This window comes from Mytilus californianus, unplaced genomic scaffold (genome assembly GCF_021869535.1).
Source record: "Mytilus californianus isolate M0D057914Y unplaced genomic scaffold, xbMytCali1.0.p SCAF_5, whole genome shotgun sequence".
In the NCBI taxonomy this organism is placed as follows: domain Eukaryota; kingdom Metazoa; phylum Mollusca; class Bivalvia; order Mytilida; family Mytilidae; genus Mytilus; species Mytilus californianus.
In genome coordinates, this window is record NW_026262701.1 from 42,448,266 (window position 1) to 42,520,354 (window position 72,089).

Consider the following 72,089-nt stretch of genomic DNA (forward strand, 5'->3'; position numbering starts at 1 on the left):
AGTCCTAAATGATAAATTTTCATAGATTTCTTTTTAGGCTTTGAAACCAAATTCCTCTGTCTTCTGAATTTGTCCCATGTTTTTGAATTTCGTTGCTTGGTATATTGTGTATATAGCATGTGTTTACACGATACATGACCCTTCAATATTCAAAGGATTTGTATGCCCCACTTAGGGGCATTATGTTTTTTGGTCTGTGCGTCCGTCCGTTCGTCAGTCTGTCCCGCTTCAGGTTAAAGTTTTTGGTCAAGGTAGTTTTTGATGAAGTTGAAGTCTAATCAACTTAAAACTTAGTACACATGTTCCCTATGATATGATCTTTCTAATTTTAATGCCAAATAAGAGTTTTAACCCCAATTTAACGGCCCACTGAACATAGAAAATGATAGTGCGAGTGGGGCATCCGTGTACTATGGACACATTCTTGTTTCAGGCTGTTTTGTTTTTACTGAAGCAGGTTTATTTGATATGTTTGTAAAATCATTTTCATACTGGTAATATACAGCATTACCTTACTCTGTGGAATAAATTTGATCTGCTGATAGTACCTGAATATTAGGTAAATCTAGGTTGAATTGATCTGTATCAAAACTTCTTGTAGCTTCTATAAGTTATATGAGTTTGTCTCTCATTTTTGACACTTCCCTTTAGGGGCAATAATATGATATTGTTATAGTCACTTATACCTGTTGGTATATCATGGGTGTTAAAGCTTTAGTTTTTTTTCTCTTTGTGATTATAATGTCTATTATTGATGATGTACAACCTTTCATTAAATAGGTAGGTTAGATATCAATTAGGGAAACTTAAAAACATAACATATACCATTCATTGTTTAGTTTTTTGTGGTATGTAACAGATGACAGATCAAAATTCATATTGTCAAGTGCTAAAATATTATCAAATTTCAATTTTATTAAAAAATTCAAAAGTAAAGGTATAGACAGTTACTAATGGGCATTTATAAATTCCAGGTCATTTACATGCAATTCTGGGCACCATCCAACTTGTCCAATTTTGTAAGGAATTGCAGAACCAACTGTTATAACACATTGATAGTTTCTCAAATTCGTGCTTAGGCATATCTATGCATTTTTAAAAGGTGAATCCAATATGTGTAGTCTTCACAAAAATGAAGTTTCTATTGCTACTACATGTAGTAAATATGCGAATACTTTTAAAATAAACAAACATTGATCAGTCAACAATTCAAATTGAAATTATACATAATACGCAATGTATTTGAATTGGAATCCTGATCTTTCCAATAATGAGATCTGTGCTGTCATATCCGATCATAAGAGAATGTTCGTGAAATTTTCTTTACTGGTTTGTAATATCTGGTGTAGTAGATATGAAAGCTTAAAATTTAAAGCTAAAGCCAAATCTATTAGTTCTATTGAAAAGTGACTTTCATGGTTATCCATTTTCAAAAGGATGTTGTACTGAGACATAGCATGCCTTACCTCACAGACTTGTCTTTATACCTTCGTGTTAAATTCTTTTCAATTAATGAAATCTTTATCCTCAGTTTTACCTATATTTTGTGTATAAAAAACAACAACAAAATCTTGATTTACCTTCGTCATGTATGTAATTTATAAAAATTTATTATTACATGTTACTTTTTACGGGTGCACCACCAGTGGAATACTTCTCATAGATGACCATTGTTGGTAAGACCTGCCCATCAGCTGAGATACACACTACAGCTGTTGTGTGCTCTGATGTAGCTATTATTTTGTATAAATCGTGACGAATCTGGGCTCTAACTCGTTTTCTATTCCAAAACCAGTTTCATCCATATATATGAATTGCCCTTTGTCAAGAACTTCTGAAAACATACAACTTTTAAGAATTAATATAATACGTCTTTTAAATGCTTACTATAGATTAAAGTGACAGAAATCTTAAATGAAGATCAAATTTATTAGTTTATATATTTATGCAACCAGGAGTTATTGGTTGCTGTGTGACTTTGCTTAGTTTCTTTTAAAATTTTTTTTAGTACGGTAGGTCAAATGTTGTTTCATTACTTTTAATTTCGTATTTGTTTTACCCTCCATCTATAATCTGTTGCTTCGTCAAAGATAAGTCTGGATATCTCTTTAGAAAGGTTCTATACTAGTTGTTTGATGGTCCTTTTTTATTTAGCATTTCTCTTTCCATCTGTTTCTTAGTTTGTCTTACAAATAGTTTTATCATGTTCATTGTGAAAGGAAAATTTCTCTGGTAGCAGTGTTCAATATACCTCACTATACACAGCTCTTCTACTTTATTCAAGACTAGTTAGATAGTTTGTACAGTAATTCTTTATATTTCTACTTTACATACATTTGTATGCTATTAACAATCTAATAGCAAGAGATGTCATTTTCAGAGCATTTATTGCATTTTTAACAGGTTTCTTGACCATATTGTTTATAGTTTTCTAAAATAAATCGGTTATTTTTTTTTCATTATTCCAAAAAAAAAAAAAGAATTCTTAGACATTTTTCCCCAAACCTATTTAATTCTTCCTGATGAATTCCTTTTAAAACGCGTACTTCTGCTTTCAATTCGATGTATGATTCAATTATTTTCTTCTGTTTGACAAGAATAATCTATAATGTTGAACTATCCTCAATGATTTCTAGAATTGAGTCTTGTATTTCATGAATAAAACTGCACGAGGGATTCTTCAATAAAGCATTAAAAGATCAATCTGTTCCCAATTTTACGTGTTGCATGATTGCAAAATACAAATATTACATGAATCCAAACTAAAATTTTCCATCATCTTAAAATGATGTTTATAACTTTTCAAATTACTTTCTATATGTCTATTGTTAATTTCCATGATAGTAGCAAATGTTACAAGAAAACGGCACCTGGTCTTTCTCTACATGAGTCATTATTACATGCTATATAATTTTTCTTTTCTTGCCTTCATAGGAACATCATAGAGTTCAGACATTTTACTGAAATTAAATTAAGATTTATCAAATTGTGAAAAAAATCACTGACAACAGGTACTTTTGACTTGATTATCTTACAATTCTTTCTTTAGAGTAAAAGCCCAGGCTTGAACATCATCAGATCGGTATTTCTTTTAATTTATTATGAAGTACAATCTCTGTTTTGTATCTACAAATGGAGCAGACCTTTTTTTACTTAGTTTAAAAAAAAACTTTTTAACTTACACATATATAAGCTAGTGAGCCTTTACAAAATTTGCTTTGAGATATACGGATGTCGTTTACTATTTTCTGTCGTACAGCAGAAGATTATCGCGCTAGTTGGTAAATTTCCTTCAATTTGGCTTTTAAACTTGGACACGCAAGTCTCGACTTCCATAGACTCGTTACCGTTAGAAATAGAATTAACATTGAGGTATAACCAGTAGCTGGATGTACAATAATTCTATAGGCTGCCATTAATATACATTTGTACCAATATGTTAATATGTATAAATGCATGAAAAAGACAATTATAAAATAACTGTACTTCAAGGAGTTAAACACATTACAAAATTTCATTTCAGCTGTTTACTAATGTATGTCTATGTTATACTGATAACTCTTGTCTACTACTCAATACCAGCTGTTGATGAGGTATTTGTTTTTAAAGTAGTTACTGATACAGTCGAGGCAAATAGGAAATACCATAATATTATGAAATTTCATAATTTTATTGATATATTGAATCAAAGTGGAGTTGTCTTTCTTAGACGCCTAGTGTCAAAATGGACATGGGAGATAACAACTTTTGTCTTAAACGAAGTCGAAAGGAAGACAACTCATTATTATAAAAAGTTAACATTTAGAATATAAATTTGTATAACAATTTAGGAATTTATTAAATTGGGTTCGAACTATGGGTTTTATTATACACAAGGAGTAACTCTAGATAAATCAAACTTGACTAAAGATTATTTAAAATCTTGTGTAATGCACTAGAAAGAATCATTATATTTATTACTATTTTATCAGTCTCCGACATAGCAAATCATGCATGTGGAGGTCAATTGCGAATTTATTTACAGTTTATTTATTATGTAAACAAATTAAAGACCGTAAATCATGCAAAATCACAGAAAAATATTTCTAAAAAAAACACTGTAAAATATGTTTGAAAATCTAACAACGGGAGATAAACAAACGATCGAATTCCTCACAAAAACTGATAACTATGACAATAATTATTACGTTCTGTCAATAGCCTGTGTACAAATAAGCATAGACATTTATGCGATTGATGCGGATCTGACATTACAACATTAACAATCTACAAAGCTGAAAAGTAATTCTTTGCATCATAGCAAATTATTAATGTCCAAATGATGGACATTGGCTATCTGATAAAGAAAATAAATTCACTAAGAGCTTAAAAACAAACAGCAAAATGTCCATAATATTTTATATATACGTAGAATTCTGAGTTGAGGTGAATTAATTGTAACAAAGAATATTTATACCTTTAATCTTTTTTAATTGCACATGCTCATGGAGATAAAACACATTTGGCAAATAACCTATTGTTATTTGGAAAGAAACTACTCAGCATAAATTGATCGATGACAATTTGTTCACCATGGTTCCAGTTGAATGTCAAACTATTTGTGCATTTAAATGCGTATTATGTGCATATTTCTACGTACATTTGTCAGATATTTCTATATGAAAGAAGTGATTGTATACAAATGCTTAAGTTCAAGCAAGATAAAACTCAAAAGTATTGATTCAAAACAGTTACATCAGTTAAAAACAGAGCATAAGTAAGGTCATGAAGTCTCCTCACGGCAATCCCACCTCAGGATATCACGTATTGATGACTTCTGACCAGGCAAAATAAATTATCTTAGTCAAAGTGATATTTCAAGCTAATTTAAATTAAAAAAAAAAATCAGAACAAGATCTGAGATAATCAGTACTGTTATTGTAGTGGGGTGGGTGGCTAGGGGGGTCGTTTTCTGTCGATTACGAGTAGAGCATGGCATCATTTGGATCAGATACTTTGGTAACGGGTATATTAAATTAAAATGATTTTCATATTTTGATTTCAACAAGAAGGAAAAAAAAGAACGAATGCGTATGAACAAGGGACCCATATCTTATTCGTCCTTCATATGCATATTTGTGGTTCTGCAACACAATGGAGTAAACATTTGAAGGCGTTAAATACATTAACCTTTGCAGAAATAGTCACATGATATGAATCATATTACAATTTATAATGTGAAATGTAAATAATTTGGAATACAATTTTCTTCTGTTCACATCTGTGTTTGTTGGTAATCTTATCTAAGGGCACCTGCTGGGAGAGATGTACTTCCGGATAATTTAACAAAATATATAAATAACCAGTGACACAGTTCCAGGCTTACTGCTAGTGCAGTTTTATAGAATAGTATAATAATCTACATTGGAAAAGATTGAAAGAAATTAGATTTGAAGGTATACATGAATTGCATAACATGACTCGTAGGGTTTTATTTGAAATGTAAATACCGTGCATTTTTCAAAGTAATAATTTGTCCACACACAATGTTTATAAGTTTTCATACAGTTTGCAGATTCAAATAAAAAAAAAGTATCGCCACTAGAATAACATAAAATATTCAAATACACGTATAAAGCATAGCTATAGTGAATAAATTAATAATTGATCAATGAAATCATAGAATGATTTGAAGATAAAATATTATTTCGACTGCAGACCAACAAATCAACCAACACAATACAAAATAACGTAAAATAGAGTTTTAACACCATCCAATAAGAAGTTTCAATAGATTTAGAAAGATTAGATAAATGCTCATCTAAATATTTCCAGCTGAAGATTAAAGACATAATATAGTTACTACTCAGCATCCCGATCTGAAGTTGAATGCAAAAAAAAAAAAAAAAATACGTGTCAAGTAAGACGTATCAAAACACTGTTCCTTAATACTAACTACATGTCTGCACTTAATCTCATTTATAATCTTATTTATTAGTTACTAATGAATTTGTTAATGAAGGAAAACGTGTTCCTAATCATTTAACTATTTAACAAACTTTACCATCTCTCTCATGCCTATGTTCTTCTGGAATTTTTGTTAAACCTATTGACAATAAACATACAAAGGCGCCATTTCCTTTAAACGTTTCTTAAGCTGCCTAAATTTAACTATTTTCCATCCATGTACTACATATGTGTTCATACACTTTGACCGTATATGTATAAAACCTATACAGTCATTCATGATTTGGTTAATACAGTTTATTTTGACTGATTTCGATTTACGATATGAAAATAAGAAGATATGGTTTGAAACAGATACCAAATGACGTAGAAGTTACAACTATAGGTTACCGTAAGGCCTTCAACAATGAGCAAAACCAATAGTGCATAGTAAGTTACACATTGCCCCGAAACGACAAATATAAAACAGTTCAAACGAGAAAACTAACGGCCTTAAGTTGGGGTCACACATTCACGATTTTTACTGCCGTCCTTGACAGAACCATTCACGATTAAGATTTTTCAAACGTCTGATCAAGTATCTGTGAATCGGGGCTGGAAATTGAAACTTTAATTAAAATTTGTAAAAACATATATTGAATCATAACAATCAGATATTGTTCAGAAAGCGTCCAAGTTCGGCCGTTTCCAGCCGAATTTGTCCCGATTATACGGTTTTAAATCAGTATTAATCCGATTTGTATCTCTCGCATGGTAAAGAACGACATAATATGTCCCGACAGCATCGCGATTATACCGAATGTGATCCGACAGAGTTCAGAGAGTGACCAGACAGTGAACCGACGCTGACGGAAGATATATATCCGTGGGTATTATTGCCAAATTTCGTATTAATAACGGGACTGATCCGGAACGGTTTTGGCAAAGACTGTTCGCATTAGGCAAGATCTTATTGCAATCTGGACTCAATCGGCAAAAAACAGCAATGACACATTTCTCCAGATCATGTCCGTTCAACAGGACACCGTCCAGAAAACACAGAACATTATAAAGATTGTTACGATTTCGATCCGATACAGCAGAAACTGTCACGACATAGTTACGATTGTAATCCGATTATAGATAATATCAGTTGAGTCTTCCCGAATGTTACGGAACTCACCTAACTGTCGGGTGTTTAGCTAACCTCTGCGGACCTACATACTAATTCGTGACCTTCGCATGCTATTCATGTAATGTTTGCAATAATTCACTAATCCATCATATCAATAAGCGGATCTGTGTTTAGTATATATAATTTAAAAGTATGTGATATGTCTTGTCTAGTCTTGTCTTGTCTTTCAGTTTAAGCTGGGGTCACACATTTACGATTTTTAATGCCGTCCTTAACAGGACCATTCCCGATTAAAATTAGTCAAAAGTCTGATCAAAATCCTTTGAATCGTGGATGGAAATTCTAAACTTAAATTAAAATTTGTAAAAAAAAAATATATTTAAACACGACAACAATCAGATATTATTCAGGAAGCGTCGATATTCAACCGTTTCCAAGCGAATTTGTCCCGACAATCCCGTTCTCAATCCGATTCTAATCCGATTTTTATCATTCGCATGGTAGAAAAGGACCGAATCTGTCCCGACAGCGTCCCGATTCTACCAAATGTAATCCGACAGAGATCAGACAGAATTTCGTATTAAGGGCATACGATACAATTACAGGGGAGGTAATGACATTGCTAACGTAAACTTTTATTTTCGCGACGTCAAATTGTGACATATCGGGAAAAGATGCGGTTTTCTGATTTAACTTGAAAACGAGTTAATTGACCCCTCTTTTAAAAATGGCATTTGGTTTAATTACGTATGAAGATTATTTGTATCAATTTTCATAAAAAAAGTCAACAATGCAATTTTTTTTAAATTGGATAAAAATACAGCAAAAAAAGACGTTTTTTTCTAATTTCATGAACAACTATATCTGTCATAATTCAGCATCGGCCATAGTTCAATAGAAACCCTTCAAAACAATACACGAATAAAAATGTTTGTACAATAGATACCCTATGAAAATAGAAAGATGCGAGAAAATATATATGTGATAAAAACAATGTTGATGTGCCAATGAAATCGTTACGTTCCAATCTTCATTTATTTTTCTACTTGATGTGTACGCTACAGCAGTACTAGATTGATAGTTGGTGGTTTTACCTCCAGTGGCAAATATGTCATGCATGTACAAGATACGAAATGCTGAATATGTTGTTTTTACAAAGTAGGAGCTGATCTGTATGAAAGTTATGAATTGGAGACTGCCACTGAAGCACTAGGGTATGGATAGGGCAAAAGCACTAGGGTATGGATAGGGCAAAAAGTCACCAGCATGTAAACCAACCCATCAAGGGCCCTTACTCGTGCACCATCCGATTTAACGTACACGTTCCGATCGTACGTGGCTGCGTATCTATCCATCCCACACGGTTTTAATACCAGAACGTAAGACGTCCAGAAGACTTAGTTCAGAAAATAATGTAAACAAAATCGATTGCTATTCAGGAATAATTAACATTTAATTGGAAATTTAAGACACTTTGCTGTTTCAAACACGAACTTAATTCCGATTAATTGAAAAATAAAATGCATCTCGAAAATTTAATCAAAGAAAAGGTAATTCACGACCACTGCTAATTTGGGACAGGCATAATACGAAATATAGCATTGTTAATCATATTCGAACGCTTCATCCTCCCTCAACCAGTGACAGTCGTGTTGTTACAGTAATGTTACAGTAATGTAACAACACAATACTCTTTTCATGTTTTTAGTTTTAAAATAAATTATATTCTATAAGCTACTATACAGTATGGGTTTTCCTCAATTTTGAAGGCCGTGTTGTTGACTATAATTGCATACACTCACTTCAGATGTCTCATTGGCAACCATACCACAAATCCTTATTTTTAAATAACGAATGGCCTTGTTTCAAGCTAGTCGGAGGTTTCTTGAATACATGTAATGTTTAATAAAATGAGGGTAACTAATCAAGTCACTGACATTTTCATTTCGATAACATTTTCGTTTGGTCAAAAGGCTATACATTGCAAAATCGTCCTACTTTTTGTTCACTTACGGACAAAAAACACAGTTTTTAAGAACCTTGACAGTTTTTTTGCGTCCAACTTATATCGGACATAGATAAATTAAATTTATTAAAAGTACAAAACTTTATTTCGACGTTACAATTTGAAAATTGTGTGTATTTGTCAAGAGATGCATGAGCATTCAATATTTTTAAATGTCACCTTGCCTTTTTCAGATGATATCATCTTCTGATAGTTACAGTTGTGTAGCTAGATGTCATCACAGGCAAATGTCTCTGCAATTGTTTACTTATATACCTTACTAAAATACATACGTATATAGGTTAAAATGGTTTAAACAAGTGCTTTAGATGTCCCGTGTTTCCTTTAGATTTCTTATATTCATTAAGTCAACTGGATTTTAGAAATATTTGTGTCTATTATTGTTTTAATTTGACGAAATATTTAGGTTGCAGGAGAAATATAATGGCCAGCTTTGCATGAATACCCCCCCAACCTCAACCCCCAAAAAGGAACGTTTAGTTCGTTTAGTTAACAAAAGAGACACACATTTATGTTCCTTAATGTATGATTGATTGTTGGTTGCTTAACGTCCAGTGGCAAATATTGCATGCATATTTAGAACGACTTAATTAGTTACATTTGTAAACAATTATATACAAATAATTATAAGGCTACAGCACCTGATGAGGATGAACGGCCTTGGTCGACAGTTTTGACCTAAATTGAGATCCGAAACACTTGAGTGGGAAAGACACTGACACATAGTCAATCAAAATATTATAGCAAAATAGAAAATTATATTGAATATCTATGACATATAATTAAAAACATGGCGCGCTCTATGTAAAATGTTGCTTGGATTGGTAATGGACACGTCTTTTATTATAAAAATTAATATGAGATCAAAATCTATAAACGTGTTAAACAAAACTAAATCGATAATACTATTGATATTGTAATCAAGTGGAAATGCAAACAAATCATTGTAGTTTCTTATCTATTAACTGTGTAGTTCATCTGATTTGTTTGCTCCTTTGTCATTCTTTTTTTCATTGGGTTATTGTCTTGTTAATGCATGCGCCATTGTCTTTGTATTTATAGGCTTAGTCTGTCGTTTATGACATTTTTTTAAAGATTTGCTGGAAACTAATGTAAAAAAAAATTAATAAAAAAAAGCATTCGTAGTACATTTTTTAACACATGAAAAGTAAATGATCAGTCTTTCTGCCCATCCCCCACCCACCCAAAAGAATATCAAATGGTCGTCCCCTCACTGTGAGTGTTCCAATTTGAAAAGTATGATTTAACAATTACAAGGAAACACAAAATTAATTTTAAAGATAATATGTGAACAGCAGCTATGATAGATATTGTTAAATTAGACGAATGAATTTGTACCAAAACATTACAAAATATCTACTTTAAATTGATTAGTAAATAAAAAAATAAATCATTAGTTGTACTTCAAGTTGTTCTACTGAATAGATCCCGCCAGAATTTCTACATCAAGGATAGGCTTGGCATTTGATATCTTTGTGGTTATAAAAACCCCATGCATACGTTTACAATAGGTTTGACTTGATTAATTTGATGCAATCACGATAAACTGCTGACTTTGATATTCTCACACTATATGTACTTGTGTTACTTTGAAGAACAAAAATTATATGTATTTTGCAGTCGCATTTGATTTATTAATTTTAAGAAATCACAATGAAAAATACAACAAATCCTCTGCAAAAGTGATGGATTGATTATTGATACAATAAAAAAAAAGAAATTATACAAGAAGAATGATGCACACATATTTTGAATGATATAACACCCCCCCCCCTTTTTTCTTTCTTTCTCTCTCTCTCTTGCGCTTAAAAAGATAAATTACATTTAAAAAGTTGAGTTTATGGCAGAAAACAGTTTTGAAAAGTATACTTATGTATATATATATATATATATATATATATATATATATATATATAAAATCAACTTTAAAATAAAATGTTTGAAACTATGATCGTTTGCAAACTGTTCATTTATTTCGTTACTTTTAAAATCACTCTAAGACATAAGCCCGGATTTACTAATATATTTCTATAATTTTATCTCAGCATGTTATCAGTAATCTGTTATAGATAAATTATGTGGTCACACTTTCTCAATGGTTCACTAATTATAACCAGATGTTGACTTAGTAATCTAAATGTTAAACTGTTTTTATCATAAAAAGTTTTGTATAAATTAATATGTCTCTGTCATTCCTACTTGCTTCATTGTATTTTCAGATCTTTCTGAAAACAAATATGAAAACTTTTATAAATTTTATTTTTATCATAAGAAAAAAATATAAAATTAATAATAAAAATATGAATATTTTAATTATTTTATTACGATATTATGGGCATCTTCCCCTGCATTTATATGAAAGAATTTTGTTCCTCAACTTTAGTTTTTTATACGACCGCAAAAAAATTTTGTGGTCGCATATTGGTATGACGTTGGCGTCGTCGTCGCACGAAGACACATTGGTTTTCGTACTCTAACTTTAGTTTAAGTAAATGGATCTCTATGAAATTTTACCATAAGGTTTAATACCACAAAAGGAAGGTTGGGATTGATTTTGGGGGTTATGGTACTAACAGTTAAGGAATTAGGGGCCAAAAAGGGGCCAAAAATAAGCATTTTTGTAACTTCCAGACATTACTTGTGTGTAAGTGTATGGATCTCTCTGACATTGTACCACAAGGTTCCATATCACAAAGGGAATGCTTGCATTGATTTTGGGGGTAATTGCCTCAAAATTTTAGGAATTAGGGGCTAAAAAAGGGGCAAAAAACAAGCATTTTTCTAGTTTCATGACAATAATTTGTGTGTAAGTCTATGGATCTTTCTGAAATTGTAATACAAGGTTCCATATCACAAAGGAAAAGCTGGAAATAAGTTTGGGGGTAATTGCCCAAAACGTTTAAGAATAAGGGGCCAAAAAGGGGCCAAAAATAAGCATTTTTCTAGTTTCCAGACAGTAACTTGTGTTCAAGTGTATGGATCTCTCTGAAATTATACTGCAAGGTACCATACCACAAAGGGAAGGCTGGGATTGATTTAGGGGTAATTTCCACAAAATTTTAGGAATTAGGGGCCAAAAAACAAGCATTTTTCTAGTTTCAGGACAATAACTTGTGTGTAAGTGAATGGATCTTTATGAAATTGTACTACAAGGTTCCATACTACAAAAGGAAAGCTGGGTTTGAGTTTGGGGGTAATTGTCCTAAATGTTTAGGAATATGGGGCCAAAAAGGGGCCAAAAACAAGCATTTTTCTAGTTTCCAGACAACAACTTGTGTTCAAGTGTATGGATCTCTATGAAATTGTACTGCAAGGTACCATACCACAAAGGGAAGGCTGTGATTGAGTTTGGGGGTGATGAATCATAAGGGGGTTCAAAAAATTGGGGGGGGGGGGGGGGGTTCCTTTTTTTGTCTTTAAAATTTTCCATTTTAAATTGGTTATTTCTGATTTATATATAAAAGCAAATAATAATGATATGGTTTGAATAGGTAAATTAAAATTTTTTTAGACCACATTTATTCTGTGTCAGAAACCTATGCTGTGTCAAATATTTAATCACAATCCAAATTCAGTGCTGTATCAAGCTTGAATGTTGTGTCCATACTTGCCCCAACTGTTCAGGGTTCGACCTCTGCGGTCGTATCAAGCTGCGCCCAGCGGAGCATTTTATTATTCCTTGTATTTCTTAAACTAAAAAAAACATACGATATAAAATGTATGAAACTAGTTGGCGTGTAGGGAAACAATTTTTTCTTTTTTTTTCTTTTTTTATCTTATGTTTTTTGTTTGTTTTTATTTTGAGGGAGGGGGTTTATGAAAGGACATAAAATCACCAATAGGCTTATGCCATTTATATAGATAAGATATTATAACGTAATTACTTGAGTTAGGAAAATGAGGAAATCTCGAATAATTTCAGATGACTTAACTATCTTTTACATCCGATCATTAGTTTTTAGTCAATTTGTGTGTACCTTGGGGAAAAGGGGGGGGGGGGGGGGGGGGGTGGGTAACGTTGCACTTTTATACTTTATTGATAGTTGGTGCCGCTGGGGTTCTGTTGCTCTACCTTTTTCTTAATACTTGAGATTTTAGAAACGTAACCTTTTCCCATATTGATCAATATTGGTTGGGTTTCGTGTGTGGTGCGTTGGAAAAGTGGAATACAAAAGTGTCAAAAGAAAGGAAATTTGTGAATAAAAAAACAGCCTTAACACCAAGAAAATTACAGGGCATTTCATATCACTTAAGGAAACTTTACCATATATTTTATAGTTTTCCCCACCCATTCATACCTCCGAAGTGTGTATCCAACTAATTTTATTTGGGGCGGGGGTGAAAAGAATATCCTGCCGGCCTGGTAAGAACTGTAAATAAATAATCTTACACAAGGCGGGATGAGAATATTATACAAAACACAATGCAAGAAACTATAGTCAACAGGACTGATATTTAAGTGCAAGCCTTCCAACATGTTTAACCCCGCAACACCTTATATGTGCCTGTCCCAAATCAGAAGCCTGTAAATCGTCGAATGTCATTTTTTGCTGTTTCTAATATGTGTTTTTCGTTTATTATTTTGCATAATTAGTTTGTTTCTGCTTTGTTCCGTCACACCACTTTACCAGGTAAAGAGAGTGTTGGCGCCTTCAAACATGTTTAACCCCGCCATATTCTTTATGTGCCTGTATTTCAGTGGTTGTTGTTGGTTCTTTTCTGTCATATTTGTTTTCCGGAAATTGTTTTGAACTTTGATGTCCCATTGGCAATCATACTACATCTCCTTATATCTTTATATAGTGTATATAAAATTGAAAATAAATTTTCGGAAAAAAATAAGCATGAGTACTGACAGATGAAAATAAATAGTAAATCTCGCTCCCTTTTTCCGATGGTCACGCTGAAGTGCGATGGTCTCCGCCGAGTGGTCTATATAAGCCATTACTTGGAATATCCGTTTCACAGATGATAACGGATATGTTCCTAATGTCGTAACTACAATCCTGTCCCCTTTTCCCGAATTTGACCTACCGAATTAGACTTATTACCGGGTTTGTACTAACATGAGCAACACGACGGGTGCCACATGTGGAGTAGGATCTGCTTACCCTTCTGGAACACCTGAGGTCACCCCTAGTTTTTTGGTGGGGTTCGTGTTGCTCAGTCTTTAGTTTTCTATGTTGTGTTTTGTGTATCATTGTTTGTCTGTTTGTCTTTTTCTTTTTTAGCCATGGCGTTGTCAGTTTATTTTCGACTCATGAGTTTGAATGTCCCTCTGGTACCTTTCGCCTCTCTTTTACAGTTCCATACTAAATGATAGATTGTTTTCTATAAATTTGCTGCATTAGAACATTATTCTGTGTTAACAGCTTATCTTTACTTTGTTCCTCTCATCTGAGATTACTGAAAGTAACATCAACTCTCAGCTTTCATGATTTTCACGTTAACCGTAATATCATAATACGGGGAGTACCTCTGCGGACCCATATGTAGTTGGAGAATTCCAAGCTCCATCGTACATAAAAAAACAAAACTTCTATAGATTTCGAAAAAGAATCATATTTACATTTTCCCTGTCTACTAATTATATCCCTTTTTCGGTAGTATTAAAAAAATACAAGTTGTATTCATGTTGAATATGCAAAAACATTCCATATTTTCTTCAGTTGCAGAAAAAAACACCAACGGTAATAAACTAATATAAGGCCCTTATTAAATTGCATCTTAAACAGCTATCACAATATCGGTCATTGAAATTAACACTGGTTTTAATGGAAAATAATCTTGTATGTAGCGTCTTGAATGACTGTATGAACGTTGGCTTATTTTTGCCAAAAGCGAACTACAACTTTACAGTTATGACTGGAAATATTTATAATGGCACCCTTAACGGAGTCGGGGTGACATATTTTTATTCTACTTTTCTTTTTTTCTTATTTTTCTTATTATTTTTCTTCCACTTTTTTTGTCCAGCTTATATCTCGGAATTGTATGAACCAATTGTCATGGAACTATACCATAATGTTAACCAGCATGTGCAGATTTGCAATCGGGGTATGTCATAATCAAGATGACTGCCGTTACCATGGAAACAGCAAACATGTCTAAACTTTCAAAATGCTCCATCCTTAATGAAACTTTACAACAATGTTATTGGCATGTGTAGATGCGCTCTTTGACTTTCGAATTTTCAAAATGGCTGCCGTTACCGTGGCAATGGGGAGAAGGGTGCCATCCGTTATTGCTCGCAATTACAAATCTAGTTATGACTGTTTTTAATTAAACAGGTTACTGTTCTCGATAATTTACTTAATAAACATGAAACGCTGCTTCTAGCAAACAAATTTACCTTTTCGTCGACATGGGACACATTAACAATAAAGGTTAGGTAATCCATCGCACCTTAGCGTAACCACCATCGCACTTCGGCGTAGCTATCAACAAGATAGCGTCACAATGCCACCATCGCACTTCAGCGTGATCAAAAACGTACTTCAGCGTCAAACCTTCGCACTTCAGCGTGACCATCGCAGTTCGGAGTATCATTGCGGTTCAGAGTCCTACATATATATAGGGTCATTTCCGTATACCAGGAATATAATGTAAATATTAACCTTTTCCCAAATTTCATCTGAATTCTGATGTGCACTCTTATCATGTACATGAATTATCAAAATCTTTTTCAAACAGACCTTAAACAATTTGGCAACGAAACTAATCTTTCCTCTGAGAATCTTTCCGGGGTTTCGTTCCTTTTTGATTATTTTTAGAGCATATGATTTCCCCGAATATTTACATATCTGAATACCGAAGTATAACATGCATAATAATAAATAAAGCAAACATGTACGTATTACATTCGGAAGCTCGTGTAACACTTGTTTCACATAGACAAATAATTACCATTGGAAGATCGTGTAGCTCTTGAATCACATAAATAGTGCATTGTTAGCTTTGTTGTCCCCTCATTTTAATGTTTATTTACTTATATGCCCTTAAAATGAACAGCTTCTACAACACATTGGTCTAGTGATTAAGTTTCGGTCTGTTCCTGATAAAATTGAGAATGGAAATGGGGAATATGATAATTATCTGCATGTAAACTATTACATTTGTTAACAAATGTTTTTTTAGCCGGTTTGTCTCCGAGCCGACGATCGTCTGAAGTATTATATAACAATAAATAGTTAGTGTATGTAATGTACTTTATAACTTCATATAGTAATTTCTTTTGATTTGTTTATATGACAATATAGATTATTATCTTATTAGCGTAGCTTAATTAATTCAACCCCAAATAAAGTTCCGTAGCTGGTTCCTTACCGTCTACGTATTGTAAGCAGGCGGAAATGTTTCTGTATTCAATTTGTTTTAAATTTATGACAACTCGGCCAACGGCCAACTCGCTATACTCAAACACTCTTACTAATTATTACAAGTTGCATCACAAACTCGCACCACTCAAACTCGGAAGAAATGTGTTTTTATTCATTAAATTGTTTTCTTCTTCTGTGCGTAAATTCCTCCTTACTCGGAGGACCCATGTCAGAGAGACAAAACTCGCACCACTCAAAAAAAAAATTACAACACACTCGCATCACTGAAGACATGTTTTAAATCATTGTCTTCTCTCAGTTATTTCCTCCGTTCTTTGAGCACCCGTATCACACAGAGACGGACCTTGACTCGCACCTTTCGAAGATAAAAAATACTACGAACTAGCACCACTGAGAAATGTTTTAATCATCAGTGTTTTGGTTGTCGTCTTCTTCTCTGAGTTATTTCCTCCGTTCTAGGAGCACCTGTGTAGCACACAGATAGAAGCTACTAACTGGACATTTCAATTAGTTCTCAAGACGCGGTTTTTTTCTAGTATTTAGTATAATAAAGCTTTTTACCCCTTAAACGGCGTGTTCCAACGAAGTATACAGCTATTTGAGAAATATACATTGAATTTAGTACGGTGGGAACGTATTTCATAAGCAACATTTCAAACAAAATTGAATTCTACACGAAATTATCAAATCTGCTGACATTTTCTGTTTTTATATAAAAGAGAAATGATAAAATCATATCTACGTCATTTTTTTTATTTAGTCTGTTTTATTCTATGCTTTGTCTATTTTTCCGGCTGACCGGAAGAATAGTAACTTTTTATTTTGTATAGCGGAGTTGACCGAGTTTCGGTATTACAGAGGTAATAACATGTGTTTACTCCCTTAATACAGTTTGTCTAGAGAAAATCAGGCGTTTCGGGGAACAAAAAAACTGCTATTTAAAAAGAGTATACATAAGAGTTTTACAGGAATGGACCTGCTGCTCTGCAATAGCCACCTACATGAGTTGTTGAAAATGGTCTATACGCTTAGAACCGTGGCAACCTTTAGTACTTAGTAAAACAGAATTAGCGATCAGTCATCGGTCAGTCATCAATCAGTCAACGTTAGGATAGTATAAGTAACATATTAGATACAATCGTTGTAGATTTGTGCTTTTTTCATATTCGGTTATATAATTTGCCATACTATTAGAATTATGCATATAGGTTTAAACAATTGACGATTAATACAATGTAAACTTAAAGTTGTTTTAGAACATTCAAAATGCATGCATTTCCACGATTCACAGTTCACAGTTGGTAATTAGGCTTGGTTCTAGTAAACACTTGAAAGTTGTAAGCATCCGTTCGGATTTGAGTATATATCGTTCATTTATTGATTTATCGGTAACTGTTGTCCGGTGAACTTTTAGGACTCAACAGGTTCATGAGGTAAAATCTGTTGCTTCCGTGGTTCGTCCCAAACCAGTGAGGGGTTCGCCACCGGCCGGCCCATCTCCGATCAGTCAAAGAGTAATAACTACGATCGAGTACATGCAAGTGCATTCTGTACAAGACATCTGATTTAACTTATTCTGACTGTTTTCCTTGCTGCGCATTGTCAGTTTGTTTTCGATCTATGAGTTTGACTGTCCCTCTGGTATCTTTTGTCCCTCTTTTATATATCCCGAACAATCAACGGAAGCCCCTCAATAGAAAGGGTTTTTTTTCGCATGAGATTATGTCGGCGTTACAGAGTAAATAACATGTGTTTATTCCATTAATACAATATTGGAGATAACAACCCGGCCACCAAGATATATTCAATAGTGCTGAATGTGGCCTTATCCAATACAAATCTATCAATCAATCACAAAGTGGCAAACATTGATCTTTGAGGTCTTAAATCTGAAGAATTCAGGGTATGAATACAAGAAGATTTGCAAAACATGAATTATATGAAAAAAGAAGTCAATCCAACGGCAAAAAGCAAACAAAAAACCTATCAAGTATCTTTAGGAAATGGTCTTCAATAAGAGTCCTATAAAAGAATAAGGAGATATGGTATGATTGTCAATGAGACAACTATCCATCAAAGTTAAAATGAAGTGAATGTAGTCTAGTCTATATCATATGTCAAGCTATATAAAATCTGGAAAAAACTATAACAAGTCATTTCCTTCGTCAAAACGAGGCGTTTATATGAAACTGTAATTGCAATTGTAGCCTACTTGCATTTCTAATTTTGATATTCAAGGAAACTCTTTCAAAATTAACATAATATTAATTTTGTTTTTAATACTAGATTTATTTTCGTTACCAAATGTCGCTACTGTACTATTTGACGTTGTTTAATAATTATTACGACGAAAAAAAAACAACATTTTCTTCTGCAATCATTACATTGTTTTCAAGTCTCAAGTCCAACTAAAAATGAAATAATGCTTACGTGAATACGTATCAAAGAGTCTGGATAGGGTTTACAGAATATCAGGGCAAACAATAGAGAATAAAGTAAAAGGCGAAAATTTTAAACAGTATAGAGGAAAATAGTTCAAAAGAAAAGAGAATGCTGGTGTGGTAATGTATTCAGAATAGAGAATTTCGGCAAAGAAGTTAAAAATAGAGAAACGAGACCCAAACACCACCACCAACACACTATAAATTAGACTTATTTAGTGACTAACGATTAAGTTTAATATGAATGTATTTCCCGTTTCCTCTAGAATCATTTTTCTTTTCTTTTCTTTTCATAATCATGTTAATATTGACGATTTCTCTGTTTGTTATACAACTTTATCTTTTTGTATACTAGTATTCATTCTAGTCATGTTTCAACAAAACCTATATATCTCGTTACTGTCTGACAATATTTTTAACTCGAACTCTACTTCGTCTTGTTACTCGATTTCTCACTCGAACTATTACTCGGACCTTTTCTCGAACTCAAAGTATAACTTAAACTTTAAACTCGAACCCAAACTCGAATACGAACTTGAACTCAACTTAAATTCGAACTGGAACTGGAACTCATTTTCCAACTCAAAGGTTGATCACACTCTGTTCAAAATTTGAAACAACAATATAAGCATTTATCCCAGTCTTAAATTAAAAAGAAGATGTGGTATGATTGCCAATGAGACAACTCTCCACAAGAGACCAAATGGCACAGAAATTAACACCTATAGGTCACCGTACGGCCTTCAACAATGAGCAAAGCCAATACCGCATAGTCAGCTATAAAAGACCCCGAAATGACAAATGTAAACCAATTCAAACGAGAAAACTAACGGCCTAATATATGTACAAAATATGAACGAAAAACAAATATGTAACACATCAACAAACGACAACCACTGAATTACAGGCTCCTGACTTGGGACAGGCACATACATACAGAATGTGGCGGGGTTAAACATGTTAGCGGGATCCCAACCCCCCCCTAACCTTGGACAGTGGTGTAACAGTACAACATAAGAACGAACTATAAAAATTCAGTTGAAAAAGGCTTAACTCATCAGAAGGATACACATAGAAATACATCTAACAAATTCAAAGAGGGGACATGGCCGGGTACTAGTATATTTCTAGAATTTTTATTGGTTAACGCACGTCGTCACAAAACCCATAGCCCCGGGTTGTTCCAAACCCATATACCCGGATGTTGCTACCTATTACACCGGGGAACTTCACGCGCGTTTTCCTTAGTTCCATGGTTGTTCCTTGTTGTCTTTGATGTTTGACTTTCACAACATTGGGCGCCAAATTTGACCCATTCCTGTTCCTCTGTCTCTAGATTAAAAACGTCTTATATTTGACCATCTGAAGGGTTGTATCAAAAGTAGTACCCTACGTTGCTTTCACGTTACACTTTGTGGTCGAATGTATCTAAAAAACGCCAGATTTGGACTAAGACCGGGGATGAATTCGTTGTATATGTTCATAGGTGGTTCATACCTGTAGATATTTTAACACCCTTCTGTACGGCTTCGCCTCAGGGTGAACTTGGACACTTCAGGGTGTTAAAATATCCATATCCACGGATATGAACGCAGCTATCCTATATTGTATCTCTTATACAACATGTATATTGTAGATTGTATCGGTTTTTATTGTCTTTCTATGGCTGCATGTTTTGTTAATCTACTAAAATATGAATATTCATTACCCAGCTATGACGTTTCGACCGATGTTTGCTATTGATTCTGCTAGAAATTCTGCTTCCAAGATTGACTTGGCATATAGTTTCTTTGTAGTTAGAAAGTTTTTACAAGTCACGGGTGTTTTATTACAAACTTTAATATTTCGGTTTATTTTCATTAAGAATTTACAACCGCCTTAGTTATGTGAATCGTAAAAAAGTATATAACATACACACTTATTTTGTTCATAAACAACTTGTCATGATTAAGAGACACCAACTATATATATATACGTTACTTTTATTTTATTATCTCTTCTACTTCTTGAAAAATGAATTTTTAGCTGATTGATTTTCGAGAGAAAAAAATTAAATATGTGTAAAATTAACTGAATAATATATTAAAAAAAACGTGTCTTCTAGTAATTTTATGTTGTTTATTTAATTCGTTTGTACTTTGGGTATTGTAAGATTTTACTAGGAATGACACTGTGTTTTTAAAGTTTTAAAGAGGATTAGGGTGGGGAGGGGGGATTACTTACTATGTAATGATCGAGTGTTAGGGATGAGCCGCTGGAATAGGTCACTATTTCATGCTCCATGATATATGAAAACGGTGAGAAAATCAGATTAAATATATCAATAGGTTGCTTGATTATATCATTAGTATTTGAAACTAATCAGTTGTCAGTATTTAATTTCGGTGCGGTAAAACCAGAGTAAATGCATCAGTTATTTGTCAATCCACTAATCTCTATTTATTCCAATGTGGTATTTCCACTGATGGTAGTTATAATATAGCTAGATGCTATAAATCCGACCATTTTGACATGTGCACCTAATTAACATTCAAAGGTTTGTATGAATGAAACATGATAACAATTATTAAAAGAAATTCCATAGTGTCAAGAGCAATGTAACTTTTTATCAGTTTTTCATTATATAATATAAAACCCTGTGAAAGTGTAACTCTCTGGGAGTGTTACCACATTTATCTTACCAAACAAATTTTATTGTCTATTGAAATTGAAATTTCTTCAAAATGAAAGATATAAAAGGGTCAAATAGAGGAAACTGAAAAGCAAGGTGTGTACAATTGCGTTGCTTCTCAACATAAACTTGATGATGAGCGGGACCAAAAAAAAATCTCTATACTAATGTACCAGAAGATGAAAAATATCCGAATATATCTATAGGTGTTTTTTTTTTCTTTAATTGATATATGACAAGGTATATATTTTTGACAAACAAAATATATGAAAAGGGTGGGGTACTTGATGTCTCAGCTGCTCACCCCTACCAAAAAAATATTGAAGTGCCCCCCCTCCCCTCGAGGCTATCGCAGCCGTATCATATTTTTTCTAATATTTAGAATGTATTCGCATGTGGTTTATTTTACAAAAGGCAGATAAGACTGGTGGATCCAGGATCTTAGGTGAGGGGGAGGGGGGCACAAACTTAAACTTTCGCCGAGCGGAGCGATGCGAACATTTTCTTAAGTTATAATTATCGAAATGTATTTTATTAAGCTGAAGACAACCCATGCTTTGCAAATTTTAGGTGGGGAGATGCACGCCCGCTACGTCCCCGCATGAATCCGCTTCTGATATAATGCCATATCAATATATAATACTAAAATATAATTTGAGTTGGTAATGCAATTTTACAAATATCTGATCAATTAACGATTTCTGACATGTATCTTTATACATGTGAAAACTTGATTTCTAGTTTTTAATACTTTTATGTTAATATTAACCTTCAAAGGCGGATTATGGGAGAGGGGAGGCGCAGGGTGCCCCAGCTCATCCTTTTTAGCTACATTTATAATTATACAGACTGTTTACTGTTTTTCTGAGTTTATCTCCGAACGTCGTCTCGTCGGGGTTCCTCCCCCTTTTTACAGATCCGCATCTGACCTTGTGGTATATTGCCCCTGAACTGTGCACCCATATCATGTATTATATATATAGCATCGGAAAGAGTCTGATTCCAGCGGATCACCCCTAGCACTCAATTCATTTCACTCGTCCTTCCCCAGGGGTTACTACAAACTAAATTTTTTTAACAATTTAGGAAAGAAATCTGTTGTGTTTCACTCCTACTTTACAAACCCGAATTCTTTTATTTTAACGAATGTGTTGGTTCGTATCAGCTGTGTATTTGTTTTTTCTGATTTCCTTTTTATTTTACTTTTCTTTCGATTTGATACATTTGTTTGCATGGCTTTTGCAAGAAATAATTTCTCTAAAACAAGTTTTTAAATAAAAATATTAGTTGGTAACAAGAACAAAAAATGGACCAATTTAAGTACACATTCTCGGATGCGCTCGACTAAAGTAACTCAGCACGACGTTTGTTTGTATTTTTTCAGGCTGTTTAAGACCTTTTGTAAACAATAAAATCTAGGACATTCGAGTTATCTATATGTTTCCAATGCTATCACTAAAATTTTCTGTCGATACCTATTTTTTTGCATGGCACACGGTTTTTCTATGACTTTAATGACGGCTTTTACTAAATCCATTGCATGTTGGATTTGTACTGATATTATGATCTTAGGATGTTTACATGCTTTATTATAAGTTGTCATTGGCTTTCAACTAGCTGTCAGTAACTGCGAGTACTCTCAGATCTATACTTAGTGTCTTTTTTGTTAGGCAGTGGCTTTTCTTCCGGTTAGCCGGAAAATAGCAAAGATGTCTATTCTTCTGGCCATACGGATGGATAGCTTAACTCTGTTTATATGCTGTTATTCCGGCCTTACTCTACTGGTTAATCCATGATACACACCGATTCCGTCAAAATAAACTGTTTTTCAAATGAGATCAAAAGAAGCATACAAACATCTAGATATTGATATGCAGCAAATACATTTTTGAATTAAAGTCACTATTAGTATTGGAGGAAAACAACTGTGCAAATTGTTTCCATTCTATCATTAAAGCAAATCAAAATGCAAATTAATTTACTGCAAAGTATACAGCTTATACAGATTTGTTTTATTCTAAAAGAATTAAGGGGGGGGGGGGGGCAAAAACCACTCTCCTTTTTGTTGGTCTACGAGTCCGTTTCCGGCAAGGTTACGAATCAGACCACTAACTTATGGCTTCAATGGAAATATCTGATTCCCAAAGAGGTTCCTGAATTTATCTTTTCCTTGAAGTTTGGTTCAAATCAGGTCGTGAAATGATTTTGAACGATTTTTCATTTAAAATTTCTGTGATTTTTAACACATACATGTAGGAAATAAGAGAAAATGGTAGGCACAAGTAACCCTGTCTCAAAAGTAAGACTGTGTTTACGATAATATCTAACAGAGAAAAAACATTCATTATTCTTAATTCAAAGAAAAACAGAATAAAAAAGGAAGAGGGGTTACACCAACCCTGTTATCCTATTCCCAGTCCAGGCATATCAGTGCATTTTCATAGATTTTTAGCCGGAACAATAGAAACTCTGTTTTTGATATTAGAGATAAAGGAGGGATATAAACCCTGCCTACGGTTACCTATAATTGCTTTCATCCACTTGATTTAAACTTTGGTGGATAGTTGTCACATTGTCAATCATGTTTTTGTCCATTTGGATTTTTGAGTTATTAATAATAAACATTAGTATGATGTAGACACTCATGCATTAATCTCGTCATACATTTTTTCGTTATTCGGTGTCGTGTGATTGCATTTTCACTGTCGTATACTTGTCTGGCACTTTTTTTGTACAAATCTTTTTAATGTTAAAACTACTGAAGAAATCATATAAAAAACATGAAACTTTAAAAATTCAATGAAATTAGATTTTGATATTTAAACATCCATTTCTATTGACAAACTCTTTCTTGAAACTTGTATTACCATATTAATAAATATTGCGATACACCGACATTTATTATTCTTGTAACAAGGTCAGTTTGTGACAATCTAACCATTTGAATGATAGTGCCAATAGAAATTTAGAGGTCTTTGGGTCTGGCATAGGCGTATTAAAAGACAGCTGTGTTGTTTGGATATTGGTGATTTTGTTACCGCTAAAATAAAACCAATCTAAATATAATTGTTATATCATTATGCACATTCACTGTATCTCAGCATTTCACGAATTCATGATTTTTTTCTGACTGTTAATGACACCTTTACACTAAATACTTTAGATGTTGGATGTGTACTGATTGATATTTTAGTCTTAGAAACATGTTTTTTTATTAGTTGTTATTGGTTTTGAATAAACTGCCAGTAACTGCGAGTCCTCTCATATCTGTTCTTAGTGACTTTCCTGTTGTTGTAGGTATATATAAATACCCTGCCACGTCCGGTCTGTGTTTTGTTAAGATGTTTTTTTTTTCTGTTTTGTAATGATCTAACGATCAAAGCCCTTATCAACTAAATTTCATATCTAATGATTTAAGCCCTTTTTCAGGTACATTTATAGTTTGTTATTATGCTGTATTGTTTCATCACTGTTTCAGGTTAGGAGGAAGGTTTGGCTCGTGAAAACTAGTTTAACCCCGTCTCATGCAGTATACTCAGAGCATGTATTTCAGTGGTAGTCGTTTGTAGTTGTAATAATATGTATTTTTTTGGTCCTTGTTTTGTACATGAATCGGGCCGTTTTCTTTCTCGTTAGAATTGTTTTACATTTGTCATCTGGGGGCCTTTTGTAGCTTACTAAACGGTGTGGGCTCATTATTGAAGGCCAACGGTGATGTATAGTTGTTAACTTCTTGGTCATTGGGTCTCTTGTAGGGAGTTCATAATTACCCTAAACATTATTCTGACTATACAAGTGAATGAAATTAAACAAACGTCCAGTGGCAAATATTTGTTATCACTTATATATATATATAGTAAAATATAATAAACCCCCGTCACACTAGACCAGATCGTACTTCGATCTCTGAAAAATAAATTCAAATGTCGACGGTCGTGGTAAGGTTTTCATAATCGTTAATACAAAGCTAGCTGTAAAACCAGGTTTAACGAAGATGTTTTGAATAACTTCTTTATTTAAATGTGATGAAAGAACGATGCATCACAACGACAACTTGTTCTATAATAAAAATATCCGACAGGTACATTAATTTTGTCCTTCAAAGGTTTTATCACTTATCATGCTTATTGAACGCACAATACAGGATCAATGATGTTTCATCATGCCTATTTGTTGGATATAAGTAATAAATAATTGATATGAATAAATCTTACAAATCAAGAAAACCTCTAGTGTTTTGATTATTGTTAAAATCAGTTTTAAATGATTAATCATGATAATGCTTTCGTAAAAAAATAATCTTGGAGACCAGATCAGAATTAGTTTCAATTTATAACATTCATAAGGACATTAAAACTTTTTAAAAGTTTGATGCAAGTGAATAGACCGGTGTGCGTAAACACACTGTGGTTAACAATCTTAAGACTTTGTGAAAATAAGATTATCAGTAACAATTTTAAAATAAATTTCATTAAGAGATTAACTTTTTTCTGAATACATTTTACATTATATATGAAATAATTTAATATATCGATTTTATACGGTGTTAATTTGTTTAATCGTTGCACAGTATCCCTTCTTGTCATTTGTTAAGTTAAATATTTATATTTTGTATAATGAACACTTTCATAACGATAAAAATATTAACTAATTCCCTTTTAAATCAAGATCACAGGCATAGTGAGACATCTCTTTGTAATAATTCAAACAACTGTGATGTTATAACTGTAGGCTGGTCGGATAAACTTATCACTTGGAATGATATTATACAGAAGTGTGTCTACTTAATCTGATTAGATTTTTATTTAGATAGTGTACGTTCAGAAGATAATTATTCGTTTACGAATACCCTGCATTTTGTTTGTGTCTTAATTCTTAACGTTCCATTATGACCATTAATTTGACAACTGCATACTATTTAGGAAATCATTTGATCACGGATAGGGCTCAGTTTAAAAAAAAGACATAATGCTAAATCTGGAGTTTATCGAAAAATCAAAGCTATATTTTAGGATTCTTCCATGTACAAGAAAAATGTCTACAACTTTATTTGTTGATTGAAAACTGGTTTGAATCTCCTCAAAATGTGTGAATCCTAGTTTAACCAATGATTCATTTAACAAAAGGTTATGTATTACCCCAACAAAATAGGGAAAAGGCAATGTCATTTATAATTTAACTTGAAACCATTTTTATCGTTATTTTGTTGTTATCAGAGTGTCTTATACACGCAATAAATAAAGTAAATATCTGCATATACAAAATTGATAACAAAATATACTTTTAACTGTTAAATTCATTTGTTAATTGTCGTTATTTTATTTGGAAAAATTACACCATTATCACCAAATGTATTTATTATTTTATCAATGTTTTATTGTTCAAAATGACAACAGTCTGAACAACTACGTTTAATTTTTAACGTCTTTAAGGCCACAGCAATTTAATTTCTTGTTCTACGGATTTTTCCTCTCCAGAAATTAGTGCGAGCGAGCGATTTGAAAATTAAAGAAAAAAAAAATTACAAATTTTTGAAGAGAAGCTTCAAAAGTAAAGGCGACCAATTATATTTTTTTTTTTGAAAAATAAAATCATAGGTTCATACAATATTGATCAAGATGGTATGAAATTTGATTTACAACTTGAACTTTGGTATTTCTTTAATATATCAACTGCTGATGTGTTTTATTATGTTCACCAACATGTAATGCCCACTTTTAATTGCATCATATTTATGGCTTCTTGTATTACTGTTACTTTCTAAGAACATCAGATATCGAACTGAATAATTCAATAATTATTTTAACTGTCTTAAATGATTTTCATTGAACTTTCATAGATTTCTTTCCTCATTCACAAGACCTGACTTATAATTAGAAACAAGGCGGGTGTCTTGCAAGAAGCAGGAGTTGTTTATCCTTCCCGAACACCTGAGTTCACCCAAGGTTTTAGGGATTTATTGTGTTCGTTAATGTGTATACTTTTTAGTTTTTTGTGTTATACATGTATGTTGGTTGTGTGTTTCTTCGTCGTGACTTTGATAAGAAATATGTGTTTATGCTCGAGACAGTTTAAAGGATCGCGATTTGACGTCGATTAAAACGCTCTGACGATCGCTAATTAATTTAGTAATAATTTAATTTTGGATGTAACACGTCTTCTGATTGGCTGAAAGTGTTTTGTCTATCAGCTCATAGACATAATTTTGTCATGCGACCGAGACGTTATCAACGTTTTTATCATGATTTACTTCTTTTTAGAATTAAATTTTAAGAAATGACTTTAATATGTTTTCTGTCTATTCGAAATAAAATAAAAAATGTGGTGCACACTTTTAAATAACCCGCTACGCGGGTTATTCAGTGTGCACCACATTTTTAATGTTATTTCGAATAGACAGAAAACATATTAAAGTCATTTCTTAAATGTTTACAAAAAAACAGGCGCGGGAAATACACCCAGTTACATTTCCAGATGCTGGAAGCGGGAATATTAAAAAAAAAAAAAAAAAATGTTTTAGACAAAAATATTATGGGGACTGGTCTGTCGAACAAGGAATTTAATTGGTGTGGCCTAAACTATATGATTTAAGATGAATAAAAGTAATTAAAGTAAACAGATGTAAACAGATGTAAATCACTGCAAAGTAATAAAGACATTTTAAAAATTCACATCATCAACATAAGATAAAAATATAATTATCAAAGAGCAATAACCGCAATTTGCCCATTTAGTCGATATGGATTACCTCCCATTGTCAAATATTCGAAATAATTCATATAGCGGGGATTCGGGAGAATTTTAGGCGTTTCGTAGAAAATCTGACTGTTGTTCCTAACGCCCTGATATACACGCCACTCAGAAATAACTTTTTTCTCCGAAGAATTTCCCAAAAATAGTCAAGGGGTCCAAAAAACGAACGAAAAAATTAATTGAAAATCAAAATTTCTTCTTATATTATGGATTTCCATAATTTTATGAATTACGAAATCTCATAATATAGCAACAAAATTATTCGAATAACTAATATTATTGAATTTCATAATAATGTGTTTAATTAGGATATTTCATAATATTATGCAATTTCCTATTTGTCTCGACTGTGATAGGCGTAATAGCTTCAGAGTTTTTATGTACCTCTCCAATCCCAAATACCAAAGAACAGTTGCTACATGTGCACAACAGCCCACCATCCTAGCACCTACATGTACTTTACACGTACAATACCATTCATTTACAGTTTTTTCACTACTTTTCTTAACATTATAGTCAATCCATAACGTATGGGTGAGAGGTGTCTTGACTGGATGCACATGTAGAATACCTGAAGATATACAGTTGCATTACCACTTCTGCATGGGTAAAAGCCAATAATTTTCGCTTTTTAAAAGGAGAGCTTACATATATACCCGGCATATATATATGACTTTTTCTCTAAAAAGGATCAGTGATATCGTGAATGCTAACTTCTTAGAACTATGAATTGATGCATTATCCCACATGTTGTCTTTTTCCATATCAAGCTTCCCTGGCAACTGAAAACTGGAAGTTGTCAGACAAAAATAAACCGCACGTTAATATCAACGAATCATTTGTTATTTTTTTTAAAAGATTTTGATTTGAGCGCAGCTGAGAACATCTATGAAATTGGATGCAACGTTAATACTTTATCATGCATACCGTATGTAAAATATCTTACATTTTCGCAAATAAGCTCATATTTTAATCATTCGACGTAGAGTAGTAAAGTTCGATGTTCCGTATAGACACCATGTTATAGTATATTCATAGCATCATGTATAATCGATTTCCTGGATACACCTGAATAATGATTTTATTTTCATAAAATACAACACTTCAACAAATAAGGCTGATTTCCCCCGATTTATTGTTTTTCAAATTATTTACAAATAAAGGGGTAAAATTCTGCACTTCTTTGTTGTTAATTTCGAGGATCTGGTGGGTTGTGGGACACATCAAGGTTTTTTGCTTTTGTAACATGGAGATCTTATCTTGACAATTAATGTTAGTAATGGAACAAATATTAACAGTTAGTAGGTTTACAACAATATTTTGATATTTTAACGAGTAATTGGTGTATGGCCGCACGAATGTTTTCAGAAAACGGCAACATTTTCATTAGAACTAACTCAAAAAATTATTTTTTTGCCTCTTTTTTGGTGCACATTCTTTAAAAAAAAATCACACGATTTCCAGCGCTTTTTTCTCAAATAGGTAGTGGATACTCTATTTGGAAAACAAGCAAATCTTGAACTATTCAAAGTGTATGAGCTGTATTTCAACCTTGTTTGACATATGTGCTCAGTATAAAGAACCAAATTGTGTGGGATGACCACTGCCAATATTTTTACTAGCCTTCACATGAATTCACTCAACCACTCGATATACACCTTACCTTTCGAAGGAAGGTAACTTTCCTTCTACAAGCTGTTATTCCAATGACTTCCACTGACCAAAATCAGATGACAGGCATGGACAACTTTATTATAAACCTATAAAACAGATTACATATAGCTCATGAGGTGTCACGTTAGCATTTGGCACATCATGTCAGTTTTAAAGAAATAAGATGATGTAAAATTCATCAGGTGTTCAAATTAGCGGTAGGCCAAGGTCCGTGGCCTTCCATTTTCGGGTTCGGACCTTCCCACCGGTAGTTAGCTAGACCCGACGGACTTTCGTATTTTGCAGATTAAAAAAAAATCGAAAGCATTTTGATAAAATAAATAAAATGTGTATAAAAATAATCTTCAAATGTATGATTTTACTGAAAGGAAACTTATGAGTTTTGCTTAAATTCTTCACAATATGAATTTGTGTGTAGTCACGTGACCGTTGTACGAGATACCGCGAATATTGAGAATATATTATTCAATTGGCAAACAGGACTACTTTTAAACGGTATGAGTCTTTTTCGTTTTGGGGTGACCTCTACTAAAATAAAACCCGATGAAACAGGTGAAACATCGGTGTTGACTGATGACACCCAGCCGAAAAAACAGGATCTTACCAAAGACCAGTAATATGATCGGGAAAACAGAGAACGCAAATTTTAGCCCCAATGGAAGGTTAATCGTCCTTGGCTTAATTTCGATGAAACAACTGGTCAAAAAGAGTGCACGTATTGTGTCAAGTATCCCACACACAGTGAAAGGGAAAGTGCCCTGGTTCGGGGGACAAAAAACTTTAAACTTGACCCCATCAAAAATCATGAAACCACCTCCCAGCATCTATCGTGCCAAAAACAGTGGCTAAAAGAATCGGATCCAAAGTTTGATAAAAAGGTCGAGGTGTTATCTGACACAAAGTTAGGTCAATGAAGCAAAAATTAAGACCAGAACAATTAAAACGATACAAGATTTTATTTAACACAGCTTATTATGTGGGGAAAAAGGGAAAGACTTTTTCCGACTATGAATTTATTTTGGAAGTACAGAAAAAATGAGGTTGATATAGGAGAACAGTATTTCAACATTGAGGGATGTAAACTGTTCCTTAAATGATTGTCCCAGCAATTAAGATCACAAATTGTCTCAAGTTTACTTGCAGCACCATTTGTTAGTATTTTGTCAGATGGTAGTACTGACAGGTCCGTTATTGAACAGGAAATAGTTTTATCTCCGGTATGTTGACCAGTGTATGCCCACCACTAAAATGATTAATCTTATATCCTTAGAATCAGCTACAGCAGAAGGGATTTTCAATGCAATTTTTAATGCTCTCAAAATTGTGGGCCTAAATGAGGAAAAGATCCGCCATGATACCCCTGGTCCTAAACATATTTGTGGTAATTTTGACGGAGCTTCTGTTAATTTTGGTAACAAATCTGGTGTCTTCAAAAGATTGAAAGATGAGGTACCGCAAGCAATTGGTATTCGCTGTATTGCTCACAAACTTGAATTGGCAATACTTGATGCAAATGAAACTATTCTATACATGTCAACATTTGAAACCACATTGAAAGGGGTTTTCAAGTTCTACTATTATTCTCCTAAGCGCAGATGTAAACTTACAGAAATAAGTGAGATTCTTGATCAAATTCTTTTGCACTTTGGTGATATAAAACAAGTACGCTGGTTGTCAAGCAAGGAAAGGGTAGTAAAAGCAATGCTTTCAAATTACGAGGTTGTTGTAAGTCATTTAGAGCATGATTTTGTTGCTGGATCCCGTGCTGATGATGCAAATAGAGCTAAAGGGTACCACACTGTTATTACATCTGTCAAATTTCTTAAGTTTCTCCATTTCCTAATGGACTACTTACCCATTGTGGCAAAGCTTTCCCGTACTTTTCAACTTGATGATTATTTAGTAATTGAATTAAATGATCACATCGAAGCAGCTGTCATCCATCTTACTCAATTGAAAAATGGTACTGGGAAATACTGTACACAATTTGTAACAAACAAAACATTTGGAGAAATAAAAATAAGTACAAGAAATGTCCAGTCTGTTGACATGAAATCTGATAAAGATCTCCATGCATTAATTGATGGTACCATTAAATATATTGAATCAAGATTCAAGTCTTTGAATGAATAACCTCTCTCACTTCTTCAGATATTTTATTTCCATCAGTGGCCTCTTGGCAGAAGATTTTCACTTGCTGAATTTGGTAATGACCAGATAGTAGAATTGGTATATCAACCCGAATTTAATGAAATATTTTCTGATAATGAAAAGGAGCAAATCAAATCTGAATGGACAGAATTAAAACTTTATTTAAGCAGATTTAGGGCAAATCCATTGTTAAATATGTACAGTATGGTGTTACAAAATAAAGCTGCCACAAGGAAAAATGAGGGTGCAGTACTTGGTGCTTGTCCTACTTTAGTTGAAGGTGAAAGTCAAACTCTGTCAGCTATTGAGGAGCTAATTTATTGGTTATTTACTATTTCACCATCTACTAGCGGCTGTGAGAGGGGTTTTTCCTTAATGAATACATTAAAAAGTAAATTGAGAACTAGATTAACACAGGAATCTTTGCAAAATCAGCTGTATATCATGAGTGAAGGCCCTTCTATTAAAGAATTTGAACCTTTACCCAGTATAATGTATTGGTTTGAGAATAGCACCAGAACCCCTCACTGCAGTGGGCACAAATTAAAGGGGAAAAAGAATGAAACAGAGGAAGAATTTGAACTGCCCATGTCTGGAAAATAAGTTAAAATGAATAACTAATTCAGTTTTAAATAAACATATATATATTAGAACTTTGAATGGCCATATATTGACAATGCAACAATTTTTTATCATTTTACAATACTAGATGTTTTGATTTATTTGAGACTGAATTAAAGATAATCAGTTTATAAACTTTTCTTACTTGTTTATGCTTCAGCAGTAAACTCACATTTTCACAAACAACACAAAGTCATATAATCAAACAAAGACCATACCTAGATATCATTAGTTAAAAACTTTGCCAAAACATTGCATACATGGTTCCTTTTGGGTTTTTAGATATCATACCTTTAAACAGTTACACCTGATGAGTGCTTTGGAAGTGTTAGCCTTTTCTGATTTTTTATAAATTCAATTTCAAAATTCAAGTTCAATTTAAATTGGACCTTCTAAGAATAAAGGAGGACCTTTCAGTCTGTTTGGTAAAAGGTCCTGGACCTTCCATTGCCTAAAGTAAATTTGAACCCCTGTTCATCAAACGAAGGTTACTCAGATACAACCATTGGAGCTGAACAACCCACATACATGTTCAAAACGAAAAAGAAAAATAACAATATATACAATTGGTAGGTTTTGTAGTAGAGGCAGTCTGGTATGAAGGTCGTGGAAATTTAGACTGCTACTGGAAAATAAGGGTATATTGGCAACAGGCCATCTACAGAACCCTCAAATAGATGTTGCTAGAATTCTTAACGTTCAGCGAGCGTGACACTCGCTCTACTCTATGCATCGGATATAACGTTCCCATTCTGAACGGACGTGGCTGCGCTCTTGTACATCTAGCAGGGTCAAACGGAAACCCTTCTTTTTAGCAAAGGGTTTACTGCCGGTTGGAAGACCAAAATGACAATACAAAATGTAATGGACTCTTCATCATCATATGCAGTATGGATGACACAACCATTGAAACCTACTTGGAAAAAAAAAATTCAGCTCAACCATTTATACATACTATCGTCTTACCAAAGACAACACTCCAATTTTCCCTCCAATGAGAATAAAACAAACAAATAAAAGTTTAGCTGATTTATGTTGTGAACTTATTCTGATAAAAATATGCTGCGAATTTATTTTGGTAAAAAAAAAAGATGCTGTGAATTTATTGTGGTAAAAAAAAAGACACAAGTCCAAACATTTTTAACAAGAACTCAGAATTTGCTAAATATTAAAAAAAGGAAAAATCGTGATTTCAAACCTCTAAAAATGTTGTAGCCCTTCACTTCGCATTGCCAAAGGAGGTGACAATCTTACTACCGTGGTTTTATTCAGGAATCATGAAAGAGTCCTTCATACCATGTTGGTCATAAACCTCTTTTACGGTTTCGGTTCTTGTAAATCCCTGGCTTTCAAATGTTTGGCTTTGAGCGTGCCTCATAATAGTGACATAAATTTAATTAGCCATCTGGCAAATGTAAACCCAGTCAGTTTGATGAATTATTTTCCCACTCTTTTTTTATATAGCCTTATATTTGCTCAAAATGAATAAATTTACATATTTTACCATTGATAAATTGTTATTAAACGGTAAAAAGCACCTTACCAATACAATGATTGAGGAATCGTTCTGTGCGACAAAATTCAATTCAAATGTATAAACAATGAGAAATAAATCTTAATCAGTGAAACAGTAACTCGACTATAGCCCAAAAGAAATGTTCACAAAATTGCGTACCAACTTATACCCTCCTTTAAATCACTTTTATAAAGTAAAATTTGAACATATTTTGAATCAAAAGTATTCTCGTATCAAGGAAAGATATTTATAAAACAGTCACATTGTTAATAAGAGAACTATACTTGATATACAAATGTTAAAATATAAACAGGTAAAACAAGAATAATAAATTCACTTAATATTTCTTTAAGAGAACGTACCTATAGAATATGGCATACTATACCAATAGGACATTCAAACCCATTAGTCGAAAAATAAACTGACTACGCCATGAAAAAAGGAAAAAAAAAAACCGACAAAATACAAACAACAGTAAATAAAACACAAACAGAAAACCATAGACTGTTTATCGCCCCGAATTAAAAAAAATGTGAATAAAAATCAACGGAAACATTGAAAGATCTACGGTCTATATCAAATGCCTTTTAATATCAAAACAGATTTATATATAACTAAATCCTAATAGTACTTTCCGAACATTAATTGAAACAAATGAAAGATCTGCTTAAAAAAAATGATTACTTTTTGCGAAGAGTCATTCTCATATCCAGAGAAAAATTACATCACATCTTACTATTTCTGTAGAATTTAACATAATTTATAACTATTGGTACGATTTAGTTATCGTATGGTTAAATTCATATATCTCGTGTTTAAAAACTCATTTGCCAGTAATTTTTGCAGCAATTTTATGAATTAACTGCTTTGTTTACGATTTTCAATCGTTGTTGTTACAATGAAAATTAACCTCGTGCATACTATTTACGGTTGTTTGGCAGGTATGTTAATGATAAATGATGTAGGAATATGTTTACCTATTAAAATAGTTTATTTTCTTGGTATTATAATTTGTGTTTTCGACTTTATCATCCAAATCCCAGCATTGGAACAGCCTCTTTACTTGAGCAGCCATATTAGTTGTGTATTGGCGGTTTATTTCATGCGATTGTTTACATAACACACGTTTTGATTGGTTGATCTACTGACCCCAAAAATATATATATAGAAGGTTTACAAAACAACTTTAGATTCACATCAAGAGTCACGTCTCAGTCATTACAGCTGAACGGACGTGCTTGGTCTGCTGCTTTTTATCCACAAACTACGATGTTGGACTACTGATGGATGGCTCAACGACATACTACTCTGATTACAGAAACCATTTCAACACTACAACTACTCTGATTATAGAAACCATTTCAACACTGTACAGTCTGTATAAATGTTTGCGTCAGCAACCACCATATGCAAGAATAATGACTTAGAAAGAAAAGAGAAAAAAGATGATGTTATCAGCATAAACATTTGTTATCAGCATAAACATTTGTAACCAGCATAATCATTTGTAAGTTATAGATTTAATAAGGTGAAAGAAACACATTTTTTTCTTCAAAATATTCTTTTATTTTCCATTTTTTAATGCCAGAAATGTAACAAAAAAAATTTATTATTCTACTGAATCTTCATGCTTCATGTTTAAATGTCTAGTGAAATTAGAACGGTATGAGAAGGTCTTGTTGCACATGGAGCATCTGTACATCCTACCAGTGTGTGCACTTCTAAGATGGCGTTGAAGGCCAGACTCGAAGGTATAAGCTTTCCCACACTTGTCACATTTGAAAATGGACTCATCATGGACAGCTTTTTCGTGGGATACCAGGTCTTTTTTGTGGCAATATTTCTTCTGACATTTGGTACATGCATATTGTCTTTCCTGACAAAAAAAAAATGTAAAAGTAAGAACATGTTATAAAAACTCATTGAATACCATCTTAACGTATCATTCATTATTTGTAAAGAGTATGCAAGGTCTTCTTATATTTTCATACACTTGATATTTGTAATCTTAAGGTCTTTTAGAATTCTGAATTCTACTTCAAATATCTCAACTGTTTAACATTTACCAAAACTTAACGAATTCACAAAAGAAATTTTGTTGTAGACTAACAGATAAACTAAATTAACTCGAAATTCTCAGTAAATTGGGGTACATACATCAGCATGGAGAAGCAAATGAGACCTAAACAGAGTCTTTGAATGAAACTTCTGCTGGCACTGCCCACAAGTGCTGATCATTATGCTCTGCAATGTGGTTTTTTAGACCAGTGGCACTCATGTACTTTTTACCGTAGGTTTCACAAATGAACCCTTCAAAGAAAATTAAGATCGATCTATGAGAGTATGTCAAAGGAGTAGTACACAACTGAAATGATATTAAAACAGAAGGTCAATCAATTGACAAAAAGACAAACCTGGAAACAAGACACACAAGGACTCATAATAGACATCAATGAAAATCACGGACCATGAAAAAAAGGGATGATATCAGTTGTTCCGTAAGGGTTATCAGGTTCTGCTTCTTGCAAAAGTAAGACCCCTCTGTGTTTCTTACGAAAGTCATGATCAGACACGGTACAATTAAATATGACTGACTCATTTGATGGATAGTTGCCTCATTTACACTTAAAACACATCTTATTTTTAAGAGTGTGTTAAACACGAAGTTGCCCCAAAAGCAAACTATATGTCAGCGCAAAGGACCCCAAAGGCAACAACAAGTATATGATAATTTTTTTTTTATATATTTGAAACTATTTAACATGTTTAAGACCAACATCAACTTTTTATTTGTTCTTCAATGAAACATCAGAATAATTAAGCAATAAGAATTATTATTTGCTATCTGGAAACATTGGAAAATTGTCAACCCAACAGGTATTCTTTTAATGTTGGTGGTGATACATCGAAAACTATCTGGGTTTCACGGCCACAGAGACATGTATGGCAATTTGTCAGTAGAACTGCTACTTTGTAATACTTTCCTACGGGCTGCAGATATAACTTTAGATTTTTTCTTGTTGTCTAGAAATGCAAATAGTGACTAAACTTTTCCAAAAGCCCACTCCACACAAATGCGTACTGCTGACATTCTTTTGTTGAAAATCATTTGATTCCTGGAGATGACTCCCCCTCTGAATGGTGCTATTATATATCCATCAGTTACGGCATATGCCGGGTCACCATAGATGCAAACTATTCGCCCCTCTGGAGTTGTCATATGGACCCTCATTTGTGTTAAAATGTCACGCAACATTCCTGCGTTGTGTCGACGTCCTTCTATAGGACCAAAGAAGTTTGAGATGATTCCATAAGGGGTAACAATGCTTTGAAATTTCAAGGCATGTGACCTTTTGTGGCCATTAAACACAAGTATTTGGTTTTCCTATGGTCTACATATTGGTCTAACAGTACCGTCGATAAAATCCAGCAGCTATCTAAAGGCCCGTTACGATCGGAAACCGCGCCCGCAAAACGCTCTAAACTTTCTTGTGAGAGCCAATTCCTGTTGAAGTCTGAGAGAAGATGACAATGATTGTCATGCAAGTAATCAAGAACTTCATTGATGATTAGAGAAAGTTCTGTTTTTGATCTGCCAAATATATATTCTAGATCTTCAAGTCGACTAGGGTAGGCAAGTCGTCGTAATACCATGCAAAGTCCATCAATACCCCTTGCCGTGGTGGGATTACTACATACAACTTTCTCTGGTATACGCAGGGCGCATCGAAGAATTTCAATGTCATCTTTATCAAATCTAAAAAAAGATCGACACTGTTCATTTGTAAGTTTTCAACTTCTATACCTGTAAAAATGCCCTTTTCCTCTTTACATATTGACAAAAGCAGTAATTCGTCGGAGTCTTCTAAGGCTGCTATGCTAGCACTTTCAAGTTTTCCGCCATAATTATCAAATATAAAACAAAGACATTTATTGGCAACCATTTCTTTACTTTCAGCCAATGAGATATGCATTACGTCTTTTACACGTACACGTATACGTACGACTTTGCTAAACACAACGTGGCATAATAAAAAAATACGGGTACGTGTACTTCTATTCTACACGTACGCTTTCACGTACACGAACGATTGCTTAACCTCTCTAATGACACAACTTTCCATCCAACTCACAGTGTATTTAAAGTTAACAATGATGAGAAACATCTTTATTAACAGTATCTAAAAGAAATAATTTAACGGTGATAATTCTTTTATTTTCTACTCAAGTGAAAATAAGAACATGAAAGAAAAGAAAAGAAAAACATGGATGATCGAATAAAAGTGTCAGGTTCACACAGTACACACAAGATAAATCTTATCACTTACGAATATTATTGAAGTTAGTTGAAGAAGTTTTTTTAGCCAAAAAATCTCAATAAATTATTTTTTTTAATTTAAAATTATTTGTTTTTTCATTGAACAGATATGATTACGCTTCGTAGTGCTATATTTTTCACATCTCCTTTAAAACTACTGTATCTGTTAATGGAAACTATAAATTCCGAACTCCCCAAATTTATCAGAAACTTAAAAGGTTCTATTGTCCCTTCAAAGTGTATGTGTGTGTTGGAGAAAAAAGGAGGGAGTTGGTTCTTTTTTTTTTTTGTGGGGATGTACCAATTTTTTTTTTATAGCATTCATTGCAATTAAGTATCAATACTTTAATAAAAAAACATCTGTATAAAAAGAATCACCTTTACTTATATAGAATATTGTGTTTGTACACCATCACAAGAAAAATGACATTTATAATTTGTTCCACAGACAAAAATCTCAAATTTTACCAAACTGGTCACTAATATGAAATGTCCAATACCATATGTATATAAGATATATGATATCAATACAAAGTTGATAATTCCAAGGCATTTTAATATAGAATTAGATTAAAAAATTACTAAATCTCACAAAATTTGAACCATTATCTGTACACTTAATACCCGTATACCAATCAATAGGAAATTACCTTCCCCTGCAGTGATTGTCCCTTATTATTAGCACAGTTTTATAGCTGAGTACGTACCCTTTTCGCCTACCATACAACTGTTTTTATCATAAAAATGCTTCGCTGGAACAGACAGTTACGATCATCTTAAGTAAAAATTACGGTCATCGTTGATAAAAATAAAATAGAAGTTACGATCATCATCGGTTTTTTTTGTATCTAGATTTTCGTTCTTCTAGTTGATTTTCCATCATTTCGAAAAAGAACATTCAATGACCATGCTTATATAGATGTTTCTTGACATGATATAAATCTGAAAGTAAGTTGTTAAAGTGGAGAAATTGGCCATATAAAATTTACCTGAATTTGCGTCCGCCATATTGGGATGATCGTAATTGCAGTTACGATCATCACGTTGACACCAGTGTTAACATAATTATGGAAATAGAATAGAGGATGGAAACGGGGTATGTATGTGTCAAAGAGACAACAGTTTGATAAAAAAAGTACCACCTCAGATAAAAAGAATATGTTGCGCTGTGTTGATTTAGCTACATAGAAAAACACGCAAACAAACTTATGTGTCATTAAACTAAAAAGAAAACACGAAAAACGTATGAAAACAAAGATAATACATATGAAAAACAGATGTTTAGGACAAATGAAAATCATATGAAAACATGTTTTTCATATGATTTCTAATAACATATGTGTCCATACCGGTCCTAAACAAATGTTACCATTTGTTTTCAAATATATGAAGAAGAAAAAAAAGAAAAAACATATGGACGTTGTACTCAAGTGAAGCATTTACTTAAAATAAATGCCAATCATCGGCATATTAGGATAAATTTGTTAGTGAATTACATATTGAATTACAGACATCATGGATAATTACAAAACTAATTTTTTCACTGGGAACAACCATGGAACTAGGAAAACGTGAATTAAGTTCCCGAGGATAATGAGTGCAACACCTGGGTATATGGGTTAGCAACACCCAGGGCTATAGGTTTTTTACGACGGTAATTAGCCAATTAAAATCCGAGAATGTAGTAAGCCGGTGAAAATATATACTTTTAAGTAAAACAAAAACAAAGATTGTTAAATAAAAAAAAAAATGGAACAATATCTAAGAATAATTAATGAACTTCAAATGTAGCGAGACCATTGAAGTCGGCAGATTTAGCTCTTCAAGCTATAAACTCATTACTTGTGATGCAAACCTTCACTCAGTCAAAACATCCGGAAAAGTAAACTTACTGTTCGGATGACTTTCACGGAAGCAAAAGATATATGACTGTTGAATCATGTTTCTGTTGTATCAGTCAACCAAATTGTTATGGATATAAAATAATCTCTATTTTTCGTTGATACCTATAGAAAAGCAAGGTTATCCGGTAAATCATTGCAGATAATGCAATTGTATTGAAATTCTGCCTTTCTTTCTACGCTCGAAAACTCATTGTTTTCAATTTTGACTATCATATGAGTGCATATAGAAAATAAGAAAATGTGGTATAGCTATATACTAAAGGACAAGGATGTCAACAACAAAAGGTCACCGTATGATCTTCACTAATAAGGATTAAATAAAAAACCAAAATAAAATTGGTAAAAAAGATAGAAACAACAACCAATATATTACAACTACATGACATTGGACAGTCAAAGAATGTGGCGGCATTGACATTTCGTCATCTGAAAGAAAAATAAGACCTTTCACTTTTATACATTAAGTGTTTCTGTGTTTCTGTGTTTCAAAACCTAGAAACACTGTACAATTGTATGTCTTTGTGTATTATTGAACGCCGTAGATGTGAATATGTTTTTAAATCAATAATAGACACTGCAAATGTGCTATGCAATCCTTTTTTCAATATAACAAATACAACACAAAAGAAATACTTTTAAAGACAAATTAAGACTTTTAACTGTTTTTTAAATTACAGATGAATATAAATTGACCAGAGGTACCCGTCACTGACACAACTCAACTACACAAATAACCATGACATCTAGAGGTCAACACTTTCACTGTAAAACAGATATATCTATATATGCAATATGTTAAACTCTAGAAAGCTCAGTTAAAATAAGTTATGAATAAAAATAAAAGAAACTATCAACACCAATTCTTCAAATACTATTAACAAAACATTAAGATAATACAATTATTGATTAGGTTCCCAACGTCTGACATGAATATGAACATGTTGCCTGTTATATAATTTTTTTTTTGTAAATCTTGACCCACTCCTTTATTTGAGCTGAATTAGTTGATTCAATGAAGATTCATGCAATATATAAGTATGTACAGGAAAACTACTTCGCTCTATAATATCGGTATTACAACTTATAAATTATTATTTCAGCATTTCGGCATATCATGATTATGACCAGTGTACTATGTGTTTTTATACTGATTCTTGGAAATAATAATTGTGAATATGATTTTAAATGTCATTTATTGCTTCCAAAAAAAGACATTTCTTTTCTTCGATTAAAATTGGACATAACGAAGAAAATACTAAATTGTCTTTGCATTTTATTTCACGAACCACAGTTTCAAGAATCATCGTTACTTGAAGGAATTTCTTGTACTTTAAGCTGAAAGAAATACACTTTTGGACATTTCTGGAAATCATTTAAAATCAATCGTCCTTTTTGTTAAATCCACGTATTTCAATTGAATTCCAAATTAATTTTTTAATAGTTAAAACAGTGAAAAAAAAATCATTTGTGAAATAAACATACTAATTTTTTTCGATGTTGAGAATCTTGTTGGTTATGTCACGGTCGAGAATTACAATTCTGCAACGAACAAAAAAAGAAGAGATATATAATATCAACACATTGCTTCAAATATTTAACACAGAAAATAGATTTTTTAAGACAACAAAAATTGAATCTAAATTATTAAACATCCTCGAAAACTGAACATTTTTAAGTTTTAATTGGATTTTACTGACATATTGCATTATTTTGCGTCCTTATATACACATAGATTCATGAATATATATTCTACTTCCAAAAATATTTACCTTGTTTCGAACGTATACCTGTAAACTTTAAATTTTATAACACAGATTTTTAAACGAATATCTTATTGATTTTATAAAATCGAAAACAAAATACACTTATTTTACACACTTATATATAAGTAAATTAAAATATATGATGCCGGTTTAAAATCTCCGGATACAGTTTTTAATAATAACTTCCATCAAGTACGCTGGAGACGGAAAGACTGGGAGTAAAAAATATGAAATACTCTGAAGCATCAAAACTAAGGCCGTTTTTATTTAATAAGTTGTTTACCGACATCAGCCCAAAAAAGTTAGGGTAGGAGGAGGGGAAAAAAATGAATTTAAACTTGATCTACACAGGTTTTTTTTACTTGGTTTACTCGCGTCTGGCGTAGGTACAAAATTTAAATCCTGGTATCTATGATAAGTTTATTTACAACAACTGGGTCGATGCCACTGCTGGTGGAGTTTTTATTCCCCGAGGGTATCACCAGCCCAGATGTCAGCACTTCTGTGTTGACATGAATTATCATTGATATGGTAATATTTATAAATTAACTTTCTACAAAACTTAGAATTTTTGAAATACTAAGGCTTTTCTACCTCAGGAATAGATTAGCTTAGCTGTATTTGGCAAACCTTTTAGGAATTTTGGTTCTCAATGCTCTTCAACTTTGTACTTTTTTGGCCTTTTTAACTTTTTTGGGTTCGAGCGCTACTGATGAGTCATTTGTAGACGAAACGCGCGTATGGCGTAGGTACAAAATTTAAATCCTGGTATCTATAATGATTTTATTTACGGATATCAGCCACAAAAAATAGGGTAGGAAGTAAAAAAATTATTTAAACTTGATTTTGAAAAGACTTTAATACCTTTAATTCAGCATCTTTTGTAGGTTTCATGGAATTAATCAATGCGACAACAAAAACACAAGAACACTACATCACATATAACAAGTCAATATTAAAAGACAAAGGCAAATCCAAGAGCATATTGCATGTCAACACCTTTAAGGACGGAGCATATCACACAGTATTTAAAAGTATAAACAGAAGCCCAAAAATTAACTGTATCAACCCTATAAACATACATCTGACAGTCAAAGATTTGTATTAAGTGAAATATGCAATTCATAGAAGGAGTATACATGTTTTAATAATTAAAACAAATGCACATAGTTATCTTTTTCTTTTTTGTCTAACTTTCAGGGCATTTCTAGTACAGGGAATTTCCCCCTGATCCAAACATGACTGGCAAATGGGTCTCACAATTCCATATTGACTCTTCAGGTGTCATTAAATTAGATCATTTATGGCCACCTTCGTGTCTCCACAGAATAACACACATCCGTGAATGTCTCTCTAACAGCTGCAAATAAACACACAATTATCATTTTTTTACAAAGTATTGAAGAAAAAAAGTAATGTTTCATGATAGGAAAGTGAATGGAAATGGTGAATGTGTCAAAGAGGCATCAACCCATGCAGCTAATAAAAATACAGCACAGGACGACACCATCGGTCTTCAATGAACATGGACATGTGTACAAACCCATATACTGGGAAAATAGGTCATAGACAGCAAAGGATTTTGTTAAAGAATGAATAGATATGCATCTAACGATATGAAACTCCTGTTTCATACCAAAATATAAGTTTCTGTTATTTATGATTGATGAGAGTCTGATAGGAATTATTGCTGTGTTAATATAAAGCACTCCTGCCACCAAATTAGAACGTATTATATAAGGTTAAATTTTAATACACATGTCAGAGAGTATATAACATGTATAGAGTATACATGCACTTTAAATACTGTATATCAGGTTGTTTTCATTTCAGTTTGGAATTGAAGTTGGCAGTTTAAACATTTTCTGCCATTCTGTGGCCTTTTACACACCGCTCAACCAGAAGGTTTAAACCATTTAATCCCCGGGCGGAAGTTACATTGTCTAGTGCATTTTAAACCACTTCTCAGGCGACGTCTGGCTCGCCGTTGGTTGAAATTTGTTTAACGTGAGGGTACCCAAATTGCACCTATTTTGACAGTTTTTTCATCTACGTTTATTAATGATCCAGACAAAAGTTTCCATTCTGTGTTTATTTTGTAGGTGTATCCTTATTTACTATATAGTTCAACCAATTTAATTTTGAATCCATATTTAATCATAGAAAAACGGGTTTGAACCGACCTCCAACCGATCCATGATTCTGTAATGAGGAATACTCAAATTGCATCCATACTTAAATTCACATCCTTAAAAATCAAATAACAGATGTTTAGTTTTATTTCTTCAAAGATATAGAACAATTTGACATTAGTCCATGCTGACTATTTATTTCTTAAGAAATGGATGATCGTAACATATTTTATTTGCTCATTTTTGAAAGGTGACTTTTTGTGGACGTCGCATGGCGACGTTTTCGTAGATTTTACTTTTTCCAGTGAATACTTGATCTGTTGATATTAACTGTGAACGTTTCGTGAATATTTAAATTTATTTACCTATTTAAAAGACGGACATAGTGTCAAATAATAAAAAATTACAAATTGTTTAGTCCCTAAGAAAAGTTGTAAGATTTTTGCTGCTATGTCTGCTGAAAAGGTGCAATTTGGGTACTGTGACATTATAACGTTGCAATGTTTTTCAAAGAGTTCGGCAAAATGGTGGCTCTGTGATCAGCAAATTTGACACTTTGGAGAAAAAACTCATGGGAAAGGGAGAAACATGATTCTCCTTCAATTCTCTCGTTGATTAAGAAGATATTTATCCAATACATGATAAAAGGATGGCATAGAGTATTTTTTCACGGTATACTGGCTTCCATGAATATAAAGTGAAAGTTTTATACATACAAATAAAACCTGATATACAATTTTGAAATGGGTTAGTAGGTATTAAAGAAAGCTTTTGTTATAAAAAAGCATTGACAGGTGCATATATACTAGTCTAAGAGTGCAGTTTTGACATCAACATACTTACCAACTGAATATAATACTATATCAATCCTGTCGCAAACTGCAAAACCATGAATTGATTGATTTTTAAAAATTGCATTATTTTGAAATTATAATTTGATTTGAATGCTGTCAGGTGCAACTTAATTTCTATAGTATATAGAGAAAACCTTTGGGTCATAGTTCCTTACAATAAATGCAAAGCTAAATAAATATTTATTTTAAACTGCCACCGTCATATAGGGCACAGCTGGTCTAAGTCGAACATCTCAACAAAAAGGAAAATATGCTCAAAAACCAAAAATGAGTTTCCACTAGTGTTTTTTTTTATATAATATTGTAAAAATGTTCAAAGAAAAACTTTTTATCCTATGACATAGAAACTTTTGTATGGACGGACAGACACTGATTCACTATTTGGCTCAACATTCTAGACAATAGAATCAAATCAAACAAAATGTGGTATTTTAAAAAATATATTTTCCTTCAAGCATGGACAGACCCCCTTTTTATAACAGCTTCATTGAATAACATACCTTTCTTTTGGCAAGATGTTATAAACTTTCCTAGCATTCATAAGAATGTGGAATGCATCCTGGGCTGGAGGATTAAGGGCTTTTCCTGTACTCGGTGTGTCTTAAATTTCCCGGCATTTGATCTTTAAGTACTTCGTGTTAAAGTTAGAAAGAACGTCGACTGGTGTATTGTCAGGCGTAACGGTACCATTGCCATTGGTTTTGCCGGGGTCACAACTGGCCCTTATTTCTTCTATTACCACATTAAAGTTTTCTAATTGATCATGGAGAACTTTCCCGATCGTATCGTGACGCAGACATTTAACAAATTTTTTGTCAGATAATGATGGATTGTTTATAACGTCAACATCCAAATGGATGTACACCGGCTCATTCATCACAACAAACCATGCTTAGATATCGTCTGGTTCTGAAACGGAAGTCGGGGTTTTAAGGATGCGCAAACATGATAACAGCTAACAGTCACGTTTTCGGAGCACTGGTTTACGATTTTTTATTGCAGTAATAGTAACCAGAATACGAAACGTAAACACAAAAATACCGTTTTATATTTTCTTAGTTAATCGGTAAATATGAGGTCGGGGGAAATAATTTTTAAAGACAAATTTGCGTTTATTTTTATTTGAATTAGCAAACATTCGGGTCGGCGGATCCGTAAACAACTTATTAAATAAAAACGGCCTAAGAACGACAGTTCAAAACATGCATGAAACCGTCTATGGTCAAGTTTCCTCAGGGGGTTGCAACTTTAATTCAATTAATCCCTACATTCAATCAAAGGGCTGAGAAACAAATTTACAATGTCTGTCACACGATTCATAGAACATTCGTTGATCTCATTGAAATAATTCATCCACTTAAAAATATATATTGAAAGTTATTGTACTCTTAACAAACTAAAGATAACTATTTAATACTCTAACAAATTTATCTTCTTTGTTAAAGTACCTTCCAATATGATATCGAGATCGAAAATGACATGTGAAATTCTAAATGTAATAGTCTAAATACCAAAGATAATCATATCTTATCAGAAAAAAGCCGCGAGATAGAGAATTTTGCTCTGCTTTAAGTGTACGAGGGTTTTCCGTAAAGTTCGTGGACAAGCTGAAATCTGCGTAAAATTAGCATTTCAGGTAAATTCTTTATGCATATTTGTAATCCTGAACTACAGTATATCCTAGTTCGGGAATATCAATATTTGTCCAATTTTAAATGCGAAATAATAACACTTACTTTATATAAATATACGCAATATGGACCCGGGAGCACGGCGAATATATCACATAACATGCAGGCTGGTGTTTTCAAATTTCTGTTATTTTAAGTTTCAAAATCCGCCAAAAAATACATGAAACTTACATTGTGACGTCGACAATAGTCTTGACGTTACACCTGCTAAATTTGAATGGTCAAAATTTCGAAATGGCGGAGAAATCTCGATTTGAAGCATTGAATCCAGAATCGGCATTACTGAAAAAAAGGAAATTTAAGGAAAAGGTGGAGCAGCGGGCGGTTATAAAGTTGTATGTAGACATCGGAAAAACGCCAACAGAAACACACAAATTCTTAAAACAGTCTGAGAAACATAGCAAAGTTAGTTGTTCATTGGTATTCAAGTGGCACAAAAGGTTTGGGAACGGAAGAGACAATTTGGAAGACGATGAACGGGAAGGTAGGCCATCTTTCAGGGAATCAGATGCGATAAAAGATGAAGTTCTGAACGTTATTAACAGTGACCGGCGACTAACAGTTCTCGAAATTGCAGACAAATGTGACATTTCTAAGATTACAGCGCACCACATTTTAGCAAATGATTAAAATATGAATCGAGTAAGTGCTAGATGGGTACTGCGACTTCTTACAGCAGAACATTTAACAAAAAGAATGGAATTGTCAAATCAATTTATTAAAAAAGATTCTCGTGGTGGCATACGATTTCTAGACAGAATAATTACAACCGACGAAAGCTGGTTTCATTACTACGATCCGGAAACTAAACAACAGTCAAGTCAGTGGAAAAACTGTAGCTCACCGCCACCAAAGAAGGCAAAGATAACCAAATCAATGGAAAAGAATATGTTCATTCTCTTCATGGACCGAAAAGGAATGTTACTGACACATGCTGTACCCCGCGGCCAGACTGTTAATTCGGAATACTATTCCAAGGTATTTAACATAATATTTGCTTTTAAAAATAATGAATGATCTTATATTAATAATTAAAACCTAAATAACATGAAATAAACAGTTTAAGAAGGTGTTTATCAAAGAATGAAAAATGAATTATCAATCTTATTTTAATTTAGATGCAATACGATTAAAAGTCCGTTTATTTTGTACTTTCAGGTACTGAGGCGAGATTTGGTTCAAGCTTTGAGAAAGAAACGCCCTTATGTAGCAGCCAACATAGAGCAAATGATATTACACCAAGACAATGCACCGGCCCACACTTCTCTTAAAACTCACCTAGAAATTGTTTTACTTGGATTCGAATGTCTGAAACATCCTCCGTATAGCCGCATATCAAATCTTTTCTCCGTGGACAAAGGTTCGGCGATTTACCTGATCAATGACAGGAAGTAATGAACATAATCTTAAAAATGAAAACAGTTTGAGAAAATATTTGATGACTGGTTAAAAAGATGTAAAAAATGTGTTGCTTTGAAAGGAGATTACGTTCAGAAAAGTTAAAATGTTGACGTCGTCGAACGTCGGAAATATTTGTTTGGGTGCTCCGGGTGAGAGTTTCTTATGATTTTTAAATTGATGAAAATACGATTATTTAAGCAAGTACTGAAATAAAATTTTGTACACTTAATCAGTAAATCATGAAATAAGTTATATACTTGTTTTATTTATTTCGGACGGGTAAATAATATTTTATTGAGATTGTCCTCAAATTTTACGGACAACCCTCGTACGTCAAACAATTTTGACCTGCGACCTTGAGGTGTTTGTCGAGCGACTTTGCGACCTGACATCTCATTTAAAGATAATTTGACCCAAGAATGGTCCATCGTTTGACTATTTAGAAGAACAATACTGTGTGTTTGTCCTAAAAACAGAAAAGACTATTATTATTGCAGCAGGTTTCGTAAGAAATTATCATGTATATTGATCCCTGTTATAAATAAGGTCTGCAGAAAAAATTCTTTAATTTGACATGAAAATAAAATATTTTTTTAGTATAAAATAACAAATACAAAGATAGGTATATATAAGATCGGTATGCCTACGAAAATCTATATACTTATACTCGTATACGTTGAAACACGCATTCTGTAAGTGTGTTTAAATGTAAGTAAACAAGTAGTATTGATTTTAAATGCCAAAAATCTACTTTCGATTTTATTATTGGTTGAACATGGTGTAATGAGAACTGTTTTCATGAATCAGGAAATGCAATTTAAAAGTTTAATAAGAATCGTTCAGGACAATTAGCGACTTATAAGGTAAACGGATTTGATCGGTAATTTGTTAAACATAATAATAGACATGCAAACAAGATAATTTATTTGTTTTCCATTCACAACATTAGTATATTATTTATTGGGGTGTTTTTATATATTTCACCAGGTAAGACATTCTACAGTTTTCTTTACAGAACGTCTATATTTTAGGACTTTAATAATTGTTTAAGATTAAAGATTGACTTTTAACGTATATTACATGTTCTATAAGAAAATAAATTGTAGAATATTTGGCAATGAAAAAGCAAGGACTAAAAAGGCCACTAGATGTCAATTATAAGTTAACTTTGAATATTTGCATATATTTTTATAATTCTATTTTTGTCAATTTATCATAAACATTGCATCTAATTCCAATAAGTATAAGGCTATATTTATGGAAGTAGTTTTCAATATCATTTGATACAGTGTCCGTAATTTCGAAAACCTTTTAGTTGCATAATTAAAACCAAAAGTTTGAATGGCAGGTCATATTTTTTTTACAATATTTGAAAGCTTGACCCATTCTGCAAGAGATTAAGAGTGTTAAATATTTTAAGAGTCCTTTTTTAAGTCACCGGGGCCCATGTGAGCTTATGCCATCACTTGGCGTCCGTCGTTGTGAACAATTTCAAGAATCTTCTCCTCTGAAACTACTGGGCCAAATACCTTCAAACTTTAACTGAATGTTTCTTAGTTTATAAATTGTATCCGAAGTTATGATCCATTAACAAACATGGCCGCCATGGCTAAAAATAGATCATAGGGGTCAAATGCAGTTTATGGCTTATATCTCAAAAACTAGAGCATTTAGAGCAAATCTAACAGTATAAAAATGTTCAATAGGTCAAGATCTATCAGCCCTGATATTTTCAGACGAATCGAACAACCGTTTGTTGGGTTGCTGCCACTAAATTTGTAATTTTAAGGAAATTTTGCATTTTTGGTTATTATCTTGAATATTATTGAAGATAAAGATAAACAGTAAACAGCAAAAATGTTTAGCAAAGTAAGAGCTACAAAAAAGTTTTTATATGACTAAAATTGTCAATTGACCCCTAAGGAGTTTTTGCCCTTTAAGGACGATTTTACACAATTTGTTCATCATATATAGATATAAGAAGATGTGGTATGAGTGCTAATAAGACAACTCTCCATCCAAGTCAAAATTTATATAAGTAAACCATTATAGGTCAAAGTACGGTCTTCAACACGGAGCCATGGCTCACACCGAACAGCAAGCTATAAAGGGCCCCAAAAATGACTAGTGTAAAACCATTCAAACGGGAAAACCAACGGTCTAATCTATATAAAAAACGAGAAACGAGAATCACTTATGAACCACATCAACAAACGACAACTACTGAACATCAGGTTCCTGACTTAGGACAGGTGCAAACAATTGCAGCGGGTTTAAACGTTTTAATGGTACCAAACCTTCACCCTTATGTGTGCTTATAACATTTAAAAATCGTCTCCTCTGAAACTACTAGGCCTAATACTTCTAAATTTAACTGAATGTTCCTTAGGGTAACTGGTTAATAACTTGTATCCGAAGTTTTGATCCATTAACAAACATGGCCGCCATGGCTAAAAATAGAACATAGGGTCAAATACACTTTTTGGCTTTTATCTCAAAAACTATACAGTAAGAGCAAAAGTGACATGGAGTTAAAGTGATGAATGAGTCAAGATCTATCTGCTATGAAATTTTCAGACCAATTGGACCACCCATTGTAGGGTTACTGTTCGAAAAAGGCCAAATAAAGTACGAAGTTGAAGAGCATTGAGGACCAAAAATTCCTAAAAGTTTTGCCAAATACAGCTATGGTAATCTATTCCTGAGGTAGAAAAGCCTTAGTATTTCAAAAATTCTAAGTTTTGTTAACAGTTAATTTATAATAATAACCATATCAATGATAATTTTCAGACGAGTTCGACAACCCATTGTTGGGTTACTGTTGGGAAATAGTTTATTTTTATTAAATTTTACTATTTTTGGTTATTTTCTTTAATAGTATAATAGATAGAGAGAAAGTATAAATGGCAATAAATGTTCAGCTAAGTAAGATCTACAAATAAGTCAACATGATCAAAATAGTCAATTGACCCCTTGATGAGTTATTGCCCTTAAAACGTTTTTTTTTTATAGATTGTATTTGGGGATTTAATCCATTCAAAAACATGGCGGCAGTTTCTAAAAATATAACATAGGAGTCAAATGAAGTTTTTGGCTTCCATCTCAAAAACTAAAGCAGTAAGAAAAAAACAGACATAGGTGAAAGTGTTAAACAGGTTTAGATCTACATGTCATGTAATCTTCAGACCAATAGCACAACTTATTGTTGGGTTACTGTCCAGAAATAGTTAATTTTTAGGACATTTTACAGTTTTGGATTATTTTCTTTAATATTATTATAGAAAGAGAGAAAGTGTAAATGACAAAATTGTTCAGCAAAGAGCAATATCAGGCTCTCATGAGCCTCTTGTGTATTTCTATGCTTCCAGTTATTTATTAAATTATGCATTCATTTTAAAGAACATTTTCGGTGTCAAGTCTTCAAGAAAAGTACGTTGTTATAATTGACCTGAAAAATAATGAATGCTACAATTGACTTGAAGTATAATGAATGCTCTATTAGTGAGAGAGCTAAAAACATCTTTCACATATTTTCAAAAAAGTCATTATAATACATAAGCGGTTTTTTAAAGGTTTTATATAAAGAGGTACTGTCAATTTACCTTAATTGTTTGAGATAGCATCCTTATTTTTAAACGCTTATAAAATGCACACTATCACAGTTTCATGTGTGCACATTGGATTTTATTTGATTATATATAGTTATTATATTCTATTTCATAATATTAATCGTAATATAAATGCAAGTCGATTTCGACTCAAAACTTTTATTTTTAAAGAATTTGACAAATGTTGAGCATGTTAAAAAAAAAGCACAAAGGAGATTCAAGCATATTGAAATCCCATTCCTATTGAAAGAGAAGCTTTGCCTTTAATGGCAGATACAATTCAATTCATTTTTCTCTCGTATATTTCATTAAAATTAAAAACTGGAAGAAAACAAGCAATTACTCAATATTTTGTGAAAATTGTCTACAACAGCTCTTTGAAATGTTCAATAGCATTTTGATTTCATAAAATGTAGTCAAATACAGACACATCTATAAAATATAGTAAGTAGACTACAATATTGTTTTTTGGGTTGTTTAGCTGAAACAATGGAAAGCGACTTTCCCTCTTTAATGGAACATTTTGTTGATTCTGTTTATTGTGCTAAGATGAGTGCAAGGACATTTTTTTTGGAAAATTGTTTTTTTATTTTTCTTGTTTAAACATTGCATATAAGATAAATCCCCGGAAAGCTTGAAATACAATTAAAAAAAGGAAAGAAATTAACATACAAACATACGCGTACTAACTAACACACACAAACACCAAACACACTCACAACAAAACAAAAAACAATCAAGAAACATACGTCAAATGTATTCATTTTTTGTTATTGGTAATAGTGTATGCATCATTTCAGGCTATTACACAAACAATACAGTTAAACCTTCATTCTCTTTTGTTGTCAAGGCAAATACTGCAAAAAAGGAGATACCAATGGATTATTTCCGTGTTTGGTTATTTACTTTGTTGACTTGGAAATCAATAAACGGTGAGTTGTTTAGCAAAATAGCAAAACATATCAAAATATATACCATGTTCTACAATCCCTTATCAAATATTCATACGGTAACTGAAAGCAAGCTCTATTGTTTGTCAATTTAACCGAACTATAAACAACTCGTATGAGTTGGAGGTTTAGCTAGCTATAAAACCAGGTTTTATCCACCATGTTCTTTGGAAAATGCCGTTACCAAGTGAGAAATATGACAGTTATGTTGGTTGATAACGTTTGATTTTGTCAGTTATTATAGACTACCCCTTTTTGAATTTTCCTTGTATTTTATTATACTTTTTAGCTCACCTGAATTGGGCTTTTCTCATCACTTTGAGTTCGTCGTCCATCGTCGTTAACTTTTACAAAAATCTTCACCTCTGAAACTACTGGGCCAAATTTTACCAAACTTGGCAACAATCATTATTGGGGTATCTTGTTTAAAAAATGTTTCCGATGACCCGGTCCGCCAACTAAGATGGCGGCCATGACTAAAAATAGAACATAGAAGTAAAATGCAGATATTGGCTTATCTATACTATTAAATGAGAAGACCTCATTTTGTGTGTCGCTTCTCTTCCTTCCACAAAAATTAATCATCATGCCTCTGTGTCCTATAAGTACCATGCATAGTCGCATTTGGCATCCTCTCTTATGATTATTCAGTTTGGGTTATTTTCAAAGGAACAGGAAAATAATGGCGTCTGGATATTATTTCCGTCATCGGACAGATTTTTAAGTCATAGACAAGACTTCCGTTAAGAACTGAATTAAAATTACACATAATTTTCATAAGTACTTGGGGACAGGACAATTATTTTCGCGTTTTTCTGTATACTATCATCATACATATACTGTAAATAAAGTGTATTTGTTATTTACTATCCATTCCAGGTTTACTATCCACGGCGGTCACTGATATATTATATAGAGACCAATTCCCAGTTTACTATCCACGGCGGTCACTGATAATTATACAGAGAGTCTCTATTAATATATCAGTGACCGCCGCCAAATAAACTTGGAATTGACAGTAAATATAGCAAATACACTTTATTTATAGTATATGTATGTTCATAGTATACAGAAAAACAGAAAACAAAAAATTTCAGACTTTGGAAAAAGGGGAGGGCAAAAAAAAATTATCCTGTCACCAAGTACCTATGACTTTTGATACCTTTGCCCTTTAAGTTCAATTTTTTACAATTTTTTGTAAATGTTTGTAATCTTTTACAAAAAACTTCTCCTCTGAAACTACTGGGCTAAATTTAACCAAACTTGGCCACAATTATTATTCCGATGACCCGGCCCGCCAACAAAGATGGCGGCCATGGCTAAAAATGCAGGGGTAAAATGCAAATTTTGGCTTCTATCTCTGAAACTAAAGCAGTTAGAGTAAATCTGTCAATGAAGGAAAAATGTTCATCAGGTTAGGATCTATCTGCCTTAAAAAATTCAGACAAATCAGACAACCCGTAGTAGGGTTGCTGCCCCTGAATTGGTAATTTTCAGGAAATTTTGCAGTTTTTGGTTATTATCTTGAATATTATTACAGATAGAGATTAACTGTAAACAGCAATAATGTTCAGCAAAGTAAGATCTACAAATAAGTCAACATGACCAAAATGATCAATTGACCCCTTAAGGAGTTATTGCCCTTGATAGTCAATTTTTAAAAATTTTTTGTAAATTTTTGTAATCTTTTACAAAGTCTTCTCCTCTTAAACTACTGAGACAAATTTAACCAAACTTGGCCACAATCATTATTGGGGTATCTAGTTTAAATAATATGTCAGATGACACCGCCTACCAACCAACATGGCTAAACATAGACCATAGGGGTAAAATGCAAGTTTTGTCTATAATTTTTTGAACCTTTATAAATAGAGAAAATCTGAGAGGAGCAAAAATGTTCAGAATAATGAGCTCTACCAATTGTCCATATACATCAAAACTGTTAGACAAATTCTTATTATTGTTATTGCCCATACATGACAAATTTTACCATTTTTTTCATTTTAACCTATTATCGTGAAAACTATGATATTTAAGAGGAAACATTTTTTTTTCCCTCATGCTTTATACGATTTAAATTATAATAGATAAATAAACAATTTAAATACAAAAATGATCAGCAAGGCAAGAACTATTAAAAAGTCAAATTTTGCCGATATAGTTCGTAGACTGTCAGTCACTCTTCATAAGAGTGATTGCTCTTAAATGAGGATTTTTTTCTACCCTCTTTTGTGTTTTGAGAAAAAACTAAAGAAGATAGAGAGAAACTAAACAGACTAAAAGATCAGTAATACAAGATCAACAAAATAGAGATTTTTGTCATGAAGTCTATTCTCGTCTATAAATTTGGAGAGTGTCCTTTGTTTGATATGGGAATAGACCAAGGTGAGCGACAAAGGCTCTTCAGAGCCTCGATTTTGCTTTTATATTCACCACATCTGAGTTCGATTCCGGACTTTGGTAGAGTTACTGTTGTTCATTTTTTTCTATGAAGCGTGTTGTGGACTGTTAAGAACTTTTTAATCTTTTTCCGTTTTTCATTTTGGCTATACTTTTATGTGTCTTTATTGGACTATTGTTTTTTGTTATAAATTAAAAAACAAAACACGATTGATATCGTATGGTTACATAATTGTGAAGCTCTTTTCAGGAATTATAGTGGGCATTTAGTTAATTACATATATTTGTAATGATAAGGTTTAAAACCTAAGAAATATTGTGGACTTACAAGTATTATCAAAAAAATTTCATAAATAGGCTAAATTTAAAACCTAAAATCTCTTTTTAAGTTTCTTCCCAACAAGCGTTCCTACATGAATCAATCGGCTACACAATGATGTAATGCAAAAAGTATGGTTTGAAACAAATGTATTTGCTTATTACACTCAGACGAACTGAGTTAGGCTTGGATCGGGAACCGCTTCTCAAACGATTTTCAGAGAGTTTCAACAGGGGTTTTCTGCCATTTTAGGTCAATTCAGCTACATGATTGTAATTGTTTTGACAAGCAGAAACATTCGTCTATTTTTTTTATAATGATACCAGATAGCTATATTGGCGAAAAGGCTAGTTTTACCTTCAATGTATAATTTCACTTACTGAATTGTACTTTAATATAACTTCTATACCTTATAATATTAAGTTTTACGAAATCTATATATATAAAACATTAACAGAAAACGATACCCCAATGCAAATATTGTTATACTCTTGAAATCTTTGTTTTCAGGTCTTATTTCTATCAAAGGATATGGCTCGCTCAAATTAAATTCGCATTTCGTATTGGCATGTCAAATCATCTCATTTGAAGGTCCAGCAACATGGAGTAGTACTAATTTGGTGTCTATCACATGTACTAGTGAAGGTTTTTGTACAACATTTTCTAAGGACAACTTCAAGTTTTCTGGAAATTCATCAGGCATTTTTGTAATAATAAACCCACTACTTGAGAAAGATGATCACACGAAATGGACGTGTTTTCATGGTTCTACTCACACATCTTATACAGTTGATATACGTGAGTTTCAATTTAATACATATACTAATACGATATTATTTAAGAGTTTAAAATGCAATTTGAACAATAGTTCTCAGTTAATCTGTCAGTTCGTCCTCCCGTGCTTTCTTTCGTCAATCCGTCTGTCCTTCAGATATATCTCGTCCGATTAAAATTAAGTTTCTGTCAAAGGTTTAACAGTATAACCAATATCTCGGAATAGTTCTAACATCGCTCTTAGTTTTCTAATTGTACACAATTAAATGTTATCTTAAAGGTTTTCATATGTTTCAGCAATATTTCGGACGATTTTGACATATAAGCGACTACCCAAAATTTCTTCACGGAGTTGTACACATAGGAAATGCACACAATATTGAAAATAATTATTGTAAGCAATCTGGCATTTAAATTGCTCATCAGACTTTTATGAAATATATAATATTGAAGATACACATCAATAATATTTTAGAGGAGAAGTTTTTGGTGGGGTTCGTGTTGCTTAGTCTTTAGTTTTCTATGTTGTGTCATATGTACTTTTATTTGTCTGTTTGTTTTTTTATTTTTGGCATTGGCGTTGTCAGTTTGTTTTCGATCTATGAGTTTGACTGTCCCTCTGGTATCTTTCGTCCCTCTTTTGAAAATCTACATCGATCAATTATTCTAACGTGTGCCATGTTTTCAAAAGTAAATAACGATACTGTATATCTAGAAAATGATTGTGTGATATACCAATACTGCATTAGTTCGTTCATAACCACATATAGTCAAGATGATACAAGTAGAATAGAAACGACTTATCATGATAAAACCTTGCATAAAAACACTTATATATGGATTACAACCTTGATGTTAACAAAAGGTAAGTTGAGGTCTACAATTTGTACAAAAACATGATCAGCAAGATACAGGAAACCTTGCAAATCAACACTTACATATAGTGAACAACCTTGATATTACCACATATCAACACTTATATATAGATAACAGCCTCGATGTTAACAAAAGGTAAATTGAGGTCAACCATCTGTACACAAACATGATCAGAAGATACAGACGAAACGGTCGCACCAATCACTAACATGGTACTAAAGTCACGCTTTCGCAAGAATACAGCGTGGTGTCTATCAAGTTTCTAACTCGAGAACAAACTGCAAAGTAGAAGTTGCACATTTTGAACTAAAATCTTGTTAACTTATGTTGTTGGGTTTCTTTAACAAAACAATAATCCCATGCCTATGTTTAGTCGTACATTTTGTAGCAACAGCTTATTTATTTTCATATCATAAATACCATAAGCTAAGGAGATGGTTATGTTCACCCCCTATTTATTCATGTTATTATAAAGGTTATGCGAGTAGATAGACATTATGGTTAATATTGTATGATTCGTATGTTCTGCGTCTTATTGGGTTTTGATGGTCTTCACCCAAACATAAAAGATATTGCATAACTTTTTTGGGGGGAAAATCCATAAATTAAGAATTGTAATGGGACATTTGAAATTTAGTTATATCAATGTTGAAGAGGGTTATTATTACAAATAAAAAAAAAACACTTTATATTTCCTACATGTTTCGAAAAATAATCAAACGGCAAAATTTATAGGTGTTTTTTCATGTGTTGGTTTGTGTTCGTGTGTCTCTTAATGTCTAATTGGTAGTTTTTGCCATTTGATTTCACAAAAAGTAAATGAAAAGTCGAAAATAAGCTTCTGTTACTGTTACAGTAACTACTTTTTCAATCGTCTTTACTATTGGTATAAAAAGATATTTGCCCACAGATATGTCCCATTACAACAGTATTTAAGTTTTAATGTTGAAATCTCCTGTAATAGCCATGGACTTAAGGATACGACTTGAATATAAATTTAAAGTTAACTAGAGGAGTGATAATTACTATCAAAAGCTATATGAAGTCGATGATCCAAGTAGTATCACTTTTTTGAAAGAAACAAAATGAGATCTTGATAAAAAAAAATGTGCTCATTCTATACTGAATATGCCGCCAATGAGTAAATTCTTATGAACTGGCTGCTATTGAAAATTCAAACGCTAATCGGCAATAAAAAGGACTTTCCAAAAGCGGCTTAAGTTTCTACTTTATTTTTTCAAGGAAATTGCTACATTTTTATGTATTGGTACCGGTAGGTAAGTAAAATTAGAATTTCGTGAAATGATGATTTTTGAAAACTGCAAAGCTTATTTTTAAAATTGGTTTTATTTTCAATATATTTGTCACGTGTCACTACTGATATGAATAAAAAGTTTTATGAAACCTGGCCAAAAAAAAGTATGTTATATTATTGAAATGTAAAAAATTGATAAATAAAAAAAAGAGTAGATTATCACCAGCCCGTAGTCGTTACTTCTATGATGACATTAATAAAAAAGTATTATCACTAATATGGTCATAATTATAAATTAACTGTTTTCAAATGATTTAATATTTTAAATAGTAAGGATTTCTATCCCAGAAACAGAGATCACATTAGTTGTATTTGGCAAAACCTTAAGAATTGTGGGTCCTCAATGCTCTTTAACTTCCAACTTTTTTTGGTCTTTATAAGTTTTTTATTTGAGCGCCATTGATGAGTCTTTTTGTAGACGAAACGCGCGTTTGGCATATAAAATGTTAAGCCTGGTATCAAAGATGAGTTTATATACGCGTTTCTCAGTGCATTTCATTATACCCTTCACATATTAGCGTATGATTGTCTGGTTAAAAGTTGTATTAAGTGCAATACAGACAGATACGCTAATTTATTAAAATAAAATGTTTATCTAACGTGTTGACTTGGATATGGGATTTTGTTCCCTTGATTTATCTTGTTCGGAATATTAACACTTTCCAAGTAGGACAGCGTTCTGGTACGCTGTGTGGGATGTATAAATACATAGTCAAGTCTTGTGGTATATAAATAAACACCCTTAACACAAATTAGGAAATTTATGCCCTGGTGGCCTTCAATAATACAACAGTTTCTTCTAAATTAATCAATTTCAAAATATTCATGAAGGTTGTATACTTATTTCCACAAACTTTTGGTTATTCACCAATGTTTATTGGTAAATACATTAATAATTACTCTAAATATCAACACAACAATGTCAAAACTGCTAATTCGCGGAAGCATTTTTTTGTTCTTCCTTCGCCGGGATTCGAACTCATGCTATTGGGATATCGTGACAACACCGCCTGCACTGTGTCTAGCGCTCTAGACCACTTGACCACCTAGACTGAACAAAAATTCAGCTTTCGGTGGCCTAGTGTAACTTTTCCTCGTCAGTAGAATCTAGAGTTGTAACACAGTACATGACATATTAGGCATGAAGATGGAATTGATTGCAGATTACATTATTTTTTTTGTCGTGAAGGATCGTAAGATGCAGTCCCAAAATTATTATTTGATAAGTACGTCTAAACAAGTGACAAATTAATATATATTAAAATATTACAAATGTTTTTCCAGAGGGGTTTTAATTCACATAGACGTAGGATTTATACCATTCCATCCATATTATAAAAAATCCATTGTATTGAAGCCATCTTATTTTTTAGTTCTGCTCCCTCATTGATCATTCATGTTTGCATATCAACAAATAATTTGCCTTTCTTGATGCTATAAATGAATTCATATGGCCAACTCGAAATACTGAGAGCACTACTAAAATAGATCCCCACTCCCCCTACAAAATGAACACACAGTGGTAAGCATTGACACAAATTTGGCACTAGTAAGGCTACCACACGTTTAACTAAATTAGTGGCCTTGATTTTTGAATGAATATAATTCTATAACTGTGAAATTGTGAAAAATGGTCAATTTGCGAAGATATTTTAAAGAATAAAGTTCCATAACTCCGTAATGTTACATCAAAAATTTATAAAAAACAAAACAATAAGGAGCTTATTTTAATAGATATGAACAAGCCACCAAAGTTCCATGAAAACTGCTGTAAGCATTTTTGAGTTTTTGTCTGAAAACTGGAAATTTTCACCTTTCTTATGAATAATGTCCCAACACTTCAAAACGTAAAATCAGATTTTTTAAAAAATCTAAAGGGAACTTACGTCAATAGATATAAACATTTCACCAAAGTTTCATGAAGATTGTTGAAAGCGTTTCCCAGTTATTGTCCGACGTATTGACGACGGACGGACAACGGTATACGGGCGTATAAAAATTGAAGATGTATTTTTAATGTCAATGCAGGTCGATTGTTTGTTCACTTCAATTCCCTTTTGTATTAAATAACATCCGTGTTCAATCTGTTTCAGGTTCATCATATCCAACTGGCCAGACAACATCAGGTAAGACGATTAGGAAATAAAGCGATTGTTTCAAACTTAATATAAGTTGCTTTACCGAAAAAAATATCTTTTGTTGTTAAAAAACTGTATTTAAATGAAGAAAAAAAGTGGTAGATTCTACAAATCCACCAACAACTAATCAATATAAATAAACACTATTTTAAATTAAAATAAAACAACTTCAATGATACGCTTAACCCAATAGTCACACATAGCTTGTGATTTTAAAATGGGTAAAGCTTGAAAGATTAGATTGCTTTCATAAAATTATTATTTAATTTTGTATTACAGATGCGTTAAATGGTGGAGAAAAAGCTTGCATCGTAATTGGCTGTGTTATATTAGTAGCATTACTATGTACTTTGCTATATTGTTTACGATTAAGAGAAAAATGTTGTTTTTCATGATAATTATTCAGTTTCACTTTAAAATAGGTAACCTTGTTTAACCGATGTACCCATTTTTTTTTATTAAAAAAAATATGAAAACAAGACCGCTTTTCATATGTAAGTCTTCTCAACTGGTTAATATTAGAGAAAAATTGATTCCTAGTTATACGAAGTATCCAAGTCAACAGAAGTAAGCAGTCATGTTATCTTATTACAATGATAAATTATATAGAGAGGTGTCATCTTTTATCAGAAACCTAAATAAATTATTGTGATATGTATATTGTTTTATTAAATGTTTATTGTTTTACACATATATGTGTCTGAGTGTTGCTTTATAAAAAGTCAAATAACAAAAATACCGAACTCCAAGGAAAATTTAAAACGGAAAGTCCCTTATCAAGTGGCAAAATGAAAAGGCTCAAAAACATCAAACAAAGGAAAAACAAATCATACTTGGTACAGGCATTTCCTTATGTAAAAAATGGTGGATTAAACCTGGTTTTATACAATGTAGCTAGCTAAACCTCACATTTTTATGACAGTTATAAAATCTTGAAACACAAGACTGTTTGAATCGTTCGAACTCTAAACGGAACATGAACGCAAACATCTCCTATTTCCCATGCAAATCCAGACTCTCTCAAAATTAACGATATTGAATGAATATCCTAATGGAACAAGTTATTACCAACCTTATAATTTTGTAATATACGTCGCTCAAGTTCAAATTAAGTTTTCAAAGACTTAAACCATACACTGGAATTTCCGTTACTATAATAGAATATTTAGGTGGTAAAAAGCGATAGAAATACTATTTTAAACCATCGCGTGATTCTCAAAATTCATGTCTAAATGTTCTTTATCATTTTTATCATTATATTACGTAAATACACGCATCCCTTACTCATTATACGATTGATATGGGTTATATATCTTGAGTAACACACTTTATTTTTAATGTAATTTTCATGATTGTGCACATCAAATGAAACGACTAAATTTTCATAGAAGTTTTACAGCTGGTACGGTATGGACGAACGGACGGATGTACAAACCAGAAAATATCATATCCCTACTATCATAAGCTGGGTATAAAACTAACAGGATGCTTAAACTTTTATGAAATATTCTATACATAAAAAGTAAATAGCAAAAATACCGAAGTCCAAGGAAAATTCAAAACGGAAAGTCCTTTCTCAAATGTCAAAATAAAAAGCTTGAACACACCAAACGAATTGAAAACAACTGTAATATTCCTCACTTGGTACAGGCATTTTCTTCTGCAGAAAATGGTGGCTTAAACCTCAAAATTATTTGTAAGTTTGAAGTCAAAAATGTCTAAAAAACTATTTTTGGGCAATGACGTTAATGTAAACGTGATGATCCAATCATCATTATAATCAAAGACAAGGAATAAAATAACTAGTCTTAGTGTAATTATAAATTTTCATCTTGAAAATGCATTTTCATAAATAAAATTTAACAAGATTCTACGGAAATATGAAAAAGTAATATCTGATAAATGCATTAATGACCTGAATTTCTGCCTTAGACAAAAGCATTTTGATATTTCCTTAAAATATCCTATAGAAGTAAGTCGGGTACACCTTTATTCGAGCTTGTTTAAAACTCCGTTTTCAACTTTTAAATTATAAAACCAAATAAAATTTTAATTTTGAGAAATTTTAAATTGCAAATTTGACGCGAGTTTAACGTTGTGATAAAAGTGAGGCATTTTAATCATCTTGTTGCCGGAGGGACACATATGTCTATACATTTAATTGATTCAACATGTTCAAGCACCTGTTCATTACTATATTCCTTTGAAATAAAACACCAACGATATCAATGCTAACACAGTGTAATCTTGGATATATACTTTTATTTTCCGATTATTGAAGATTTTCGTCGATTTATAGCAAATTTTCAATAATGATATATTTTTTATTATAATCGATAATCGGAACATCATTGATGATGACGATAATGACGTTGATGACAATGATAAGGCATATAACATGTATAACATACCTGTGTTTCAACTAACCCCCAATTTTTGGTGCCTTTCCTAAAGTGTTTTGTCATTCATGAAAAAGCGCTAATAACCGAACTGGTTTACCTGTTAAAACCAGTCTAAACGTTTTGAAAAGTATAATTGCTTTCCTACTTACCGACACTAACGTTCCTTGGCATAGTAGAGGAAACAAGTTTTATTTTTGTAGGCCTAATAATTGCATTGATCGATGAGGAAAAGGGTATGATATTGATAATGACAGTGATATGATGATGATGACTATCTATGTTCTCTCTACCCCTGTTCTTTCTTCTATGTCTTATTCTACAGTTTAATATTTAATTCAGATTGCGCTATATTTTCTGCATACACCTCTGCTATAACAATGATCACATTCAGATTTAAATTTTCTTCCGTAACTTCTACTTGTTTCTTATCATGTGATTTCGTTTGCCTTTTCTTTCTAGCTAATTGTTTGTTATTCTTAACTTCAAGTTTCTCAATTCATTTGGAGTTCAGGGAAAGATAATTGTAGGTTCTTCTTAGGGAATGGAAGATCTGATCCACAGATTGTAAAAATTGTGATGTATGAGGTGAAATACTAAATATATCAACCCCATTTTCTATTACCAAGTTCATTATTTGAAGCGATAAACGTGAAAAAAATCTCTCAAACCAGTCTACTAACAACTCTCTTGTTATATATAACCATTTTCTGATGAGAATAACAATCATGGGGAATTTCAGCAGCATATGTACGAGTGCTTTTGTGTAAGTAAGCATGTATGACATTAGATTGCCTACAACTCGTAAACATGCTAATACGGTAATGCAATAATTGCGTTTAATAGTATGAAATACTTAACTGTTGATTGTGTGTTTTCCTATTGTTTTTGCATTATTTTTAGACGGAGTTTTCAATGAAGAAAAACTTTTTAAAGCAAAGGACAACGCGAAAGTTTGCAGAAGCTTTCTCGTGAGGCCAAATTCTCTTCCTGTCATATATGTTTCATATTTTGCAAGGTAGGAGTCTTGAATAGATGTTAGGTAAAGTGGTAGTCCTCTTGAGTAGTTAACTAATGATTTTCCGTGAAATTTGTACTTTTTTGAGATGTTTTTGTCAGTATGCCTTTTTCATTATGTCTAATGCTTTTCCAAGTTGCACCTCACTGTTACTTTTGTCTGTTTTTTTTCTGGGATTTTACGTTGATTTTAGATATATGCAATTGATGTGCTATTTTTGGTGTATTTTGTAATGGTATGTAGTTGATGTTAAATGAAAGGAACAAACAATGCAATATACCAATGTTCAGCACAGAAATAACAGTCACTTTAAGATTCTAGGGTTAAACTTGCCGTGTCATTGAACTTTGGCCTACATTATTGTTAATATTTATTAAGAAGTTATGGTTTCAACTAAGGTTAATTTTACCGTTCCTTTAAGATCAATTTTGGTCAAATAGCTTCTCAAGAGTTGATACGTCCTTAGCTTAAAAATTTTTGAATCTTAGCAATCGTGATGAAGGTAAATCCAGAAAAGCACATCCAATCACAAAATTTATTAAAAGTTGAATAGCCAAATCCATAAACTACTTGTGAAAAAATGTACTTGTTCTATTTGTTGGTACAACACAATCCAACATGCGGCTATACTAAGTCTTTTGAGCGGATCAAAATTGCATCTTTGGGACAAAAGACCAAGAAACAAACAGCGTTTTTGAATGGCTCTATTTGATGTCTTACGAGTAATAAATATGCTGGCAGGAAGGACAGCTACAAGCACCAAAAACACTTTTTTTCGATGAGGGTAAATATTTCGAGGTCTTATTTTTAATTCGTATATCCAATGCCTTCAAGAACTCAAATATCCACTTGCAACTTTAATTGCCCACGTTTAGACAATTACCCGGTATGTCCGTAATATGATACCGGATAGCTTTACTCTGAAACTACAGTATTACAAATGTAGTGTAATAGTCTCATTTGTTCTTAAAGTATACATCAGTGATCCTAAATACTACAAAGGTTTGTTAATGGTATATTATATTAACTTTGTATATTTACATGTTGTTTTTTTTATGCTATAAAAACTGCCGATCGAATTACAAAAATAATATACAAAAGGGCATGTGTGACTTTTAATTACACCATTCTCGTTTAAAAAAAAGATTCACCAACACGCCATTCCATTTCCATAAACAATGAACCATCGACAACCGTTGATTTTATTTGTGACTTTAACAAATACTAGCTTTTGAATTGACTTTAGTATGTATATGAAAGGTAAAACTTCACCAATGCGATGTGCAATGGTCAAAATGTGAAAAGAAAAGACGCGAGTAGACAAAACAATGTTTGCTGAACAAAGACATTTCTCTTTCACCCTGTGTTCAGTCATCTAAGAATCTTGAAACTATATGAAAAATAGACTACAAATTATTATTTAACTATAGTTAACGGACTCGGTAATGCAGTTGCTCTAGATATTTATATTTTCAGAGCATGGTCCTCTTTCTACACGAGGCATCGGATTTAACTTCAAAATTCTGACCGGACGCGGCTGCGAATTAAAAACCCCGTTCAGCGAAAACGATTTTACTGCTGGTCGAGAGAAAGACCATGGGATAACCATATTATTTGACCCCTAGTTAACCCGTTGAGTGTTGTAGATTGGGAATGCATGCAGAAAAAACTGTTTCACATATACTAAAAATGTCAGCGTTGACAATAAGATGTAAATATTTTATTTATAATACAAGAGATTGACCTCAAATTGTTCTTGGAGTTTCACCATGAAATCAGAGCTTTAGTTTATTTGAAAGATCTTATTATATAAATTCAGATAAACAATGGTTGTCGAATACCTACGAAATTTCGTAAAACTTCTATGAAAAGATGAAAAAAAATAATGAAGAAATTTTACCATCAATGCAAATTACAAAATGAGGTTTAAACTTAAGCTCGACTTGTCCTCAGTTCACTCAATCACTGGATACATATAATAATTTTTTTAACCTTTTGAAGAAAGCCATTCTTCCACCTCAAGATGTTATGTTGGGACTTGGTCAAGCGAAGTTCCATTGAAAACCATGTTTTTGTACTTTCACGCACCTGCTTTCGGCTATGATTCACTTTTTGATTATTTTAAAGTTTGACACCGGTTCGCACCTTTCTAACTCAATTTGATATGCTTTTAGTGTTTTATTCATTCTGTTTTCAACCATTTTTATTTGTGTATAATCGAGATATCTTATGAAGTTAACCTTCATTTTCGTACATCAGCCGCCATTTCAGTCAAAGTGACTTTTGTGTATTTATTATGAAAATTAGTTTGACTGTGTGTAACCTCGGGCGAAAAACGTACCGCAACCGCAAGTGGATGGATACTATATCGATTGGAGATAGATTTTTACATGATTATTGTATGAAAGCATTATCAATCATGATTGTGAATTGTACAAACTTAAAGATGATTTTTTGGTTCCGTAATATGTTGTTTACGTTCAATTGTATTTACAGTTCATGCCCGTTTCTAGTTTCCCCGTTGAAACCGTTCGTTACCTCGTTAAGTCTACCCGGGAATATAAACCTTGCACCCGTTTGCCGGGGGCGCTTCCTCCGTAGTCAGGCCTCCAGATACATTGTCAGATTTTCGGTCAAAATTAAGACATATTATTAAGTATCTGTTGGCTGAGTTATTCCAGCAATCAGAGAGAACCTACTTTTTAAGATAGAAATATTATGAAGCTAGGATAATTAAATTTCACTTTTTTAAATACTCTTGATCACATCAGATTGTGATTAAAGTCTGCTCTCTTCTACTAATTCCAGAAGGCTGAGGTTAATTGAGTGATAACAAGGTACTGTTTTAAATGTATAATTCATTAGAAGGCAAAATATGTAAAACAAAACTAAAATATATAAGTTATTGGGTAGTTGGTTGAAAAAGGTGACAAATAAATGGATACATTGGTAGTTAGATCTAAAGTATATAGTAATTCAAGATTATTTGGTAATACTTCTGAAAAGTTGATCAAAATTCAATAAGATTCACTTTGTAATTCGAATGAAATGTTTTGTTAATAATACAAAATTATGCTCACAACTACTCCTACTTACTAATCAGTAAACTTGCATAATACTTGTCGGTGTAATAACACTGTCGAATTTTCGAAATTTAATATAAGGAGACCATAGAGTGAGAAGTCTGTCCAAGATTTTGCTGCAGAATTGAAAGGTCGTACGACAAAAGCTACCCCCATAGGGACAAGAGGATTAACTTAGAACCTTCCTTTAAGGGCTTTTTTAATTAAAATGTCAGAATACATGTTGCTTTGAATAGAGAGCCAGATTCTATAGAAGAGAAAGTATATTTTACTATACAATACCAAGAATTTTGTCGTTGCCTCAAGAAGACCATGAATATTTAAAAAGTTAACAAACAGGAACCGAAAACCAGCTCGGCAAATATAGCAACTGAATAATGCACTCGAGGTTTGATCACAGCCCTTAGCTAATAAAGGATGATTTATTTGTGTAAATTGTGACCAATTTAGTTATATTGCCAGACAAAATTTTGTTTTTCTTTGCGGTTGTCAAACTTCGTTGATATTTAAAGAGACATTTAATCTTTGTGAAATAAACTTAATTTTTTGTACCGATCACAGTTCAGTTCTGCGTTTTGGTCCGTTTCGCAGTCACTAGACATGGTATATCATAGATACTTGGTCAGTAGATAGACATTGGGTAGTACTACAGGGTTCATTATTAATTAGGTCACTTTGGCCTTCATTTGAAGCATAAATGACTCTGGTTAAGTTTTGCGTTGAGGACCATTTCTTAGATACTGAACATGGTATAGCATTTGTATTGGGTCAGTGGATTGCTCTTTGGTAGTACTACAGGGTTTACTACTAATAAGGTCATTGTGACCTACATTTTACACATGAACGACTTAAGTTAGATATTTTCGATTTCAATATTACTAGTTTATAATCGCTTTCATTTTTAAAGTTTGACCCTTGACCGTCCGTTCGATTATCATTGCAAAGCTTGAACGGGGGCATTCGTGTTCTCGGACACATTAAATTGTTCTTTGATTCAGAAGAAAGTACTACAGCTGTTGATGGCCCAATCCCGTTTTTGATAACACTGCAGGCAAAAAGCACACCTAACCTGAACGATTCATCAGGTATTGTAATTTGGTTTGGTTACTTATAAATATCAATCATGTTGAAGCCGACGTACATGGTGACCCCTAGATGATGACATGAGATAAATTAAGTGTTCTTTCTCAAAAAAAAAAAAAGAAAAAAAAAAAGAAAATATTTCAGCGCACCTTAATCAAATGTAATTTGCTGTGGTAAAATAAAACCCCCTCTGCATGAAATCTGCTATGAATTCTTTCTCATCATCGTAAATATAACGTTGGCATATCTTTGAACGGTATTATGTTCTATTAATCAGTTATCACCTCATGAACTACATGTATTTGTAAAATATATCATATCAATAAATTTTCTGGACAGAAATTATTTTATCTTTGCTTTCATTTTACAGCTAAACATGTATGTGATGTATGTGACAAACGTTACCGATCCAAAGAAGGGATGTTGGACCATACGAACCGAGAGCATGGAACACCAAATTTCACATGTACTCAGTGCCGAAAATAATTCATTTCCGGCACACACAATGACACAAAACATCGAACAACACGGACTCATAGAAATCAGAATATTTATTAATGTTGTACAAATAGTTAAGAATGAACACATATCAAGAATATTCATATATTATAATCGCAGACCGACTCCAAAGACATTTTTTTTGCAAAATTGCAGCTTGATATGAGGGGCTAAGAAGTTGATCATATATTTAATTTCTATTTGGTGATATTAATTAATAATTGCAAGCTTTTGAAAAGATTATATGACACTAGAGCAAACACACCTCGCGGGTCCGTGACTGAATTAAAGTACCTATGTCTTAATTTAAGCCTGGAGTTTTAGTATTCGTATTGTCATGCTGATTGTAAGGTGCACAGTTTTCTCTGCATGCTATCAAAATCTTTCTGTTTGAACCCGTTCTGGGTTTCTTACTACAATAAACTCACTATAATTTAAATTTAGTTTTTCAACTTAATAACCAAAATCAATAGTGGTATTGAGGTGGAAGAAAACATACTTGTTAAATAGTGTACTAGAATGTAACATAGATATAAAATAATTACTGGAAGAATTCCAGGTTCTCCCGACAGAGGAGGGATTCACAGAAGGTAACAGATAAGTACAACCCAAAAACTACATGTGAAATATACTATTGGTATCGGATTTGACCCGGAACTTGTTAATTATTGGTAATATTAATTTTGTGGAAAACAAAAATGCCTGGAATGGTGTAAATTTAAACAACACCATTGTCCTATATTAGTCATATATAAAGTTGAATTGTTTGATTCGTTGTTTTTCGTAATGACGGCTAACACATTGAACCTCGTTATTTTAGTAGTCTAGATTACCTGGTTTGGGGAAGTTTTCGCTTAATAAACCGCGAAGCAATTTAATTTAAGCGTCAACTGTCCCATCCAGTTTATAAAGTATAATCTATAAAAAAAAACTTCTAATCAATACTTACAATTTAATTTTAAATTACATTATCGTACTTAAGTAACATGATTTGTAACGTTCATTTGGGGACTATTTGAATTTATCGTTGCGAAGCGAATATAAAATTGCGACGTTACAGTACCCTCACTATGTTATACGATATAATCTGTGATCGACGTCAATTAAGTAAGGAAATTTAACATTACAAACACAATTGAATTCTTCCTTATTAACGCATCTGTGTCTGTAGTCCACTTGTTTTCCTTATTCATTATTCAGATCGATTTTAGGACAAACAGTACAAATGTGTAGATTCCTCTAAGCAATACGTCCACAAAAAATATTTGACAAACCACATCAGTGCAAAGCACAATAACAAAAGTTTTGAAAGTGAGACCTATCAACTGACATTTTCCTACAAAAAAAAAACACTCATGGAGCACTGTCAGAGCTCATGTTTGCATCATGTGCGGTGCTACTTTCCGCTACAAATAAAATTATAGACGACATCAAAAGAATGAGCATAAAATTTAAACTTATTATTCATTTAAAAATACATGGATAACAAAAGATGGCAAAACTAAGCCTTGTCTAGAAAATGAAAATTATCTTATAGTGGAGTTAGGTCCACCATTGAATTAATAAAAGTCCAGCAGATATGTGTATAAAGCTGAACCAGAAAGTAAAAGTCAGGAGGAGATAATTTTTCCTGAAGCTGCTGACATTTTAGAGATTTTTGAGGTTTTTAGATGAAATGATTACTTGGAATAGATAAACATGTATGTAAACAAGTTTTTAAAGTTGGAAAGAAGTCCAGACCACATGATGAAATGTATATTGATAGGTTGATAACTAAAATACACACCGTTTTAACCGTAGAAACTGGTGTTGCTAGAACTGTTCTATCTGAAGTAATATATTTAAGAATACCAGAAGACGTCAGGTCACTTCTAGGAACTGATGGAAACCCCCCTAAGAAGTTGGGAACAAATAATTTTGAAGTGAGACAGGGAAATCTTATTTTTTATACGGAGCTAGTTGTAGCCCAAATTGCGGAAAATGTTTTGCTATGATCGATATATCCTTGTAGTGGGCAACAAGGGTCCTGGTGATATCAGGTTGGCTGATAAAGTTTTAAGTTGGAATGAACAGACTATTCTCTTGAAATTTGTTTGTGAATTTAATAACGTTAAACAGACAATCGCAGCAGGCGATATGGTTGTATCAGGATTGATTGATTGTTGATTACTTAACGTCCAGTGGCAAATATTTCATGCATGTTCAGGACGAGAACAAGTTAACAATAATTACAATAGGTAGGTCCTGTAATAGAGGCCGTCCGGGATGAAGGTCGGGGAAATTTGGACTGCCACGGGAAAATGAGGGTATATTGGATAAGGACAGACTAAGATAGTATTCACTTCTAGAATTTTTAATAGAATCCTTTTTTGATTATATGGGGAAATCATCTTAAATTATTGCTACCTGCCTAGTTGATCTTTCAAATACTGTAACTAGTTCAGTAAGACTTTTGAAGCCTTTGGGAAAGAGGTGACCATACATTAAGACACTTATTACTCGGGTCCCACATGTGGAGCAGGATCTGCTTACCCTTCCGGAGCACCTGAGATCACCCCCAGTTTTTGGTGGGGTTCGTGTTGCTTAGTCTTTAGTTTTCTATGTTGTGTCATCTGTACTATTATTTGTCTGTTTGTCTTTTTATTTTTGGCCATGATGTTGTCAGTTTGTTTTCGATCTATGAGTTTGACTGTCCCTCTGGTATCTTTCGTCCCTCTTTTATTGGGATTGTCGAGTGAAATGAATGTGAGGTTAAACCTTTGATGATCGTTGACGATAACTCTGAGAATGAAACATTTATTATCTCGAAAGCCCGACAATTACCACTACCCAAAAATAAAGACAATAATTCAGAGTCAAGAAATTCAGATGTTTGTGCATTTTTAGCTAGAACAATACCTGAGCCTCTACGACCTCCTTCATTTCAATCTGCCTTCAAAGGAACTGGTACCTGTTAATCAGAACGTGGAGTCCCACTATTCCAGCAGATAACAGTTATTATATCATATCAGAAGATTTTAACTTTGCTGACCATCTCATCAATTTAGCTTATACTCCTCCCATGCATTCACATACGAAGGAGATGAGAATATCATACATCAGTTGCTGGAACTCAGACACATACTCTCTCCGTCGAAACCTCACTTTACTACTTCTTCCGCTGGCCAAGACCATCTGGTTTCCCTTCAGTTTGCCTTTCATGTACTGATTTCTGCTACAAAAGAACAGAAGTCTCATCTAATGGATATAAGTAAGGAACTTTTTAAGAACCGCGACCAAATGTAGAAATTT